General features: G+C 37.6%; 5 protein-coding genes across 6 annotated transcripts; 2 read left to right on the top strand and 3 right to left on the bottom strand.

The window, feature by feature from the left end:
* Positions 1-10,875: 10,875 nt before the first annotated feature.
* On the top strand, positions 10,876-18,885 carry anxa3b (annexin A3b). Its single transcript, XM_084401217.1, has 14 exons — positions 10,876-11,068; positions 11,510-11,553; positions 11,717-11,764; positions 11,860-11,947; positions 12,113-12,207; positions 12,297-12,410; positions 13,050-13,140; positions 13,233-13,312; positions 13,409-13,465; positions 13,633-13,726; positions 14,135-14,230; positions 15,431-15,489; positions 15,635-15,757; positions 18,503-18,885. Exons 2-14 carry the CDS (start codon positions 11,539-11,541, stop codon positions 18,563-18,565), a joined length of 1,023 nt encoding a protein of 340 aa, XP_084257343.1. The 5' UTR covers positions 10,876-11,068; positions 11,510-11,538; the 3' UTR covers positions 18,566-18,885.
* A 2,165-nt stretch (positions 18,886-21,050) lies between these two features.
* On the bottom strand, positions 21,051-25,832 carry paqr3b (progestin and adipoQ receptor family member IIIb). Of its 2 annotated transcripts, none has more exons than XM_084401023.1 (7): positions 25,645-25,832; positions 24,965-25,167; positions 24,729-24,891; positions 24,174-24,329; positions 22,783-22,980; positions 21,982-22,072; positions 21,051-21,869 (listed from the first exon to the last, which is right to left on the bottom strand). In XM_084401023.1, the coding sequence occupies exons 2-7, from the start codon at positions 25,147-25,149 to the stop codon at positions 21,739-21,741; spliced, it is 924 nt and encodes a 307-aa protein (XP_084257149.1). In that variant the 5' UTR covers positions 25,150-25,167; positions 25,645-25,832; the 3' UTR covers positions 21,051-21,738. The 2 variants fall into 2 exon arrangements, with proteins under 2 accessions (XP_084257149.1, XP_084257150.1); XM_084401024.1 differs by having other exon boundaries at positions 24,965-25,207; positions 25,645-25,799.
* A 739-nt stretch (positions 25,833-26,571) lies between these two features.
* antxr2b (ANTXR cell adhesion molecule 2b) lies at positions 26,572-35,407 on the bottom strand. The gene is made up of 17 exons (XM_084400939.1): positions 35,013-35,407; positions 34,671-34,742; positions 34,032-34,103; positions 33,854-33,935; positions 33,675-33,779; positions 33,379-33,447; positions 32,013-32,093; positions 31,864-31,924; positions 31,677-31,775; positions 31,326-31,395; positions 30,812-30,890; positions 30,108-30,203; positions 29,967-30,017; positions 29,793-29,888; positions 29,537-29,710; positions 28,529-28,609; positions 26,572-27,083 (listed from the first exon to the last, which is right to left on the bottom strand). Exons 1-17 carry the CDS (start codon positions 35,186-35,188, stop codon positions 27,045-27,047), a joined length of 1,503 nt encoding a protein of 500 aa, XP_084257065.1. The 5' UTR covers positions 35,189-35,407; the 3' UTR covers positions 26,572-27,044.
* A 1,534-nt stretch (positions 35,408-36,941) lies between these two features.
* prdm8a (PR/SET domain 8a) lies at positions 36,942-40,298 on the top strand (the record flags this gene model as incomplete). Its single annotated transcript, XM_084401096.1, has 4 exons — positions 36,942-36,965; positions 37,292-37,486; positions 38,759-38,966; positions 39,282-40,298. The coding sequence occupies 4 exons, from the start codon at positions 36,942-36,944 to the stop codon at positions 40,265-40,267; spliced, it is 1,413 nt and encodes a 470-aa protein (XP_084257222.1). The 3' UTR covers positions 40,268-40,298.
* A 1,205-nt stretch (positions 40,299-41,503) lies between these two features.
* Positions 41,504-52,912, bottom strand: rasgef1bb (RasGEF domain family, member 1Bb). The gene is made up of 14 exons (XM_084400292.1): positions 52,444-52,912; positions 48,673-48,853; positions 48,447-48,569; positions 46,290-46,427; positions 45,720-45,944; positions 45,515-45,589; positions 44,773-44,865; positions 44,406-44,508; positions 44,230-44,309; positions 43,170-43,265; positions 42,989-43,084; positions 42,782-42,905; positions 42,030-42,102; positions 41,504-41,919 (listed from the first exon to the last, which is right to left on the bottom strand). Exons 2-14 carry the CDS (start codon positions 48,844-48,846, stop codon positions 41,898-41,900), a joined length of 1,422 nt encoding a protein of 473 aa, XP_084256418.1. The 5' UTR covers positions 48,847-48,853; positions 52,444-52,912; the 3' UTR covers positions 41,504-41,897.
* Between the last annotated feature and the right edge of the window lie 893 nt (positions 52,913-53,805).

Raw genomic sequence — 53,805 nt, 5'->3', positions numbered from 1 at the left:
TAATAGCCGACCTAAAAGTGTCCAGCCACCTTTTCTGTCTTGCAATGAGGAAATGTGTGGAAACCTTGCACATTCCCTGCCTAGTTTGCATGCAAATGATTTAGGACCGCACTGCATTATTCATTCTCACTCTTGTGACAATGCTAGAACACTGATATGCTGGTTAGTGGGAATATGAGCACTTTACAGACAACGGGGTCTCCAGGAGCAGAGCAGCGCTATTATGCTTTCCCTGTCCGCGTGCGCTGATTACGGTGCACGCACGCATCCGTACGCGGAGATAGTTACCGGGGACCTCGAGAGCGCGTTTAATCACTTCAGCGGCACCGAATTGGCTCCCGCGCGCTCGACGCGTCCTCGCCTGAAGTGCGCGAGCCACCCCGACCGCCTCATCAAGAATCCAATCAGTTTAAGCGCGAGATGCACTTCGCTGGAGATGAAAAAAGCTTTTCCGTCGGGATGTCGGTGCCATAAGGGCATGATCACTGCATATGCAAAGTGGAAGGGAAATTAGCGCGGATTCTCTTTCTTCTGATAGTCATGCATATATCAGTGGAGCGTGTAAGGAGTTCGAAACGAAGCCTTTTCTGGCGAATGCATTATTCATTCTTGATCTCAGGTCAATCTGAGCGCTTTTTAAAGAATTACTTAATATGTGGCTTGGTTGTGAAATGCATCGAAATGTATGTAGGTAGCCTATACGTAAACGTGCGGTTAGATTTAACCGCTGCATGCTCATGTCACTTCACACTTGAATTGGACTTCGAGCTCGCTGCTGTTATTCGATATCAGCCTAACAAACTTTTCCTCCGTGATCATTTATTATGTGGCCTGCGATAAAGCACAGTGCTGAAATCCCTCTTACTTAATTCATTTTCCTGTTTTTTTTTTTTCAGTTTTCAGCAATTTAATTTATCTCTTTACCATCGTCTCCCATCATTTTGTGGATATTTTCAGCCATGTGTTTTTTTTATATATTTTTTTATATATATAGCCTATATAAATTTGAGCATTCGTGTGTCCTTGTAATCTTTAACCAAAATAACTTCCCCTCCCTCTTGCAGCAACATCTCTGGATCTCTGATGACGTGTTTACTGGCGCGAGGGCGGGACAACCTGTCATTCAAATGAGATCACAGCAATAGCAAAACACAACCATCCAATCAATAGAGTGGTGCAGGTGTGACGTCAGAACCCGGAAGACTAAATAATTCACAGGGGGTTCCTTTGGGATTTTCCTGTGAGGTTTTATAATATATGGGCTTTACAATTTTGTGTAATATTAAGCCTATTGTAAACATAACTTGACGATATTATGACATTTTGTTCTTCAACGTAAATTGCACATAGCCTACTCCAAACTGTCTTATTTAATTACTTAATAAAAACGTACTTTTTCAAAAATGAACATATTGCTTCAAAATTCACATTTTTGCAATCGGTGTGTGTAATTTACGTTGTAGAACAAAACGTCAACGTATTGTCAAGTTATGTTTATCATAGGCTTTACTTTACACCTAATTTGAAAAAAACAAAACAATTATGAATAGGCCTACATTATATAGGTCTCTCTCTCTATATAGTAGCCATGGGCTATAAACCATGATTTGCTGCTTGCTATTTCTAGATTCAGGTGGTATTAGGGGGAGTGACATGTTCACTTTGGGGGCATCTGATTGGACAAAAAGTCATCAATATTTTTGTTTTCCAGGAAGAGGAAATGTGGAATTTTTTAAAAGTAGACTAAACTTCAACTTTTTGCTGGCTTGCACTATAAATGCAAATCTAGTTTTTAAAACAAATCTGTAAGTTGGGACTTCCCCAAACTTGCCCTCCATCCAACCTGAACGACCTAAACCTGCGCTATATGTGCAATTACATCCTGGCACAGGGTGCGCTCATTAGATGAATCCTATTGAACAGAAACGTCTTTGAGTTTGAAGTGGTTAAACTGTCATTTCAAATCGTCTGGACCTTGTGATTACCGGCACGGGAGGAATTATATATTTAGCTTTAAGTCCGTAGCGATTTCCTGCCCATGTCTTGATCCTAAGTGACTGGAGCACTAGATACCCCCATCTCCACGGAGTCGTGATATTCCCCCAGGAGGACTGTAATCAACGGCTCAAAGCACGGAGAGACGCGAGATGAGGCGAGTGCGGGTCACGGCGTACATGCGCACGTGCTCAAAGCTGTCTGTGCTGCTGCTGAGCGCATATTATTCATAAGTCTTTACTGCACAAACCAGAAGGGAGGCACCTGCCATGCAAGTTAGTTAGAGGGACACGCGACTGGGGTGAGAGGCCTTGCTGAGCCCGTGATCACAAGTGACAGTGGAAGGGAATGAAAGTGGACCGCAGTTCTGTGTCACGAACAGATCTAAAGATTGGGTAGTGGAGTAACTCGCCATCTAATAAGGCACAGAATGCGTTTTTGCATGCTATTTCGCTACTTATACATTGGTTTTCTATCTAAGTAAACATCTGCTATATAGACGGATGTGTTTGACCGTTGTGCTCAAGTCTTTTGCAGCGTTTCGCGCATAACCGGCTTTCTAAAGTTACAACTTTTTATAGACCTTGAAGGTTTTTTTGTTGTTGTTTGTTTTTTTTACCTTGAATTGCCCCTTTAAGGCCACCTTATGAGATTTCGCAATGAGTAGGCCTAGCATAAAAAAAAAAAAAAAAAAAAAAAGTTTATAGGGTGGTGGTCTCACAGACAAGTGGCATAGAGTCTGGTCTACTTTCGCTGCGTCCGAAATCGCTTACAACTGAGTTTGAACTTGAACTTATTTTGCGACCGTTAAGTATGTTCTATAGTATAAATGTGTGTAGTATGAATATAATCCAGACGTACTAGTGTCATATAGGTATAGGTCATCAGGGGACTTTTCCTTGTTTTTTGAAAATATGTTTTCGGACACACTGCTCTTTTTACATACTATTTTTCCCTATGTAGTAGGGAAGTATTACATTTTGGACTCAGCGTTTGTACATTATTCCAAGAACCGCCCACTTACACAAGAACATGTAAGTAGTAAGTATGAAGCATAGGCCTAACTGGCACAAAAATAATAGACCGGTATGGAAAAACCCGAAATATAGTGTGCCACTAATGTTTGTGCGGAAGAAATTAGCATGTCCAAATGATTTCGCAAGCAAAATTTCTGTCTGTCTGTAATGTATACTCATTGTATTCATGTTGGTTTCATATGGTTTTGAAAAACCAAAATTAAGAAAAGTTCCAATTTAATGACAAAAAATGTCATGTGGTGTAACCATCAAATAAAAAATAACATTTTCCTCACGCCATGAATACATGCGAATATACACAACTTAATCATTATTTAAAAAAAATTTCTATATATATATGTTTCCAAGGAAAAAATATATATATATTAACAATTTTTCTTCATATAAAGGCTGGTTGTACACCCTGAACATGTATATTTGAATACATTAATTGATAGAACAAAAAAAAGCTATATGCTAATGAGGCTACATGTGCCCATCAAAGCTAAATGACATCAGAGAGCAGACTCATGATGTGTTACAGAGCCCCTCTTATCAAATGTTAAGTCACAAAAAAAGGATTAATGCATCTGAGTCGAATACATGATAAGCTTCATTAAAAAGGTTTGTCTTTTCGAGAGTAAATGCATGGAGTGGACAGGAAGTCTACTAATCTGTAACCTGATGCGCAAGGAAGGAAGGACTCAGGAACCAGCCTTCAGAGCTTTCACCAATCATATTCATCACAGAACCCAGTCCAGCCTCATTAGACCACAGCGCTGCACTTAACTAAACATCTTTTCCATAAAATAAATGCTTCCAGGTTACCCTCTGCGCAGGTCGCGCTCGCATCTGATCTCAATTATCGCCGTGCAGCGGTCGAGGATCGAGCCCAGCCAATGGCGGTGATGTTGGACCTCTGAATCCACCGGCTGAAAGCGTCAACTGTGGCGTATGTCACATTAAACAATGGGGGTTGGGGGTCTTATTGAATAATTGGTTCCTCATGGGTTCTTTCTGGAGGAATATTAATTACGGAATGATTTAAACCTTTTTGGGGTCTTTGGGTGAGCGTTGTGAGGGGAAGTAAGGCCTAGTGCTGGATGGTGTAGCGTTTGATGGGTTTAACTGTCATTTTGTTTGGGAGGAGATTGGACATTTGGTGTGTAGTTCAAGAGGAGGCATTTCTCGTGTAGAGGATTTCATGTGGACTGAGGTTTTGGCAGTGTATCCCAAATTAATAGAGTCTTTCAGCATCTAATTTTTCTTACGGTCGCTGGAAATGAAGAAAAGAAAAGCACAATGAGGAAAGCTGCGCCACATATGCTTTCTGCTCACACAGGAAAATAGCCTAGGCCTACTTGTTTTTTCCTCAGACAAGATGCCAAAAAGAAAAAAAAGGTGGAAATAGTTTGTTTGTCTACCTCTCCTGTGGTCCTTCGATCCTTAAAGACACATATCAATCATCTATTTTTTAGTCTAGCTGTGGGTAGTCTTAAAGGCTTAATTTTAATGTGTTTATTAGGACTGAGCATGCAGCATTTAGGCCTACTTAATTTCAGCTAATTGCACTTTCTCCTGATTTAGACAAGACTCCACCATGTGGCATCATGTAGAACAACAGCCTGAGGTGATTAAAAACCTCAGGTTGTCATCTATTAACTTTATCAATTCATCATAGCGTAGACTCTTATGACATGATTAATGTTGCCTTCACGTGGTATCGTAAATTTCCTACTTCCCACTTCTGAAGTCGTGATGAGCTCGTCGCATTCAAGAGCTTTGTTGTCGGAAAGAACAGGAATCATGGAGGACACCAGGTTTATTCTTGTTTATTTATTGGGAAAATCTTTTTAAATCCAAAATGATATTTTGCGTCCCATTCATTGACAACCAACATTCACCACTTTAGCCTAGGCTATACACTGCTCGCTGACGATTCTGGAATTTCAGTCAAATATACAGGCTATTTATTCACTGTGTAGGCAATTAAACATGCAATAGCTAGGCTACTCTTCAAATGATCATTCATAGGACTAAATAAGCACAACTTTAACGACAAATCAAGGCGATGTAGCTGTTGTGGAAAAAAACTAATAAAGAATGGCCGTCACTCAATCGTTCTCCCCTCCGCCATGTTTAAAGTTTATGGCCCACCCAACTTGTGAACTTGAGTATCAAAAATATCCCTGAGCTTCCCAGTGGTAAATACGAATTGAGAGGGCGTTAATGTCCAATTTTTAACTAGAATGATTAACAGGAAGTTTTTGGGGCTAGTTGTCACTTTGTAGCAGGTAATATTTTGGGGGAGTTAATTTTTTTACGTCAATTTCTCTAGACACACACCTTAAATTTTTGCATACAAAATCGCTAATGAACATCTTCACTGTCATTGACCAGGAAAAAAAAGAAGAAAAAACGCACATTTAATACATATTTTAATGTTGTGTCAAGAAGCACATTGTCTAATTGGCTTTTTAGCTAAAAACATTAAAAAGTATGAAAGTACATAAAAATTGCAAGAAATACATTTAAAACAATACTTTTAAAAATATACATATATTTTAAATGTAAAAAAACCAACAACAAAAAACGTATGTGACAACTTGACCCTGACATGATATTTATGAAAAAAATTATCTAATACAGTTAAACCTTCAGTTAAAATCTATTGTCATTATAGTTGACTATTGTTTGAATGTATGCTAGTGTAGTTTTATTGTTTTTCATCACTTAGCTTTAGCAAAAATATGAGCATTCAAAGCAGAATATTTTCACATTTTTTACTCATATTTAGCCTACACAAATTGTGCAATAATCAGTCAATTTGTTCTGTATGTGTGAAACTATATGGGCAAAGTTTGATTCTGTTTAGAGGAAGTTGTGATTTTTGTTCAAAAATGCAGAGAAACAGTCATTTTGAATGTTCATTAAATACAGACACTGCAAATATGCTTTTTAGTATGCATTCATTTACCAGATAAACTCATATTTTATGAACATCTAAAAAAGGCATATCAGTGTTACAGAATAAAATTAGCCTTAAAACTGAAATATGATTTATGAGTAAATGGGTTTGCCTTTAATAGCTTACTTTTTCAGTAGATACAATAAGATATTAATAAATGAAATATATACACTACCAGTCAAAAGTTTTAGATCGGTAAGATTTTTTATGTTTTTAAAAGAAGTATCTTCTGCTCACCAAGGCTGCATTTATTTGATGAAAAATACAAACAAAAACAGTCATATTGTGAAATATTACAATTTAAAACAGCTGCTTTCTATGTGAATATTTAGTTAAGTGTAATTTATTCCTGTGATTTCAGCATCATTACTCCAGTCTTCAGTGTCACATGATCCTTCAGAAATCATTCTAATATGATGATTTGATGCTCAAGAAACATTTCTGATTATTATCAATGTTGAAAACAGTTTTTTTACATTTTTATTTCATGATGCTATGATGCATAGAAAGTTCAAAAGAACAGCATTTATCTGAAATCTAAAGCTTTTGTAACATTAAACACTACCCTTCAAAAGTTTGGGGTCAGTAAGAATTTTAATTTTATTTTTGGGGGAAAGAAATAAAATAAATCAATACTTTCATTCATCAAGGATGAGTTAAACTGATCAAAAGTTACAGTAAAGACATTTATAATGTTACAAAATATTCTATATAAATAAATGCTGTTCTTTTGAACTTTCTATTCATCAAAGAATTTTGAAAAAAAATTGTACACAACTGTTTTCAACATTGATAATAATAATGGATGTTTCTTGAGCATCAAATCAGCATATTAGACTGATTTCTGAAGGATCATGTGACACTGAAGACTGTTGAAAATTCAGCTTTGATCACAGGAATAAATTACATTTTAAAATATATTAAAATAGAAAACAGTCATTTTAAATGTCATAATATTTCACAATAATACTGTTTTTTTATTTTTAAATAAATAAATGCAGCCTTGGTGAGCAGAAGAGACTTCTTTTAAAAACATAAAAAATCTTACCGATCTACAGCTTTTGACCAGTAGTGTATTTATATATATATATATATAGTCTGAGAAAGTATGGAAACCAAAGAGCTTGATGAAAGTCTAGTTTTTTTATTCAGCTCTCATTTGTCCTCCATACTCTTTTATAAGATTTGTCTAATTTTGTATGTTCCGAACTAAGAAAATGACAAAAATGTATGAAATTTGAAGTTAAATTTGTCCCTGTATTTTGTATCCACATATTCCATTGTGCTCACTTTATCCAGTTTTTAAAAAAGGTAAATAAAAAGTAAAAAAATAAAAAAGTATATATAGCCTACCATATTTCATATATGGAAGTATTTGACTGTGGATTCTGTATTTGTATGCTTCAGCTATAGTGCTCAGTGATCTTCTCAGAGCACAAAGCTCTCCTGGTCTCTCTGGGAAAGACTTGGTATCCCTCAGTGTTCTGGAGCAATCTGCACTTAAGACGTTATTCTGGCTTGGATCATCCGCTGCTTCCTTCAACCCACAATTTGCTCAAGTGTGCTGCAGTGGAGATTCGACTAGATAAAAGAGGGCTGGTGTTTTACATACACTCAGCTGGCCTCTTGTGAAATTGAAATATTAATGTATCTTTTCAGCAGTGGTGTGGAGAACAGGTGATTTACCGAGGTTGTAAACCTCAACAGCTCTTGACAAATGAGAGCTGAATAAAAAAAACTAGACTTTCATCAAGCTCTTTGGTTTCCACACTTTCTCAGTTTCTCAATCTCTGGATTTTCCACGAGCTCAAGGCTTTCGAAAAATAAAGCTAAATTTGTATTTTCCCCAGTGACAACCAGCAGAGGGAGACATCAGACAGTGCTAGAAGCAGCTATGCTAAATCAGCAAGATATGGGGTTAGTTGGGGCTGTATCTCAGTCAGAGTGAGTAAAATTTACTACATATATATTTACCATACCTACTAAAATTAATAGCTGACCAAATGAACACAATTAAACCAAACGGGCAGCATTCAGACAAGAGTCAAATATGCAATGAAGGAACATTGTAAATGAAAGGCTAAGCTAGTTTCTTTAGACACGTTTCTTTAGTTGTCTTATGCTAAGTTGTTTTACACATTTACATTTATGCATTTGGCTGAAGCATTTATTCAAAGCAAGATAGATAGATAGATGGATGGATGGATGGATGGATAAATAGGTTAGGGTTAGGATTAGTCAAATAAATTGACATGTAGTTGCAAAGTTACTTATAGTCAGTAGAATGTCTGTTGGGGTGCATCACAATAAAGTGTTAGAAGATAATAAGCAGACCGTTTTAATATACTAATACTCTAACGAGAGTTAGTTGACATCAACAGACTGTCTAGGCACCATCAATGTTTTGTGTTTGAGCCATTCCACCGAATGGGTGACATTTATGTCCCCAGAACATCATATGTATAAAATTGCATGAAAATTAACTCTAAAATACATTTTATTATTAAGCAAAATGTCCTGCATATTAAGCTAACTACAAATTATAAAATTTATAATTAAAAACATTAATAAAAACTATGTAGAACACAAAAAATAGCATTTTCTGCATTCACTCTCTGTCTCTAAACTTTGCCATGAAATATAATGATTACAATCCTTCAGAAATCTTAAGTTTTGGGGATTGTTGTGTGACTTTATATCCAATGTATTTAAAATGTTTGTTTGTTTTTATGAGAAAAAAATATTTTATCTAATATTTTAGATAAAATACACATTTTAGTCATGTCCCCGGGTTTTCACTCAGTCCTGTTACCCTAACACATTCCCCCCTCTGAAAAACTTGGAATATTCCACAAGACACATTTTCAACAGGAAGTTGCATCATCTTGATCTTCTAAAGGCAATGGGAAGACCATAAGTTAGTCCTCTTATTTTAATTTCTGTATATTTGATGAAATTGTAACTATGACTGAGAAGGTCAATCTCAACATACTATCCTGTTACCTAAATAATTTCTTAGAATGTATTTGTTTATTTTAAAGATATTAACTTTTGTTAAGTTACTAGAATTTGCTCAGTGTCCTCATGCTATTAGCATGTATGCTATGTGGCCATATGTCATGTATTTGATAACTTTTTGCTTAAAAACTCAATCCTGTTACTTTCAGTCCTGTTACTTATATGAAAAATAACAGGAGTGAGTTAAAGTAACAGGAGTGAGTAGAGTCCTCTGTTTTGTTGATTTAATACTGTAAATATTATTTCTCTTTCCACCTCCTTTGCTGTGAAGTACTACTAGCATATAGTACATCACTTCAACATAGAAATCTTATGCACACACAGTCATGTACACTCTCTCTCGTGCACACACATATGGACACTCATTCCTGTTTCCTGTTCCTCATTCCTGTTATGAAATAGTTCATTCCTGTTACCAAGTGTTCATTCCTGTTACTATTATTTATTTATTTTCTAAAAAAATAAAGTTTAACCACTGTTTTTATCAGTTTTGTTTGGTCCATCATTTATACAATTGTTTAATAAATTAAATTATAAAAAAAATATATAAACTTGAGGCTTCGGTCTTCTTTAAAATGAAAAAATGGCTTTGTGTTTTTTTTTTTAAATACACTTTGCCTTAATATATAGTGATTTTTTGTCACAAATATCAGTTATTTGAACATATAACCAACAATATCTTTAAAATAAACACTTTCTTGTGGGGAAAACAAAGGAATAATTGACATGCTTTTAAACATGCTTTTTAAATGTCACATGAGTTTCGGTAACAGGACTGTGAAAACATGCATCCATCTTCTGCTTAGAAACCTTGTAAAAAATTAAATAAAGTTGCCTGAGATTGACCAATACACATTTTGAATAGGTAAATATTTGAGTATTAGATTCAGTGTTGAGAAAATTTAAAAAATAAAGTTTAATTTTTAAGAGTTACAACAAGCAAATGTCACCCATTCGGTGGAATGGCCCGTTTGTTAAGATCTCATTTTTTATTACTCCCTCATATCTTTCCATGATGTTAAAGTGACTTTTCCAGCCCTCGATTCCATGTCTGCTTTTCCTGATGGATGGTAACCTGCTGTTGTTGGTTCTGTATGGAACGCTCATATGGTCAGTGGTTTCTGTGTGTCTTCTCATCTGTCTCTTTACGCTGTAGGATTCAAAAAGAGGAGGGTGGCATGGAAAACAGACTTTGGAGACATCTTATAGCTTAATGTAATTTGCTTACATCTGTCTCAGGTATTGTTGGGCTTGTAAAGATCACGGTGAGTTGGGATTGTTTCATATAATGATTATTTAATGTATTTTAAAATGGATATTTGTCTTTATTAGGGTTTTATACAATATAGCCTATAGTTATAGGACATGTGAGATCTTCAGTGCAGGACATGACATAACTTCCACAACTAAACTGGACAGGAAAGGACTAGCAAAATGGATTATGTTATGGCTGAATATTGTACTTATGAAACAGTAACATTCATATTTGATGTTCCAGATTATGATTTTATGACTGTGCTTATGAACAGCTGCTGGTCCTGGCAAAAGATTCAGCGTTGATAATAGCCTACAATCAGTCAACTTCCTTATTTCCATAGGAAATTATGAAATGCGGTTTAATTTGAGTTATAAAACTAACCGGATATGTTTCTTGCTCGTTTTTCTTGCTCACGCGAGCCATGACTCAAACTCATAGATTAATCATCTATGAAAGTGTTGTCCTGCTGGGAACAGCTTTTTTATATGTTTTTTTTTGTTTGTTTTTTTGCATTGGGGAGCAAATGCAAAGTCATACTATGAGCTGAATCTGTAGGCTACATTTTAACTAGTTTATTAACACATTCATCATATAGGCTGCATATGTGATGTTTGGCTCTCAGTTGTGGCCACGTAAACTGGCGTGATTCACGCATTCAGGCCGAGCTCGTGGAGTGAGCTCATTTTGATCTCATATCCTTTTAGTGTTTGGGTGCAGCCTATGGTCACAGTAGTGAAAGGTGTGGCTTGCAGTAGGCTACACACACACACACACACAGACACAGACACAGACAGAGAGAGACGCTTCTGCAAGGTAAAGTTGTGAGTTTTGTTGGGAAATCTATTGAAATCAGTGTTTATGTCAAACGTGTAGTTCTCTACCTAGTCGTGTTTGTGTGTTGTTAGCCTAATGCGTGTTGCCAAGTATTCGTGTGTAAAAGACGCGAGAATCATCATGTTTTGTTGGGTTTGCTCTCAGCGAGCTCATTGATGTTAACGGATTTGTCATTCTAATCTGTGTAGTGAATCGCTTATAAAAATTCCATAAAACATAAACTTTGCTATGATACTTGCGTGATCGGGATGTAATCCTCCATTTTGACCAAATTCATCATCATTAATGCGTAAAGATACGCAGCGTTAGAATTAATGCAGCTTTACGCTTTTGATTGTGACTAAAATGTTTAACTAAAAAGAAGTTAATTAATTTACATTTCTGTACAATATAACAAATATAATTCTTATCTGGTTGCAGAGCTAAAAACCCAGCCACAAACAGCAATAATGTCTTCTGTATGGGTCAGTACAGTTGTTTGTTTTACTTCAACCATTTCAGGATAGATTTACACCTCATTTACTTTCTTCTTCTGAAAGTTTTTTTTTTTTTTTTTTTTTTTTTTTTTTTTTTAAAGGAAGATAATAGTTTATTCAGAACATTTAATACTTTCTATTTTACTTTCAGGATGACTTGGATCTTCTCCTGGAATCCCCCTCCTCTCTGACTGTTACTGTAAGATTGACATTGTATTTTAGTAGTTTTATACTGTCAATATTGTATTTGAGCATATTTATTTAGTTATCATCAGCGTGATCTGTTTTATTAAGTCAACAGCACGCGGCACGATTAAGGAGAAGCCCGGCTTTACTCCAGGGGAGGATGCTGCTGCTTTAAGGAAAGCCATTGAAGGCATTGGTAAGGAACTTACCTGGGTGTGGACTTTTAGTGAACTTACACCACACATGTTCAACTGAGATGTTGAAATCCTGTTCCTATTTATTTGCCCGCTGTCATTGACCCTAATGTCACAATGAGGAACTGTGTATGTAAATGTGCATGTTTGCATTTTCAATTCTTCAGGCACTACTGAAAAGACTCTAATTGACATTCTGACTCAAAGAAGCAATGCCCAGCGCCAGCTGATCAGTAAAGCGTATCAGGACGCCACTGGAAGGGTAAAACACCATCGCTGACACACATTCCCTGTGCAAATGTTGCAAACAACTGTTGTCTGATGTTTAAACGCGTATGTTTTTCATCTCAGACTCTTTGCGATGACTTGGAAGGTGATACACGTGGAGATTTTGAAGATGTTTTGGTGGCCCTGATCACTCCTTCTGCTAAGTTTGACTGCCAAGAGTTCATGCGTGCCATAAAAGTACACAATCTTGTTTGTTTTTGACTGCTAATAGTTTAAAATGTCTTTATTTGGACTTTATTTGGAATTGAACCAAGAACCAACCTATGTTTCCATCCACCTATTTTTATGCAAATTTTGGAGAGGGGTCTGTCTGCGTCCCGCAGTACTACAAACCACGATCAAAAACAATCTTTTGAAGTAAATTATGTTATGTTTCATGTGTGAAATGTTTGTAAGACCATCTTATATTGCTTTCGAATCTCATGAAGTGTTAAATAACAGCTAGTAAAACATAAATTATACTATCAAATTAATACAGACTCATGGTAATAAAAGCTAAAAACCTAGCGCCCAAATCTAAACCTTACCCTAAACCTACTCTTTCCAAAAATGTACTGAATTACTGAAATTTACTCAATTGAGGCAGATTTTCTTTTTTCCGATAAGAAGCAAGCAACTTCCATTTTTATTACAGGTATTTTGTGCCAATTTGCCAGGGAGTGATGATTTTGTTCTCTTAAGCACATGGGATGAAACGATGCTTTATTCGCAAATGTGTTATGTGAAATTTCAATTTGGCACATAAGTTGAATTTGCAGCTTTGGATGGAAACATAGCTATTGAAGTTCAATGCTAACAGAATGAGTTTCATCACAGGGTGCTGGTACTAACGAAAGCCTTTTGATCGAACTATTTGCATCACGCTCCAACCATCAGATCAAGGCTCTTTGTGATGCATATTTGGCTGGTTTGTATCTTTTTATGTTACATATTTCATTTTTGTTTAGTTTTTTTTGGGTAGTTTGTCCCTTGGATCTCATTAAAACGTCTATTTTCCAGAAACCGGAAAAGCTCTGATTAACGACCTGAAATCTGAGGTGTCAGGGGACTTTGAAAAAACATTGTTGATCCTCGCTGAGGTTCAGTCAAATAATTTTTTTCAGTCATATTTAAATTCATTCAAATGAGTTATGCAGCTGTCATGCCTTCAATTTGTTTGTCTTTCTAACTAAAAGGGCAAGAGGGACGAAAGTACCAATGTGGACGTGGCAAAAGCTAAAGAGGATGCTAAGGTGAAGTGAAGACACTATTGCTGATCTTTTTGTCAGTTGTTTAACCCCAACTAAATGCATCAAATGAAAAACCAAAATGTCCCAAGAAAGACTGTGTTCTGCCCATCAAAATGGCAGTAACCATGTGGCGATTTTCTGTTATATCTACACTTGTTATTTTTGTGCAGATCTTGTACGAGGCGGGAGAGAAAAAGTGGGGAACCGACGAGAGCAAGTTTATCGACATCCTCTGCCACAGAAGCGTTCCTCAGCTCAGACAAAGTACCTCCTGCTGGCTTAGACAGCATCATATCCCTCATTTTATATGATGCAGAAATTAATTTTGTAGTGTAATTTTGTAAAAATGTAGTAATTTTGAAGGAATTGTAAACTAAATGTGAAAGTGATATAAATTGAAGGAATTGTAAACTAAATGTGAAAGTGATATAAATTAAAGGAATTGTAAACTAAATGTGAAAGTGATATAATTTGAAGGAATTGTAAACTAAATGTGAAAGTGATATAATTTGAAGGAAAAGTAAACTAAATGTGAAAGTGATATAATTTTAAGGAATTGTGAACTAAATGTGAATATAAATAGAACTGAGAGGAATAATGTGGTTTCAGAATCACCCACTGTTCCTGTTTACTGTCAGCTGTGTGACCTTTGTTTCAATCTTTTTCTCTCAGCTCTGGTTGAGTACAAGAGTCTGAGCGGAAAGACCCTTCAGGAAAGCATTGAAGGGGAGATGTCTGGAAGAATCGAGGATATTCTGGTGGCTATAGGTAGTTTTTTTTATTTTTTATTGGTGTTTGTTAAGGCACTATTCGGGGTCGTTCACACAGAACACTTTCCCTTCCACTTCGCTACTTTCATTGTTTTTCAATGTAAATGCGCCAGACGGATGTGTTTGATCGCTGCACTCAGGTCTTTTGCAGAGTCTCGCACACGACACGGTGATCTAAAAATGCGGCGCTCAAGTTCAACTTTTAAAAAACTCGTCTCTATACCTTGCATTTTTGTTTCGCTTCACTGACCTGAAACTTGAGTGAACGGCCCCGTGCTCGTCAATGCAATGCATGCGCATATACAGTGCTATGCATAAGTTTAGACACCCATGCTAAAGTTGACTAAAAAGAGGAATAAAAAATCATCTTTTGGAAATTGAACTTAATGCCTTAATTTAAAAAAATAGGAAAAATCCAACCTTTAAGGACACCAATTTTCTTTGTGAATGAATAATGTATCGTAAATAAATAAATGTTCTTCCTTAAAATACAGGGTGCATAAGTTTGGACACCCCTATGTTAAATTCCCATAGAGGCAGGCAGATTTTTATTTTTAAGTATTTTTTTTTATTTATTTTTTTAGGATACTATGCATCCTGATAAAGTTCCCTTGGCCTTTGGAATTAAAATAGCCCCACATCATCACATAGCATTCACCATACCTAGAGATTGGCATGGGGTACTTTCCATAAGATCATCTCTCAATGCAAATCAAACTAGCTATTAGGCTAACTGAAATAAAACCATGCCAATCTCTAGGTATGGTGAAGGCTATGTGATGATGTGGGGCTATTTTAATTCCAAAGGCCAAGGGAACTTTATCAGGATGCATAGTATCCTAAAAAAAAATACTTAAAAATAAAAATCTGCCTGCCTCTATGGGAATTTAACATAGGGGTGTCCAAACTTATGCACCCTGTATTTTAAGGAAGAACATTTATTTATTTACGATACATTATTCATTCACAAAGAAAATTGGTGTCCTTAAAGGTTGGATTTTTCCTAATTTTTTAAATTAAGGCATTAAGTTCAATTTCCAAAAGATGATTTTTTATTCCTCTTTTTAATCAACTTTAGCATGGGTGTCTAAACTTATGCATAGCACTGTATATATATTTTTTATTATTATTTATTATATTTTGTTACATGCTGTAATTTTCCACTTGAAAAATCTAATTGAAAATGTCTCTGCTTTAGTGAAATGTGTGAAGAGCGTCCCAGCATACCTCGCTGAGCGTCTTTATAAAAGCATGAAGGTTAGAACTGTAATTCTGTAATTGCTTTTCATTTTTTACCACATTTACATTGAAACATGATTCCATAATGACTCTACAACAAAGCAAGTAATCATATTTTATTTGAAATCACATTTTTTGAACAGAAACTTGTTCTTGTTTTCAGGGTGCTGGAACCACTGAATCCACCCTAACTAGAATCATAGTGAGCCGTTCAGAGGTCGACCTGCAGGACATCAAGACAGAATATAAGAAGCTGTTTGGCTGTTCCTTATACTCTTCCATTGAGGTAAGAAGCATTAAATGAGAACTTATGAGTCTAGAATGTCTTTGTCCGAAATCCTATTTTGTTCCTTCGCTTAAATGCTGAGAATTGATTTACACCTTTAGTAACATGTGAATGCTTCGCTTGACCAGTGTCTGAAGATGATTTACAGAGTTAAATGATTGACATCCTCAGTGGAAGGAGCTGGTGATCAGTCCCACCCTAAACTAAGGGCCCGATTGGTTGCGAGGCTGCCTTTAGGGTGTGGGGGTAGGGTTAGGGGTTAGTTTCTGTTGTAGCAGTGTGTACAGGGATTGCAATGACACTGAAACACTGGCCAATATAGTGTTGGAGGTTTCATGCCTATACTGTATATGCGTGGCCAATCTTTACTGATTTTACATTCCATCAGTAAGAGCGGAGTGTGAAGGTTAAATTAGCAGAGCAATTGCGCAGCTGTACATAAAATATTGCTATCCACACAACAAAATGGGAGACCTATCAGAGTTCAAAAGAGAACACATTGTTGGTGTGTGTTTTGCTGGCTCATCTGTGACCAAGGACAGCAAGTCCCTGTGGAGTGTGAAGAGCTGTGGTATCCAGGGTAATGTTGGCATACCTCCACGAAGGACGAATCGCATCCAACAGGAGTGACTGTCGACGCAAGAGGAAGCTGTCTGAAAGGGATATCCAGGTATTAACCCGGATTGTATCCAAAAAAACTAAACCACAGCTGTCCAACTCACTGCAGAATTAAATGTGCTCCTCAACTCTCCTGTTCAACCAAACCTGTTCGTCAGAAGCTCCACAGAGTCAGTATTCAGGGTCGGGCTGCTATAGCCAAACCTTTGTTTACTCGTGCCAATGTCAATTTCATTGGTGCTAACAGTGCAAATCTTGGGCTGTGGACAATGAGAAACATGTATTTTCTTGTATTTGAGTACACCTTCCCTGCCTTTCCCACATACGTGGGATTTACGATGTGGAGAGGCTTAAAACCCGGACTGTTGCTGCCCAGTGATGGTTTGGACTGCAATGTCATGGCCTTCCCTACTGTGCTTGATGGACGTGACACTGCCAAGGACTACCGAACCATTCTGCTGGACCATGTACACCTGATGGTTCAAACATTGTACCCTGAAGGAGGTGTTGTGTATCAGACACAGCAAGACTTGTGACAGAGTGGTTTGATGAACATGAAAGTGAAGTTGAACATCTCCCATGGCCAGCACAGTCACCAGATCTAGATATTCTTCAGCTACTTTGGGGTATTTAGTGACTTGGCCATTGTTCAGGAAGAGGAATGGCTCAAAAAATCCCTCTGGCCACTGTGTGAAGGGCTTGTCCTGTCATTCCCAAAAATGTCATTGTCCCAAGGCCACTGTCATTCCCAAAAATGAATTGATGCCGTATTGGCTGCAAAAGGAGGCCCTACTACACCATACTAATAAATTATTGTGGTCTTAAACCAGGTGTTTCAGTTTCATTGTGCAACCCTGTACCTTTCGGCATACATTGCTCGTTTAGGGGCAGGTTACACAACGTTTCAACTAAAAACTGAATTTACACGCCATAAACAGCGTTTGAGGGGCCTGAAAATGCACGTTTTTTTAAAACCAATTTTAAAGTGCTAGTTATTGAAAACGATACTGTTATCGCCTCCGTGTAAACTACAAAAATGCGAAATTGTAAAAAAAGTGACGTCACGCGCATGTGTGTTACGCGTTCAGTCAATAGGCTTACGGTACGTTCACACGGGGCGTCAGCGTCAACGCTTCCCATTGACTTTGAATGGGTGACGTCAAGTGTTGCCGAAAAGAATTGTGGATCCGGCGGCGGCGCTTCACTGGCGTTGCTCGCGGCAGAAGTTGAGAATTTTTCAACTTCTGCCGCGAGCAACGCCAGTGAAGCGCCGCAGACGGAAGCGTCAGCCAATCAGGATCGCTCTATGCAAATACAGTAGCCAGGCGGCAGCCAATCACGGCAATGAAGCTTGTTGTTGAGTTCCTGTCTAATTTCATTGGCTGACGCTGCTATGACCATGGCGTCAGTGCCAAACTTCAGCCACGCCTTCAGTCAAGCGTTGACGCTGACGCCCTGTGTGAACGTACCGTTAGTGTTTCTTAAAGTGACATCGCCATCTACTGGCCTGACATGAATAATACAGCGTTTTTAATCGTTTTCACGGATCCCTGTGAACGGGATTGTTTTGCCAACGGTGTCGTCTGTACGCGAAAAACGCGAAGGAAAAACTTTTCCATTTTTAGTACTTCGTTGTTGTCAAAAACCCTTAGTCAAAACTACAACTGAACAAACATGTAAAGTAGGACCTTCCCAGAGGACTTGAAGGCAGCATGTGACTGAGCATCTTGAAGAGGTTCATAAATTGAATTTGCTAATTCAATTGACTGCATGAATATAACCTAAGCCATGTTGATTTTACTGAGGTTCTTTGTAACATCGTACAGCAGCGTTCTTTCAGCAGATTTGATCCGCATGTGTGCCTCTACACACCCTTTGTTAGACCATCAAACATGCTTTGCACTGCGACCTGACCTCCTCGTTTCTTTGTTTGTCCCCTTTCCATTGTTTATTTTACTGTAGTTGCTATTTCCCTCCAGCTTGCCTCTACCACTCTAAAACCAGTGCTTTTTAACAAAGATACTAAAAGTATTTCTAAATAATAAAGGTTCTAAATGTTTAACAAGTGCAATATGATGTTTAATGTCAGTAGTCACATAAATTATCTCATATAATGTTTCATTGTAGTCTGAAGTATCTGGGGATTTTTGCCAAACCCTCCTGAAGATCATTGGTGAAGATGGCAAATGAATGTATTCAGCCAAACCCTTCGTAACAGAAGACATCACCGCAGAATTGCCATAATGTGAAAGAATGTCCAAATATATTTCTTTTATTAAAATATTAATAATAAATCAGAAGAGCTTTATGAAATGTATTTCTTGTACTAACTTTTTTATAATCATAGATAACTTGTGTACTTGGTAATATAATAACCTTAATCTAACGCGAATGACAAATTTAGTGTCAGGACTTGATTACATTTTGTTCCTGCATTGTGAAATAATAGCTGACTGTGACTGAAGAATGAATAAAGTCAATAAAGTTCAATGACATTTTTCTTTTTGAAATATTGTCTTCAGTGTGTAGTTTTGTCTTTGATCCAGCAGGTGGCAAGAAGTACATGTTTATGTTAGCCTAGTGGTCAACAATTAAAATCTCTTGGGATTTCATGAATGGGATGAGCATTTAAGTGAAGCGACTGCTCATTTTGTCTTGTCGCTCACTCATAAGTACATAAAACTACAATTAGAATGACATTTGGTCTCAATTCTGATACTGGAATTAGACTTTCATCCTCATTTTTGGATTATTACTATCTAATCCCCAAAACAATGCAGATTGTCATGAGAAAGTGGTGTACGCAGATGCTGGTAAAACCCACAAAAGATTCTTAGCCTCTTTTTCCAATAAGGATGCCACTGATAAGATTTGTAACATGTTTTAATTTGCTCTAGAGCATCTGTGAGATCAGAAAGGCAGATTGTGAAATGATTGGAGGCTGTCGTGGAAATTTTAAACTGTATATTAAACTAACCATGTTTCTAACATCTAACCTTATTTAACATCTAACATTGGAACAGGATGTACTGTATGAAACCAATGGAAAACTTGTGTCTTTGACCGTCTGCTTATGTGTGTAAAAATAACACAGTTTTGGGAAATGAAACAAGACAGTCTGTTAGAATCTTGTGATTACAGAAGTCATCGCAAGGTCAGAGTTTGCTTTACCTAGTAACATAGGGGTTTATGAAGAACCAATCAAATAGTGGGGAAATTATGTGCAGCCTGACATTTTGTCATACCTCTATACTATAAAAACTGTTGTAGGCCTATATGTGTTTTACGGCGGGATTCTCAATGGAATTTGTCTGAGATCCTCCGGCCTTGATTCTTCTGGGGAGAGTTCTCTGAGAACTGCTCGAAGACTCTCCCGGCCGTTATTAAAGCATTTAGAGGACATTTGCTGAAAGTCTGTCTGTTCATTTCTGCTGCGCAGCAGGTCAGTTTAGGGAATCAAGTAAGTTAGAGTAAGAAACTCGGCCAGATGTCGACTGAAGACGCAAGAGCTAGAGTATTAAGGTTATTAAGTGTCGATTTGTAGACGCTCTGTGTCGATGAGTAGACGCAACAGTTTTATTATTTATTAAGTGTCGATTAGTAGACGCTGTGTCGACAGTAGACGCAACAGTTTTATTTCAGATAGTCAGGTTAAAGAAATTTCCATTACAAGGCCCAGAAGAATGATTTTGTAAAATAAAAAATCATTCTCATGAGATATAGTTTTCATCAGTGGTAATGTTGCACTTGGAGATAAAGACACAATTTGTGAGCAGTAAAGAAATGTTAATGCAATGAAAACTTTACATAGGTCTTCCGTAATTCAGTCTTTTATTGCAATTCATCCGATAGTCCAAATTAACACGAATATGTGTACAGTCTGCAGTCAGAAGTGAAAACTCACAGATTATCTTCATTAGTGTTCATAATCTGCAGCTTATACTTAAGTAAAAATTGACCTAAACCACATTCTCTTTTTTCAATTAGTCTTCAGACAGCAAAAGAACAATGCCCTGGAAAATCCCTAATGCCACTAGAGTAGGACAAAACACTCGGATTACAACAGACTTCAGAATACGATTACAATGAATTCAGCCCTATTTTATGATGTCAAACTCCATAATGGAAGACATTTGATGGTATCAACAAGAGATTAAAGAGACCATGCCATAAGGTCAACTTTGATGTTGCCAACAGAATAACATTCATTGTTCTGAAGGATTACAATATTTAAGCAATTTTATACTACGGGGCTGTTGAGTGATTCTTATTATTTTCAGGGAAACGCACGGCTAAAGTAGTTCCAGGCAGGTTTTGACCGCATTACAGTTCCATATCACTTCGCCAAATGATTTCAGTCATTGATTTTAAAGGTGCTTACAGACTACAACAGCAAAATATAATCAAAACCCGCAACGACACTGACCAAGTTAAACGCAGTCTGCCGAAGTTTTATTTTACAGTTCAATAAATAAGGTAATATGGAGTAACTGTCCGTTCAGAGGCAAAGCGACTAAGGTTTTGTTAACTTTTCTTACGCCAACAAAATAGCGTCAAATGAAGACAACGTAATCGTAGAAAACGCGCCAAATCAAATTAGTTGACCGTAAATAATTGCTGGCAGTTAACCTAGGAGTATTTACTTTTTTTTGTCAACTAAAAGACAAACAACAGGAACGAACAAGGCTTTTTATTCAGTTTCATCATTCAGGCAGTTTATATAATTTCCAAAAGATTAAAATATCAAATAAAGAAAATCAAACAGCTAACAGAAAATGTAAAAAGGATGAGGAGAAACAGTCACAAAAAGTTCTGTAGAGGCTGCCTTGATACATATTCATAATCAACTCAGTGCAAGTATTTTTTTGACCCATTGTTTACATTAAGTACTGAAGATGCTTGCTTGGTCATTTATTGGTGCTGCTGAACTCAGTGCGTTTAATACATCAAAACAACTCCCTTTACCAAACAAGTATTTCAAAAAAAAAAGTCACAAACTTACAGTAAACTAACTTCTAACATTAGTCACAAAACAGTGAGAGTTAAGGTCATTTAAATGATGGACATTCCAGAAAAGTGAGGCAACGTATTAACAGTATGTTTAGTTTCACAACCCCTATGATACCATAGGCAAAAGGCTCAATAGAAATCAAAATATATAAAGTAACAGACAATGTATATCCAGCAGAGAATGTGTATGAAACATTTCTTCAGGCAGATAAACTCAACACGATACTGATTGCACGTAACCCTAAGGTACGTTGTTCAAAGGCAGATGAGAGGTAAAGTTTCATTGTTCGATTTTATTAGCACAACTTAAACTAATGCCAAAGAAAATGGCTCAGATGATTTTATAAGCATGTTTAACCACTGCTACAGGGCTGATTGTGTCTGTAGTTCATGATGTAGACAGCGGTCTGGTGCCACCAGTAGAACATCACGACCACCAGCACATGCCAGAGCTGGTGACTGGCACCAAGATAGTTCAGCTGGCCTGTAAGGACAGAGAACAAACAGCGGTGTAAGTATTTGCTCTATTCTCACTTTTTTTCTTGACTAATTTGGTTTGGTTAGATTATTACAGGAATTGAACAGAAAAAAATAACCTGGGAAGTATCGTTCTGGGATTTTACTGACGTAGAAAAGGAACGCTGAGGCAGCGATCACGTACATGATCATGACTCGAGGGAAAAACATCTGTAAAGAGAGGAAGTGCTTGTCATGAATCAAGTCATGAACATTTATGTTGGTCAAGAACATTTAAATGAACTCTTTCCCCACCAGCATTTTTTATATATTTATATATATTTTTTAAGTTGCCAGCCAGCACCAGCATTTTTGATCATTTTCACAAAATGTTCATGGCCCTCAGAATATTTTGTTATATGCAATATATCAAAAGAAAGAACAGACCCTCTGCCTTGTTTTATTCTAGCTTCATGCATAATTTTTTATCAACACTTGAATATAGGTAAGTTTCATTTTAAAAAAGCAACATTTAGAGCAAAAAGCTGAGAAAAATCTAATTTTTGTCAAAGACTACATCCAGAACGATGATCAAAACACAGATGGTGTAAATCGACTCCAACACCCCCAAAGCTTCACAGTCCTATAGCTCGTCCTGGGTCAACATTTCATTCAGTAACATTAGGCAGTTTTGATTTATATGCCGTTTAATGTTGGTGATCGCGCTATTTAACATATGCATATGATTACACATGATATCACTTGATTCTGCATCTTCACCGGTGTTTTGATCAGGAGATTCAGTACTCTTTCAGAAGATGTGTAATAGCGCCCCCTATCGTATAACTGTAAATTCCTTCAATAGCAGGGAAAGAGTAAATTATAGAGCAATCTGTTTCCTCCTAATAGTGTCTCCAATAAGTGACAAGAAAATATATCACCTTTACGATTTCAGAGTCAAACCCTCCGTTGATCCAGACCCAGTGGCAGGCTGGGATAATGCCGTATCCGGCCACGGAGCAGAACATGACAGAGCGCAGCTTCTTCCAGTGATGTGTGAGGTAAAGCGGATGAATCTGAGCCGCAAACACAGCCAGGATGAGAGCCAGCACCGTCAGCAGGTACACCTGCCTCCAAAACTGAAACAAACATCAGGTGGTGTTATAACCGTAGTGGATGTTAAAAAGTCGATCACTCCTCATTTGTACTTAAATGAATCAGATAACTGTGGAGCCCCTAAAAGGACGTGGTGGAAAAAAATGAGGGGGAAAGAAAAAAATATATTTTAATTACTTTGCGTTCGCTTGCCAAACATTTGCGTTACGGCAAGAAACTTACATTCGCTCACAAAGAACGCAAAAGTTTTGCGAGAGAATGGAAGAGCAGTGACATATAATTTAGGTGGCATTTACATGACAACTGTATTTGAGGGGCTGAAAACTTTTGAAACCGGGATTCAATGTACAAGTTTTTTTTAACACAATACTGTTATCGTCTCTGTAAACAACAAAAACACGAATTTGTGAAAACTGATGTCATGCGCATGCGTGTTCGTAATTTTCCTTTACAAAGTGACATCGCCATCTACTGGCCTGGCATGAATAATACAGCGTTTTTAGTTGTTTTCGCAGATCCATGACCTGGGTTGTTTTGACAACGTTGCCATCCGTACACAAAACTTTTCGAAAATACAAAGGAAAAACGTTTACGTTTTTAGTACATCGTTGTCGTGTAAACGAACGCTTATTCCTCCCATCTTATACGTTTTCCATCACCATGTCCCTTTAGGGGATAAAATCTACATAAACCTAGCTTTTAAAGCCGTGTGCAAGTAACACGTGATTTTGAATTCTTTAAGGTCTTTACTTAAAGTCAGCATGAAATGAAAATTCAAATCTATTTTCTAAATGCATGTTATAGATTTTATAACAACTCGTCCGTGCATGTTTTTTTTCTTGGAATGTTTAATCAAAATGTCATTACTGAACTTCAGGTGATGCTCACGTTCTGCATCGCCCTACACTTTTTCGATAATTAGTTTCACTCAAATATATGCCAATATGGAAGAAAAAAAAGTTGTTGCTACTTCCATTTCATTGTGACTTTATGTAATATATATATATATATATATATATATATATATATATATATTTTTTTTTTTATAGATAAATAATAATAATAAATTAAAATAACTACATTTAATTGAATACATAAATAATGAAATCAATAAAATATTTATTCTAAAAAATAAAATAACTAATCAAAACTGGAAAAAAGAAACCATGCATCCTGGGACTTGAAGGCCACTCATTTAAAAAAACATCCGTCATACACTGTTGCAGTAGAAGGCATAGAAGACCCCAGGCACATAACATCCCAAAATCCCCACGGATATTCCAGCGTAGTCCAGAGCAAGCCAGCGGCGACACGTCTTCTCCGAGCGATGACAGCTGAACGAGTGGTAGCCCACAGAACACAGCATGCAAACCTAACCACAGAATAAAACTCATAAATCCACACTGAATCAACATGCACCAATACTAAATTTCCTATATATTATAATCATTATATTCACAACTTGTAATAATTACTTCAATGAGCTCATTGTTTCTGCTTTAAATGAATACATGATGTTAGCTAACTGCGTGATTTGTGTATGTACATTTCTGAAATACATTATCAGACGAGATCACTCTAAATTGTCATGTAGACACATGCATTTTCTGCAAAGCTGCTTTGCAAGGATGTGTATTGTGAAAAGCGCTATACCAATACATGTGAAGTGGACTGAATTGAATACATAAAAAAATGCTTATTTGTCCTTGTGCCTTCTAAGTACTTCATAAAATGTAAAGTATAGTTACAATTTCCCCACATTTTATGTTACCTGAAAACAAAACAGTCCTATTGAATAAATCACATAGTCCTCTCGTGACGCCCCCGCAGACGGCAGGACTGTGGCCATGTCATATACCCCCAGCGAGAAGAACAGCAGGAACCCTAGCAGATGACTCCAGATGTTCACCGTCTCATTGGACAGAATGAATATACTGTGGGATACGAGAAATAAAGAGTAAACAAGAGGCAACACATCCACAGTTTCAAAAAGAGAAAGAAACGCACCTTTTGAGGCAGAGTTTTGATGGCAGGTGTGCTCTGTATCCGTCTGTGATGTACGGATTCTCCTTCAGAAACACTGGGATCTGCTCATAGGTGTACAGGCGGATCCCTCTGGGCACGAGCACAGGCCAGTACTGATAGCTGCCCAGCTCGATGTAATGGGTGCTCTTGAGGGGGTTCTGAGGCATCTTGGCTCACTCAAGTGGCTTGAGGAACAAGGCAGATCAGTTACAGAAAGAGAAGACCCTGCTTGCAACTTGGAGAGTTAATACAGCTGTACAAGTCTCATTCGTTTTAATAACACACAAACACAGACTGAAAAAGCCCAAAAATCAGCTCAAACAAAAATACATAAAGCAGCTCAGCAAGACAACTGTTAAGCATTTTAACCGAGACAAATGATGCTACTATTGCAGTTTAAATAACGTTGTCTTTGCATGTCTTTTTGCTACTAAAATAGCATTCAAATGTAAAAGTCTTAGTTTTTTTCCTGAAAGCTAATATATCATAAACACCTAACAAGCAAAACATTCCCGTTTATTACTCAAATGTCGCACATGCATAAATGTGTTGTTTGTGCCGCTGATATGAAGCTGCTGCAGGCTAACAACTGCGAATCAAAGAGGATTAGATTATGCTTTTAAACCCATTAGATCTCAGTGTAATTACAGCAAACCTCTCACCTCCACGTAAAGACCTGCCGTTTATCCCATTCAGCCCTATATATTCCTTAATTTCTGTTTAATAACAGAATATGAGCGTCATGTTGATAACCGGCAGCTAGCCGTCCAGCTAAAGGCTAAAGAAGAGACGAGTGCGAGTGTGACATTAAAATCCTGCGACAGACTGACACACAATGCGACAGCAAGTCACTCTCGCTTCATGAGCGGTATTATTTAACTGGAAAGCATATGCAAAGAAATGAAACAATTAAAAAAGGTTTTACATAAAAGTATCTTAGATGTTTAGATTAAGTTTAAATGTAGATAAAAAAAAAACATTTGGTTTCGCCCAAAACAATACAAATTTAGTTTCTCGTTTGATCGCTTACAATTATAAATGTGAAGTCAAATAATAATAACAATATCTACTGGTATTGGTGTCAAAGTAAAAAGAAGGGGGGGGGGGGGGGGGGGGGGGGGGGGGGGGGAAATACATGTTTATGTTATAAAATGATGCATTTACTATTAATTGTGTTCATGACTGTGATTTAGATCGCTTATTTCGTTATGTAGCTCATTTAAAGTAAATAACATCATATTTAAATAACATGTATGGTTCTCAATCACAATTGTACTTTTTGCCAAAATAATCTCTCATAATATAAAAGATTAGGATTATCATTTGGAATATCCAGACATTCTAACATGCTATTAACAGTCTGTTGATTGTGCTTAAGATTAATCCCTGATTACCTAAATAACTGCTCTGAGCTGTGTGCTTTCACTATATAATCACATATTCATAATCAGGACATTTGACTAATAACATCAAGAATTCATTGTTCACTATATCAACTCATAAATTAACCATTTTATATTTTATTTGAAAGGTATTACAGGCTTTTTTTCTTCTTCATTTATCACATCATAAATCACACTCTCACAAGTGAACTGTATTATTATTTATTTGAATGCATTTTAAATGCCATTTACATCATTATCAATTAATATCACACATGTAATCTATTGATTGAATCGAATTATAAATAAAAATAACAAATAATTAAATAGAAATGTTTACCGATTAACTGGAAAATTAACATCTTTACTACTAATATTGCAAAATAATCATTTACATTTTCTCTCCTTTACAAACCCCTTCATAATACACTCACAGGAAGGCACTGTATTGATTTAAAAAATGAATTGTTATAAAAGCACATGCAGAAAAATCAGCAGGATAGACTTATACATGTAAGAATTAAAATCTGATAGTTTTAAATTAGAAGTACAGCTTTGTAGTGTGAATTTCCCAATCCTTCTTGTCTGAACGTGCCTGAAAAGTGACATTTGAAACCTATATTCACAATGTCTAGGCTTTGATCAAAAACTCACTTTAAAGAAAAACACATTGTGTTTGGTCAATGACTCTGAACACGGGTGAATTTGATGCAGCGCCCCTGAAAGACAAAAAACCCCAACAAAAGCAGGTTGTTACACATACAGATATGCAGAATGGAGGACCGGCTATCCCACCATGCACCCCCTCTTACAATCACACTCATCATCTCCACCATCTCTTTACCCCATTATCTCTTATAAATGTGAAATATGACAAATCATATCTCCTAATGTCTCTGCCTCATGTTACAAGCTATGCCCTCATTCGCTGATCATATTTCACATTAACTCTACCGATGCTAAATCATCCACACTGGATGTTTTAAATGCACCTCATATGGTAAAAAATAATTGTTTTGACAATATTTTTGTCGCACTGACATCTACGATAATTTGAGGTAATTGAGAGAGATTTGATTTTAATTGGTGGTAAGGAAGCAGCAATGATGGAGGTCAGGCAGGTTGATCAAGCAACACTAATGCTTGACAAACCCTGTTCGGACAGATCTGGTACCATGAGTGCAGAACAGGTACCAGTATCAGAAATTAAGGCCTATTTATAGCAAGTCTGAATCTTTGACGTGAAAAAAACATGTACAACACGATTACTGTATATACAAAAAGATTTATTCGCATCAGACTTGGTACGAACAGGCCTTACACACTCCTAACCCTAACTGCCAAAGACAAGCAAACAGGGAATATTATGAGAAAAATATGAAAAAAATATTATTATCTTGTTTTTATCTTATTTTTTCTTGTCTTTTAAGAAAGTGAGAGAATTAAATCAAATGAAAATGTTTTACAAGAGTCTATTTGTGCAAAGATATTCTGTTGCCCACAGCAATCAGTTCAACAATATTCTCATTGTGCCCTAGAAGGACATTCAGTTAAACTCAAACTAAGTGTGACAGTGAAATCAGCGAGAGGTCAGAGGTCACTCTCGGCAGTGAAGTGTCAGGCGAGGGCCGCATCAATGACAACCTGAACTCTGACAGTCGGGTCAACCTAATGATTGTAATCCTGAGGACTCGTCTGTGATGAGTGTGTGTTTGAGGGTCAGTTAATGACCAGTCGGAGCACCGCAACGAGATATATGTGTGTGTTTCGATCTGGTCTGTCTGTGACAGGACTGTCAGCCTCATTTCTGCAGCTTATTAGTGCTAATGAGCCTTTTCAGCAGGCTAAATGAGGGAGTCAACTATTAAGCGGTTGCATAAGCAACACAATGGCTCTGTTCCAAAGCCTAGTGAGCTTTCTACATACAGTACAGTAAGCAGCGTTTTACGGTTAGGGTTAGTTACTTGTAATTATGCATAATTTACTGTTATTACTATTGTAAGTACATGTAATAACATGTAACTACATCACCTTAAAACAGTGTTACCAAAATAAGTTCCTTCTTTGCCAAGCAAATCATTTAATTAACAAAAGCAATTGTTCTTCTGTTGATAACATACAGATTTGCAAAGAAAATCTCATTGACTTAAGATGGCAACTGTACCTTGTCATTTGCTGTAGGTCTCATGATGGCAACTCTGTCGTATTGTCTACGCAGCAATGCTAACACAGCATCAAAACGACTCTACAAATGCAAATTACACAAAAATACACAAAAGCACATTATGACATTGTTCAACACATACTATCATTCATCTCTTTTGATCACCAGCCACTGTGGCTAGTGGTTTTCCAAAGTTACTAGCCACTCAACATTTTCACTGGCCACAATGTTGACATTGATACCATAGGGAAACATTGCCATATAGATATTTTTTATATTATCTCATAATTTGGCAGCACATTTATTAGGCTGATGTCACTTTAAGACCTGACGCACAGATCCATTATACTGTTACACATGCGTTTTCTTTCTTAACTGTTTACATTCACTTAAAACATGACTGTGTTTATGTGAATACTCGCCAAGACCGGCATTTAGACATTATTTTGTGTGTATTTGACTGTTTAAGCGCAATACGCAGCGAAAAAGAGCTCAATTTAGTACTGAGAGGTGGCTTTATGTGCACTCACTTTGGGTGTGAGCACAAAAAATGAGGGAATTATGCACAATTCGCACAATTCCACGGCAAAATTCAAGCCCTGTAACACCAACACTATTCATCCGGAGCAAATGAAGCGAGTGAGTGAGGAGAGGCGGGTTTGTGTATCAACTATGTGACATGAGAGAGCGAGAAAGAGCAGCTGGTATCGTATATTCAGTGGTAAATGAGTATTAAGCATTTCAGATATTTCAGTAGCATAAAATTTACATTTTTGAGAACACTACATTGCACTTTTTATTATTATCTATTATTTAAGGTGCTTTTTTAAAATGCTACAATTGAAAAATTTAGATATTATAATATAGCCTAAAATTCAACCCGCCAAAGTGGCTTCGTTACACACCACTGCTGAAATCCACCCGCATTTGGTGGATGTTAATGTCAAGCCCTGCATACTGTGTACATCATCCAGTAACAAAAAGCCAATGTGTTGACAGAACACTTACTTTAATGGGAGTGTACCATTTGTCTGGGACTGGGGCCTGATATATCGGTGGTGGTCTGGGTGGGGGTCTTATTACAGGCTCTTCAAACTCCTCCTCTGGCATTTTGACCACAGCATTTTTGGCTTTGGCTAACCGAGCCCCTTCCTCTGTAGAGCCCTTTTCACCCCAGCGAACCTGTGGATGTTGAAAGCTTTAGCGTCTATCCATAGAACTTTTGTTTTGGCCGTCAGTGGATTGCATTGGATGGTTGCGTTACCTCCATGCGTGTAATACCACCAGGCCCTCTGCCACCATAATAAGACGCATCCACCATGGGCCATTTCTTCTTCGGCAGAGGGTCCACCTCAGGCTCCTATAACATCACACCAAGCATTTCAAGACATTGCCAATTCAGCTAATTCAAATATATTTCAAGTCCCAATGTACCTACAGGTATTGGACGTGGAGGCGGAGGGCGAGATGGGGGTGGATCCCTGATTACCTGCCACAGGAGGAGGAAAACAGCCCTCATGATTATTAATATCTCATTAATATACACAAGTGTGTGGAAAAGAACAGAACTTGTGCTCACCACAGTGCAGCAGAGAGGCCAGAACCACCAGAACACAATTAAACCCAGCAGAACCAGCAGCACGAGGATCACAATCAAAATCACTATCCCATCAGACTATGGGGAGTGAAAAGATGAATGTAACAATAAAGCAAACTAAAAATATATGTATGTGTATATAGACACACACATATATATTATATATTTACAAACTTTTATACTAGATGCGATTAATCGCAATTAATCGATTTGACATCACTAATCTAAATATATACACACACATATATATATATATATACTTAGTGTGTGTGTGTGTATATATATATATATATATATACATACACACATATATTACATATTTACAAACTTTTGTTCGATGCGATTAATTGATTTGATACCACTAATATACATATATTTATATATATAAATTTAAAATATATATTAGTTGAAAAATGTAAACGAAAATTAGAAATGTAACAATTACTCAAACTTAAACTAAAATGACAAATATATATAAAAAACTAATAAAAAATAAAAAAGTACTATAATAGTATACATTACTAAATGAACACTGACTTGAACCTGCTGTATCCACAGCCTAATGTTTCAGGAGAACATTAAACTTTGGTTTAATTTGTGTCCTAAAACTAGACTGTTCATTGTGATATTTACTGGCTTTTTTAGCAAATTTAGTTGCTTTGCTAAAAAATGTATTATGTACTTACACATGTGGTGGCGTATATTGTGATTGGACTTGAAATGAAAGACTGGCCATTATTCAGACTAATGAGCACATCGATTGAGCTGTTGAGAGAGGGAAAGTCCGTTATTACATGATTTAGTGGCAAAGGCGGGGCATTGTTTGTCATACAGTGAGGCCAACAGCGCTGTGCTAAACTATTCTTTTTAAAACAACTAGTCGAATGAAGTTGGGAAAAATCCCTTTCATCTGTTCCAAACAAACTTGGCAATGGCGAAAAGCAAACGGTGGGTCATTTTGCATTGCTCTTTAGCTGGCGAACAAAAATGTGCTGTCGTCACACACGCTGCTTTGTTTCAGCCCTGCCCTGAGCCTGCCTCTTATCAGTTGTCTATTAGCTAAGCTATAAACAGAAACTGAGATAGAAACCACCGGGGAAAGATGATGAACCCGTTCCCTTTGCATGTCGGCTTGTAACAGCTGTTGCTCTGAATGGAGAGCCACTGTTCTCCAACTGAAGCTGGTCGAATGCCACTTACTGTCCGACCTCGGTCAACACTGGAGCTGGACACAGCACGTAATTATCCTTCACAATACCCGGCCTCTCATCTAGAAGGAAGAGAGAGCAGCATGAGATTGCCGTAAAATGCCAAATACAGGGTGAAACACAGAGGCTTCATTTAAGGATGTAGCTGCGTGCAACTTCCCAATTGAGGAGCCTCTCGAGGCCATGCGGATTTTGGGATCACACTTGCTAACAAAAAATAATAATAATAGCATTGCGGCTTACCATGCCACTTATTCAGTTGATGAATGTGGAGCTGAATTATATGCTTTGTGTTTTTGTTGATAGGGCGTCTTATATAGATGGAATGCATTGAATGGCTTACTGTAAGGATCCTGTTGATTGACAGATAATGTGCAGACCACACCCTCAGAGGTTCTTCCCTGCGTGAAGCCCCTTCCTCTCAAAACAATGTTGAACGATTCTAAAACACAATGTTGACACTGAAATAAGTCATGATCACGAGTCCAGAAGGGATCAAATCTGGTTTACATGGACCTTTTTAGACGTACCATTCACGCAAATGCTGGAGGGCTCCAGGTTAAAAATTTCTACACAGGATTTCTTTAAAATCTGTAAACGCAAATACGACTTAATTAGAAGGCAGCATAAAAACCGCATGTAATAAATGTCATTTTTGCTGACTTACACTAAACCTCACCGAGTTTACGATGTTTTTGAGGGCATGGAATCCATCCACAACAGGAAACACTTGATCTTTGCTGTCTGCAATATCTACAAGCTTATTATGAACATACGTTAAAAACTGGCATATCATGTCAGAAATGAGCTTTTTCAGGATCACACATCTCTGTGTGTGTCCATTCTTGAAGCAATCTTAATACCATTTCCCAGGCCAGAATCAATCTCTAGCTAATGTAAAATGAGCCGGATATGTGCTCTGCAGAATCCAATTACACTCGGCATCATCCTGCCCAGACAAACACATCCAGCACAGTCAATATAAGCATCCCTCTGTTACACTAATGCTGCTACTAATGCACACAGAAAAACAATAATATCGTCATGACAACAACCTTCCCATGACAGCAATTATAAGCGATTCACCAACAACTGATGGACTACAATAGATTCAGACAAAAGAGAATGTCAGAAACTAGATTTTTACATTTTTTCTGTAGAAAATTGAGTTGGGCTGTGTGAAATGTGTGGTGTGGGTGGTTGTCAAGGTGTTGCTATGAGGTTGCTAAGGTGTTCTGAGTGGAATTTAGCAAGTTGCTAGGGAGTAGATAGGCTGTTCTAGGTGATTGACAGGCTGTTATGTGGTTGCTAAGGTGTTCTGAGTGGAATTTAGCAAGTTGCTAGGGAGTAGATAGGGTGTTCTAGGTGATTGACAGGCTGTAATGTGGTTGCTAAGGTGTTCTGAGTGTTTTTTTGTATGTTAATATAGGTAGATAGGGTGTTCTAGGTGGTTGCTAGGCTGTTATGTGGTTGCTAAGGTGTTCTGAGTGGTTTTTGGCACGTTGCTAGGGAGTAGATAGGGTGTTCTAGGTGATTGACAGGCTGTAATGTGGTTGCTAAGGTGTTCTGAGTGTTTTTTTGTATGTTGCTATAGAGTAGATAGGGTGTTCTAGGTGGTTGCTAGGCTGTTATGTGGTTGCTAAGGTGTTCTGAGTGGTTTTTGGCGCGTTGCTAGGGAGTAGATAGGGTGTTCTAGGTGATTGACAGGCTGTAATGTGGTTGCTGACCACCTTCAGGTCCTTCCTTCAATGTACTTTTTTGGGATTTTTCATCCGTAAAAAATGTATGTCTTAAATATTTAGTAGTGCTGTCAAATCGATTAATCGCGATTAATCTCATCTAACATGAAAGTCTGTAAATATATATACACACACACATATTTTATATTTACAAACTTTTATGTTAGATATGCTTATTTGCGATGAATTGATTTGACAGCTCTAATATTTAGTGTTAGTTTTAAACATTTGATAGCATTTAATATGAAGTGTTTTTTTAATAGTATATTCCACTGCAGGTTTCATGTCTTTGTTGAAAAGTCTTACTTGGTTTGCATCAAAGTCCTTCACGCCAACACAATAAACCCGAGCACCAAACTGCCTCGCCTGATCCGCCTGAGGAAGCACACGACCAATTCATTCATTGCTTCATTCAATTATTACATTTTATATTTAAAAAAAAAACAACTAATGTAGATAATAATTATATAAATGCCAAACATGTCAAAATTTTACAATTGTATTGCAAAAATAAGGTGGACTGATTTTATGTCAGTACATGTGCTTCCATAGGTTATGCAACATAAATATTCCATATACTGTTCGTGTTGTGCTGCTTTTACCTCTTTCACAGCGAGGTCATGCGGAAAGACCTCCAGCTTCCCATCAGTCAGTGCAATGATGATGCTAGATGCTCTTCCTCCCTGGGTAGTCATTTGTTCTAATACCTAAAATGTTATTTTTTGTTATGACCTTTGACATACATTCAGAAACAATATGCTTTTAAGAATAAGCTATTCACCTTTTTTAAACCCTCATGCATGTAGGTTTCACCAGCAGGGCTGATCTCGCTTAACTTCTGCAGTCCATTATCAATAGCTGCCCTAAATGCCCAGGAAAAACATCAGCTTTATGCTTACAGTAGGATTTCTATCAACAATACTACAGTATGACTCACAACAGACTGAATGAAATCGCACCTGTCTCCAGTCAGAGGTAACACGACTTCTGCACTAGAGGAAAACACTATGAAGGACACCCTCATTTTCGGGCTAAAGGAAGTAGAAACATTTATGAAATGTAAAATCAAATTTACTCTCATGGGTGGGTAAGAAAAATGACTGTTTTCTGAAATAGTCTGATATACACTGTAACTATTTAGTAGTGCAGTAATTGTGGTAAATTACTACTGTGACACTATTTGAGGTTGACCATTGTGCTCTCATGCCCAAACTTGGATTAACTAGGTCACCATACCACACACTAATCCAAACATACTAAAGTTAAACATAGTAATCTAAAATTAAGTTTATATTTAGTTCCACACATGTGCAAGAGGTTGAGACTCATACAAGTGGTTTGAAACCAGGCAAAGTCGCTGCCTATACATTTTTAAGTACAATCAACTTGGATGTTTAAGTCATTCCAACTTAAATTACATTAAACTGATTAAAAATTAGGTGAAAATTGCTTCGTAAAAACATATGTTGTCAACTTATTGATCATATTTTTTACACTGTAGTGCTGAAACTCTATTACTCACCCGATAGCTTTAGTTATCGGTTAATTGATTATTTTAAAAAGAGCAACTTAAAAAAGATTTTAACATTGTCTCTTACCTCACAAAACGATTAGTAAGTTGTTCCACAAATGTATAGATCTCCAGCCAGTTGTCAGACACACTGCCCGACCTAGAATGATGGAAAACAGTGAGTGCTTTAGTTTAGAGGAGAAACAGGGCCATATAAGGGCTCCTGAGAGCTTTGTAGAAAAAAATAAACTGTAGGCTACCTAAAATACCAGGACTAATAATGAGCTCACTGGAGTTATTCATTTCATTGATAATATTTCAGTAAGGCGAGCACACACCAAGAGAAAGAGAGTGTGTTTGCACGTTTTATAAACATACAGCCTATAAAATATAGACATATATACAGTCGATTAAATGCTGTCAAACTTACCGATCCAACACAAAATATAAATCAAAAGCTCCATGGCAAGAGCCATCTTCTCCTTTCCCAAATGAAGTCAGGAGAGAGATGCAGAAAAGTTGGAGGACCCAAGTGGCTTTAATGGCATGATCGCTGTCTCCTCTCATTCCTGTCATGGACTGCACGTCGTTGTAAAGGGAACACATCAAATCTAGTAGTAGAAATGCAGTTGACGCGCGTGGACGGACCGCGCGCAGTTATTTTACTCCTGCATGACAGCGCGCGCGCACCATCGAACAATAAAACACTCTTTAAAAAGACACTCCTGCTGCGGCCTTGGGGAATTGTTATTCGTTTTCTCCCGTTTTCAAATAGCCATCTCCTCCACTCGAGATTAATTTCATTCCATAAAGTTTTTTCTATCCTATTCAAAGCGGGTCCGGTTTACATTGCAGATAGAGGAACACATGATCAGTGCGCATGCGCTGAATGTGCTGTTGCGCTCGTACAAGAGCGTGTGATCTTAAAAGGGTATCAGGCATGGACAGATTTGAGAGCACAATGCGAAATGAAAGGCCTCTGGCAACAATAACAAGGCTAATGTAGAGGAAATGTGCTCGATTTATACATTTGTATCTGTGTGTGATTGTTGACACAGACTATCATAATATGGTGTATTAAGGTTTAGCATGTGTTAACAGTGATCAACAACAACAAAAAAATAACTAGGACATTTGATTAGCTTTTGTCAATCACTGTCAGACCACCAAGCCCACCCACGTCACCCCTCGGTTGTCGGTTCACGAATATTTAGAACGTGTGTCAGTGAGACGTCACTGGTTAACTATGATCACGGAGCTTCGTCTCTTCATGAGGGAGCTATTTGTTGCAAAAAAAAACTTGTCAAATGCTGTGATTTTGCATGACTCAGTTGATGAATATATTTTATTATAATATTTTGTTAATACCCCAGTCATAATCATGTAATCATTGCTGTTTTTATGTTTAGAAGCTATTTTTATAGGCTATGAGCCTGTGCAGATATTTTCTTGTTTCTTTTGTTGTTATTTATTTGTACTTTTCTTTAAAAAAAACGTTAAGACGTTTTTGCAATGCAAGGAACACAAAGTTTCTTGGTGGAACGCAAACATTTTTGCGAAGGAACACAGAGTTTCTCTGCAGAATGCCAATTTTTTTTTTTATGAGGGAACACAAAGTTTCTCGGGGAACGCAAAACATTTGCGAGAGAACCCCAAAGCACTGACAATTCTTTTTTTCTCCGTCTAATTTTTTTCTTCTTCACCATGTCCCTTTAATGGCTCCGCTGAATGCCATCGTTGTTATATGGTTTTCTTAATTTAAATAAAAGGATATCTTCATAAGCACTGGTGCATGGTTTACACCCTGCGGGTTTAGGGGTCCATAGTTTAGAATTGGGGCGGTTTAGTGTTAGGGACCCCCAGGGGACTCAGTGAAACTGTAAGTAGGGGGCGCCCTCGAACTTAACCAAAATACCGAGCTCGGAGCCCTCTCCTCGGACAGCACGCCAAATACGCATACTTACTTCTTTTACTCTCTCTGAGTAAATCTGAAGACGTGAAACACTAGAAAGTGTCCTATTACCATGGTGTTTTGTACTTGAACCAGAGTAGCCTACATGCAAATGAATCCCAGCATCATGATCCCACAGTATTTTTGTGAGGGGTATTAAACAAAAGCTTGCTTTTTAGTTGTACCTTATTTATCTCTTTATTTTTGTGCTGTTTATGAATGAACACAGATAGATAGATAGATAGATAGATAGATAGATAGATAGATAGATAGATAGATAGATAGATAGATAGATAGATAGATAGATAGATAGATAGATAGAGCACCTCGGCCTGTATGTGAATGTGAATAGCCTGCAGCACTGAGTGATCATTAACGCCTGAGCGCGCTGCTGTTAATATGACAGTAATGAGCTCATCTCAGCAATGTCAGGTTAGACGTTTGAGCCCAAGATCAGGCACACACATCCATGATAAGCGACACTGACCCAGAACGACTCGTGTGTTAGGGATAAGAGCACAGAGGGACCAGAGGTCAGAAGGATCGGGGCGGAGTCTTGTCACTGTTTCCCGCAGATAAATGATTGCGCTTATAATTTAAGAATCATCGCTCTGAGCATCCAGTGGGATCAGGAGTCAGGACTCCGCGGAGAGGATTTTATCTGTGCTGTGGATTAAAATGGTAAGATGCGTTTATGATAAAATCCACTCTATAAAAACATACAGAAAAGGAATCTGATTTTGAAAGTGTTGTCTCAGGGTCCCGAGGAGAGCGCGCGTTCTCTGCTGGACGCAGCGCTCAGAAACGCGCTGAGCAGCATCGTGACCTCTCGAGCCGTGCCTGCAGGAGTTGTGCTCGGTCCCTGTGCTGTAACACACACCTCCCTGTGGGACAGCGTCGCGTTCATCGCCTGCAAGTGCGCCGACAGACGCGCCACTGCCTGCGTGCTCCAGGTAATTTGCGCGCTTTAATATGACTTGACATCACTCTTTTGTCACTCTTTTACACAGTGAAGATTTCTTAGGATGAAAAATAATTTCTGTAGTAGGCTATATACAGTATAGGAATTACATAAGGTCTTGGCTATCTAATGGGATTTCCATTATTATTGCCTATAGGTAAAATATACCGTTCATTCAGCACATGGGAACCTCTTGTTTTGCATTTGAAAACTTTACATTTAAACTATTTTATCTAAAATAACAGGTCTTTTTCAAATATTAAAAGCTGTTGTAACCAATAGGCCTATATATATATATATATATATATATATATATATATATATATATATATATATATATATATATATATATATATATATATATATATATAAAGTGAAACAAGTACTTTAATAAGTAGAAATGAACAAATAGATCATTATTTAATACTTAAATAAGTGTTTTTGGAATAATTACATTTAAAACATATAATAAAAAAACATATTAAGCACATGACAACTTCCTCCGACCTGACATAAAAAATAAAATAAAAATATTAAAATATTAAAATCTATTAAAATCTTCCTTTGTTATATAATTGGCTCTTGTCTGAATGTATGTCAGTACAGTGTTTTCCTAGCTATAATAAAAAATATGATTGTTTTGGATGTGCTTCGGCTGTGTGTAATAAAGCCATTAATAAACAAAAAATAGTCCTTCCTTGAAAATCAATTTCAGCACAGCACTACAACAACCATAATAAAATAACCCTTCACAATATATAATGCTTTACAACAAAATCTGTTAGAGAGATACATATGGCAACTTACCTGTTGAGTAATAAAAATGCTTTTACAACATTTCAAATACGAATATGACGAGATGCACACGGGCGAGTGACAATTTCCTGTGAAAACCATCATGTCAGATCTAAAAAACACTTACAATAGGCTTACCATAGTAAATCAGAGTAAGACAAAAATATGTTTTGGAAGAAGGATTGATGTATTTAAATGTAAATTTTTAACAAAAAAAAGTTACATAGTGTACCTTTAAGTTTTGAACCTGCAAAGTACAAATCCACTTCTAGAGAAAATCAGGATTTGTGTGATTGTAATTTGGAAAGAAACCCTTAAAGCTACTAAGATATAACCCTTGTGGCCATTTCACCACGTGACAACGATCTACCACATATGCTATTATAAATTATGCAAATAAATTGGATTTGATTTGATGTAAATGCGTGAATTTTCAGATCTTAAGGACATGTTCTTTTGCATTGTTCAGATCGACCCATCAGCGGCCAGCGAATGTCTGCAGATGATTCAGGCGGCTAGGAACGCTGAGGAACAAAATCTAGAGGCATTTATGAAGAACGGACATCTATGTTTCAGAGCCATAAAGGATATTCCTGAAAACACTGAGCTTTTAGCTTGGTATGGGAGAGATCTAGCCAAACTCCTTGGTCTCAGCACAGAGCAAAAGAAAACAAAAGGTATGAATGCATTATATATTTATAGAACTGCATTTTATTGAATGCCGTGTTTGGTTTCAGAACGAATTGTTTTTGAACAAATCGATTAAGTGAACGATTCAATCCTGAATGCATCAGTGCTTTTAATGAATCAGTTGAACGAATGATTCAATGACTCGATCAGAAGCTACTTGTTTAATTTCTGAGTAAATCAGAGTTATTGAAAGAAATGGTTAAATGAACGATTCAATGACTTGTCACAACCTACTATTAATTCCTAAATGTTTCATTGAAATGAATGTAAATTGACTTTTTATCCGTCTTTCTCTTTTTAAGGTTTCATTTGCTCTGAATGCAAACAGAGCTTTCTCTTTGAATTCCCTTTATCGGCACACCAGAGATTTTTCTGCACGGAGAAACCATGCTTTCCGCAGAAACTCACCGTCCCAGAAGTTCATCCACTGAGTAGCAAACCTACCACAGACTTCCACAATTTAGCCCGAGAGCTGGAGAACTGCAAAAAAAATCGCCCCGCAGATGCAAAGAGCAGTAAAAGAAGACGTTCTCTTGAATCAGACACAGATGAGAGTGATGGCGAACCGTCATCTTTTGACAGCCATGGAGATGGAAAGGTATCCGTGAAAAGGTTTTGTGTTGATGGAGTGAATAGACATTCCTGGTCGTCTGCCAGTAAAAAGTCTTTCAGCGAGGGCCGAAATTCTAACCCTAACCCTCCACAAAGCCATGACAACAGCACGACAGACCCAGACAGGCAGGATTTAAAACCTATTACAATAGCGACCAAGCCTGCATTCTCCACTAGAGGGTCGTGTGATGTTCCAGGTGACAAGAACAGGAAGAGCGCGTTCACGCGACCTCCACGCATCACATCACATATCCCACTGATGCCAGCCAGTCTTCCCATCTACACCACCCCTCACCGGACAGCTATCCTCCCCAGATTTATACCACTCAACCTCCAGGGCTCTGCTTTGCTATATAAGGACCTTCCCAAACAGTTGTCTCTTCCTCCCAGCGCAAACCTTTGGCCCAAGACCTCCCGGCTGCAGCAACCTTTGCAGACGCTAGTGCCTCCCTCTCTATCTTCTCTTGGTCTACCTCTGCAAAACTGGTGTGCTAAATGTAACATTTCTTTCCATATGACATCAGACCTGGTGCAACACATGAGGTCCCACCACAAGAGGGCGATGACGGATGAGAAGCAGCCGAGGCACAAAGACGAGAGGCTGAAGTGTCCGATATGCAAGGAAGCGTTCAGAGAGCGTCATCACCTGTCACGTCACATGACCGCTCATGCATAAGTTCTGTTCCTCCTATACCAAAATAAGCATTAAATATTTTTCAAAAATATATATTAAATGTCAACCTCAAATTGAAATGTAATTCTCATGTGAAGCATTGTTATTTATTTTAGCATTGGTCAATGCCATCATCAGGGATTAGGGAATGTGAATGAGGTCCACTAGGTCCTCTGAGTGTAGTCTACTCATTTTGTTCTAGGCCTAATGAATTTCAGTGAAAACTTCGGTACTTACCCAGGGGCATCACTCACTAAACATTACGACTTATATTTACACCCAGACAGCAACATATTAGTGTCGGCCCAGATCCAGGCCAAATCTGGATTCAACGTGTACCAGATGTGGGCCGGATCCGGGCCGACACTATGTTGCTGTCTGGGCAGACCTTATGCTGCAGAGGAACAAGCGCGCAGTATCTTTAGAATTTGGTATTTGCAGTAGCTCTGTATATTCGAAGAGTGATTAGCAGGTGAAGTGGATTTATTTATTGTAGAGTTGTCATGAGCATTGTAGTTGTAGACCGGGAAGATCGAATGAGCGGTTCATTCATAAATCCATTAGATCTTACCTTCAAGCTGTGGAGATACAAACTGGAAGACAGAACACAACGAGCGCAGCGCTGAAAAGGGGCGGGGCTACATAAGGTCTTATTATTAGACTTGATAGTTTTTTTAATTGTATGATACACTTTTATAAAATCCTTATTCAGGCAAAATTGAGCGACTACCTGGTAAATAATAAAATCCTATTTATAATAACACACTGTATTTTCCATTTCGTGCCCCTTTGTGTTGTAAACTAATTTACTTAGTGAAAGCTAATTAAATGCCATTTGAAAGCATCAATTGTACAAATTCATGCTGTTCAAAAACATTCCAATGTCATCACTGTTTTATTGTACTTTTTTTGCAAATATTTGTTTCATATAACAGCATTAAACTTGAAATTCTTTGTGAAAGAATCCTAAAAGGCACTTACAGATTCTTATCGATGAATTTGTGTATTTAAATGGTTTAAAGTTTATTTCTAAATTGGCTACCAGAAGTTGTTGCAGCAATAGTGTTGGACACTAGGTGGTGCACGAGTACTTGTTTACTTACTGTCCATCTCTACAGTAACAAACGAATAATGCTCATGTATACAAAAACTAAAAGTAAAGATATTAGATACAAATTATAATAATCATCAAAAAGCTGTATGAATGAAGTGTGAAAAAAAAAGAGACCACACAAGAATCAGCTTAATTCATTGATCCTTTATAGGGAAACATGTACACTGATCACATTAAACTGTAATACACACAAAAATAGATTTTAATATTGTAACAAATGTTCACAAACTATTAATACCACTTACCACAAACAAACAAAAACAATGTAATAGAACAGGTCAGCCAGCGACATGCTCTTAATTCACCCAGGAGATCTATAGCGTATAGCAACACATTTCATTAAGGTACTTGAGGTAAATGAGATGAATATGTTTCCTTTAGCATAGTGTTACTGTTACAATGAGAATCCAGCCTCAATTTCAGCGATGAAACCACAGAAAAGTGTAATGAATATAAAAGTCCTTCAAAGTCTTCAGTGCCATCAGTCCGTGTGCAAGGACACAATCCCAAATTCACCGTTCACATTCTACTAAGGGACGACCTAGAGGAATGAGAAACAAAAGCCAAATGAAATTGACTAGTGGCAGGTAATGTTGTTTAAAAATGACAACTGAATGTCTGGAACAAGGGTTTTTGGAAAAGAGTTCAGACCTGAGCGAACGGCGAGTGTCCCTCTCCAGATTGTTTTCAGGACCTTCACTCTCATACGAAGCTAGCTGGAGCTCTGTAACGCAACAAAAATACCCAAATAATGCACAAACATATTTATTAAAGTAATATGACATTATTGTAATATTTGCATACTGAATAGTGATTGGTCCTTATTCTATGCATTTATTTGCATACTGGTGTGTGATTGGCAAACCACCTACAGCCATTTCACCATCTAGTTCTCTTAAAGGTGCAGTACGTGATTCCTGAGAAACTGTTGATATTTAAAATCATCCCAAACAAACACACCCCTACCCTAAAATTAACAAAATGGAAGTCTCTTTATCATAGCTAAAGCGAAGAAAGATAATGCTTCGCAAAAAATAAAGCAAAGATGACGATACAGAACACAAGTGTATATACAAGCAAGAGTTTGTTGTTAGTCTCTCTCCCCTCCCCCATCATGAGTGGACACACCCCCTACTGCTGATTGGCTCACTCTCTCCTCCCCATCATGAGTGGACACACCCCCTACTGCTGATTGGCTCACTCTCTCCTCCCCCATCATAGGTGGACTCGCCCCCTACTGCTGATTGGCTCACTCTCTCCTCCCCCATCATAGGTGGACTCGCCCCCTACTGCTGATTGGCTACAAGGGTGTTGTGCTGCTCAGCCCGATCCACTTTCAACAGTGTTTCTCAGAAATCACTTACTGCACCTTTAAGTGCAAGTAGGAAAGAGTGACTGCTCACCATCTTCACTGAACACTTGTGCGCTGATGAGATACTGCAGGGTTTTCCTGTCCCTCTCAAAAGGACAGACCACCTGCCTCCAGGACAGAAACTCGCTCACTTGCTTGGCCAACTCCCAAAATTTCTGTAAAATGAGTAAAGGGATGTTTTATTATTAAAGCAACAAGGTAACAACTGATATAGTATTAGCATTGCATGCCAACTTGCCTCAAAATTGATCTGGCCATTAGGTAATCTATTGACACAGCCTTCATTGAGGAAGTGGATATCCTTTATGAACAAGCTGAAGAATGGAATAACAATCTAAAAGACAAGAAATTCTCATTTAATTCAAATATAATAAAAGGTAAGGTCTGCATGAAAATGTGAATTTAAAACACAAAATTACCATTTCTTGGCTTGTGTGTGCTGTACTACACCTCTGAGTTGCTCCACGCAGGGCAGTCCGGTAGCTGTAGAAGTTGCTAGATGGGTCCATTTGGTGCTAAAACAACAAAACAAACAGTAAAATGAACTGTGTACATAACAAAAATCTGTATAGTTTAAAGCCCAAACGTCTGAGACCACATTTTTCTAATAGAATTCAAATTACACAGTCATTGTGACAAACAAACTTATTTGATTAGTGACCAAGAAAGAGTGCAGTTTATGCCTTTATCTGGGGTCTACTATAAAATGAATTTCATGCTTGAATGTAAAAAAACAACAACATGATTTTTCACATATTTAACATTGTTGCAGTAACAACGCTCTGTTTAGTACCTGTCTCTATAGGGGCTTTCGCACCAGAGGAACCTTTTCATAGTTCCTAGAACTATTGGCGGAAGTACCCGGATTTTGGCGTGTTGGCACCGCATGAAACTAGAAAAGACTTTAGTTCCAGGAACTCTATATGGAGGAACTAATTGAGCTCCTACTTCAGAGTCGGGGCTAAACCAGCACTACAGGAACTATCCGTGACGTTGGTGTTCGGTGATTGGCCGAACGCACGCGAAACACCAGCACCCGCCATTTTTTAAAAGGCTGTGTAAACACACATATATATTTACTCCACAAACTAACTCTACGAACATGGAAAAGAGTGATAGATGGGCCTCTCGACCTTTACGCTGAGGAGAAAATCCAACGCAACTTTGAGGGGAACAAGCCAAACATGATTAACTTATGCATTTCTCCTCAGCTAGCAACACTTGACGTCAACCACACGGCATACGCCAATAACTTATTACTTTGTGCTTTGTAACTTTGCAGACCTTTTTCATGCTCAAACAGCAACATTACACACTAAAGAAAGATGAACATGTAAAAAAGCATAACAGGTCCTCTTTAAATACATCTTAATCTTTTGTTTAAAAAAATGCCAACATCTCAAATGTTGTATATTTCTAGGTTAAATTAGATGGTCTCAGACTATTTTAGTATATTTTAGGACATAGCAGCTGCCTTACCACCAGGATGTCAAACTTGTCTGTGTTGACTTTATTCCAGGTTTTCTTCAGTCTGGATACAGGGTTCATGTTCATCCCAGCTACACAGTAAAACATTGTTAATAATGTAAAATCACTTCAACGTAAATAGTGAAATAAATTAATGAATAACAATATAACTCAATGTATGTACTCACTAATGATGGCCATTAATGAGTTGAAGTTGCCGATATTAAAGCATTCCTGTGCCACATCTATGAAGAACTCCAGCACTCTTGCTCTGTGTTTCTTCTTCACCGGCTGAAAACGAACCAGCAGAGGGCAGCATATTGTCAAAGATTGTCAACCACATAAATCAACTACATAACGCAGTGCCTCTCAACTGGTTTTGCTTGAGAATGCAGATTTTGCATTGGAATTAAAGTAGCAATACAATTGGATCATTCAAAAGAAACTAAATGAACTGCACAGGTTCAAGATATGCAGAATTATAAATGTGACAGTTGTTGCACAACCTTTGACGTCAACATCAAAAGATAAGATTTCGCCTGCTAGTGTGCTCACCATGCAAATTTCTGTGGCTATCAGGTAGGTCAGTCTGTTGAACCATTCAACATAAGCCTCCAGGTTACCTGTTTTTCTTTTGCTGAAGAAACTCTGAAGAATAAAAGTTCAAAAGTGTCATTGAAAGTAATCAAGTGTCCTTATATGTGGCCATTCTGTTGACATCTTTACTTTAAGTAAACTTTAAAAGGTTAGCTCACCCAAAAAAGAAAATTGTCATTAATTACTCCCCCTCATGTCGTTCCAAACCCGCAAGACTTTCGTTCACAAATGAAGATATTTGATGAAATCTGAGATTTCTGTCCCTCCATTGACAGCTACGCAACTACCACTTCAACGCTTCAAAAAGTTCATAAAGAGATCGTAAAACTAATCCATACGAATTGAGGGGTTCAATCCAGATTTTCTGAAGAGACACGATCGCTTTTATTCACATTTAAACATTGTTAAGCGAACATAAACAGAAGCTCAACCGAACATGCTTGACGCATGACAACAAACCTCATCGGAAGCTCAAACTTGCTGCGTAACGCGAGAATGAACCTCACATGGATTCATTTTACGATCTCTTTATGAACTTTTTGAAGCGTCAAAGTGGTAGTTGTGCAGGGAAATCTCTCAGATTTCATAAAAAACATCTTCATTTGTGTTCCTAAGATGAACGAAGGTCTTACGGGCTTGGAACGACATGAGCGTGAGTAAATGATCTAACCCTTAAACTACAGATGTGTGACGGGCTTACCTTATGGTTGTCTGAGGGCCTTTTCTGAGCAAACGCTCGAACGAATTCTTCAGGGCCAATGAAGCTGAGTCTCTCCTACATGGGAAAAACATGAGAGCAGCTTGAAGACTGAATCCATAAAGTAGTACAGAAACTGATATTACATGTGGTTATCATGAAACATCAATACTGACAGCCAATCAGCTTGAAGCTTACTGCCACTCACCATCTCGATGTGCGTCAGCTGTTGGGCGAAAATGAAAGGGTCATCGCACAGGTTCAAAACGCACTCGTCTCTGCGTACTAACTGCTGCTTGGACTTCAGGGCGACCGCCGGTCGGTCCATGGCGGCAGAGGCGCTGGATGTGGCCAGTGACTCTTCGTACTGTCCGAGGGTGGTCAGCTTGCGTAAGAGGCGCTGGATGAGTCTCTGCATGGCCCTCCGTGAGAGCTAGTCAAAAACAACAGAATCATTTCCAACGTCAGCACAATAATACCCATTCATATCTGTAGCCAAAAATAACATTTGGGAACTGTAAGCCGTGCTGTTGATATCACAGCTTGTGCAAAAAGGAAATACGAGCCAAACGACGTACATGCAAATCCAATAATACGCAAGCGCATTTGCATTTGGCTCCAAACTCAGGTCATGCTGTTATACAATATATTCATACAAAAGCCATTTAGAATTTAGTCAGACTTCATTAATACAAAATTCAGTTCAGTTGACAGAAACAATAACATGATGCAATCATGATTTCTGCTAGATCATCAGTATGACATCATCTCGACTGACCTCGTCTCCGAAGGCAAGGCGGTGGGTTATCTCTTTGAGGCTGCGCATCATGCGCTCATCCCTGAAGTCGTACGGAAAGGTCTCGGTCCATTCTGTGAGAAGCTGCACGATTTTCGGTGCTATTTCCCGTATTCTTTTCTGTTGAGTAAAGCAGGACAATTAGCACTGAATCATCTACAGTCTGCAGGTAATAGCTACTAAATACTCATCAATAATGATCAAGCGTGGTTTATTTTAGGAAAGTGCACATGCACAGGTGTGTGTCACAGTAGGGTTGGGTGGCGTGATGGTATATATAGCGCGCAACAGTAGAAATAAGTTCATTAGTAGAGATTCTGCTTACAATTTATACTATGGTGTATCCATGGAGTAATTAGATATACGTACACACACATATACATAAGTTTGAGGACTACATGAGGAGAGCCTGTTTTCTTCATGCAACAATTAAAAAATTAGAAGACATGACTTTTGTGAAGTTTTTGTTTGAAGTGGGTAATAATGATTCTGTAAAGTAGTGTATGATAATATATAGAACGATGAATTTGCTACGAACCAGTCATGGAGATATGATTAAAGTTTTTATTAATATTTTAAATGAGAATTTATTTTTATATTTTCTTTTAATTTGAGTTACTGTTTCAGTAATTTTGAGTGTGTTTGTCTTTTTTATAAGTTTGTAAAAAAAAAAAAAAAAAAAAAAAAAAAAAGTCAATACAGTAGATCTGCATGATTCTGGATAAATTGAGAATCACGTTTTTTTTTTGTTTCAAACAGAGATCACGATTCTTCCAAGATTCTGAACAGACAAAATAAACAAAAGAAGCAATTTACTAGAGTTTTTTTTAAAACCTAATTTTCTTCCTGCACTATTTAAAAATATTGAATTTTAAGATTTTTTTTTTCTTCAAATCAGTTTGAATGATTGATTCAATCACTCAAAGACTTCACTTGTTTCATTACTGGATGAATGATTCAATGACTAATACATTTTTTACAGTCACTTGTCGCCACCTACTGGTGTAAGAATATAATGATACAATCTTTATTTGAAGCATCAAGTTACTTTTAAAAGGCGATTTACTTTTTTTTATCCATCCATCCATCCATCCATCCATCCATCCATCCATCCATCCATCCATCCATCCATCCATCCATCCATCCATCCATCCATCCATCCATCCATCCATCCATCCCTCTTAGAACTATAAACTTTTATCCCAGCACTTCTGAGATAATATGAATTATTGTAACACAGAAACAATGAAACTGTTGAAAAGACTTTTCATTTAGCGGTTTCATACATGATAACTGCTCTCTCTGGATCAGCGGCAGGGCGAACACAGATCTGAATGTTTTCTGTGATTTTACTTGTCAAAGGTTTAATAGACGCAGGCAAATCGTTGTCATTTAGGAATAGGATCGTGTGGGTGTTTGATATGAGATCACGACCTTTTACAGATAGTGCAGCTCTACTATAGGTTTCATACATTTTTGTTTTAGTTTGTTATTTTAGTACATCAGTTTAAACTAAATGAAAAATGAGAAATGTTGCCTTTGCAAATACCTGAAAAGTTATTTTAAAAATATATTTTATTTCAAGCAACAAAAACTTCTTTAGTTTTAGATTCAGTTAACTATAATAACCCTACTATGAACCCAAAGATGCACACCCCTAATGGGATTGATTTAGTTATGAAGCGTTGTCGCACCTCGTGTCTGTAGACGTGGTGTTTGTTTGTTTGCTTTCAATTTGGCATATTAATATAGAACTGATTCAGTAATTGTCACACTGTCACAGGTGTGTTTATATTAAACATGGTTTAAACGTGGCTGTAATCATTTTTATTACGTATGACTCTTTTGAATCTTTTGTTTAATTGTTACATAATGTGCAGCTGTTTTTGCACTGATGCCAGACTTATTCATTCATTTGTTATGAATAGTCTTATCTTTTGGTTCACGTCCATCAAGTACCTTTCACTTGTGAAGTTTGTTTAATTCACTGGATTGTCCAAAACCAGACATTACCACATGGTTATGCAATACATCAGAGTTGCGTTTTCAGCCAAGATAAGAATATTGTGATGTAAAAATACTCATGTGGTGATATAACATCTTAGTCATACTGTCCACTCCTAAAATTACAGCACGTACCTTATCCGTCTGCGGGTCGCCCACCCTCTGATGGTCCACACAGAGGTAACAAACACGAGACATGAGCTCAAACGGATGCAGGAAGAGACGGGAGCTTAGTAGGAAGGTAAAAATGTATGATCTCTGAAACAAGAAGATCTCAAGCGTCGATCAAATTTGACATTTACTGTGCAAGGAGAGATTATAATAATTATCGTAGGAAAGTAGAAAGGCTGTGTATACTTACGTCAGGGTAATAGTCCACAGTAGGGACCAAGAGCTGTATCAGGGCTTCCAGAGAGCCAGACACAAGCTTATTATCACGATAGTGCAAACCCCCATAGTTCTCCTCCACAGGTTGCCTGTGACTGTAAGCAGCGCTAGGGTTGAATTTGCTTGAATATGGAGTTGTCTGTGGCATGTTGGACCTGTGGATGAAAACAGTCAGTTAGAAAGTTGCAATGCAGTATCTCTCTGAAAGGTGTGAAATGAACACCCACCACCAGATGAATGCTGGAACATGCAAGCAGTTTATATATTAGCTTATATACACCAACACAATGAATCATACATTGTTTAGGGCAGCATTTAAAAACAACATGACCACCTGTAATGGGAAATCTACTCAGCTTCAGATAAAAGTTGATGTATTACACATATGTACAATATTGTGAGGGTACAAAGTTGTAGTTGGTTGGTCTGAAGCTTGTTTCCACCACAGAGAATATATATATATATAAAAAAAAATTAAGTTCTAACTTTTCTTCTCAGAATTGGGAGGATATCTAATCAGTTCTGAAGAAAAAAATCAGGATTGTGAGATAGTTGCAATTCTGACTTCTTTTTTTAAACATTCTCTATTGCTTTTTGAAGAGTGGAACGCAACTCATTGGTAATCTTCCCACCTTACATTACATTGTTAATGTATACGGTAGTAAACACAGCTCGCTCCCAAAAACAGAAAAAAGGGTATCGCAGGTGCTGTGATGTATACAACACCTTTGTTACTGAAGGATTAAATCTTGGATGGAAACCGTAAAAATGTCACTGTTGAAATCAATCAATCTAATGTTCCCATTATGGCATTGAACTTATAAACTTGCAATGAAGGATCAAGCTCATATCTCGCAATTTTGACTTTCTCCTCGCAATCCAGAGTTTAGAAAAAAAAATAGATAAGAATTGCAGAATATAAACTCGGAATTGCAAGAAAAAAGTCAGAATTGTGAGAAAAAGTTGCAATTAACTTCTGTAGCGAAAGCGAGCTAACATGTGCTTGGTCAACATAAGTCAAAGCCGATTTTGGGCCCAATTCTCCCCTTCCGACAATCCTAGGTAAAGTCCAGATTATGTTGATGTTCCTATCTTGATGTTTTCTGTGGTGTGATCATGTGTTTTAAGAGTGATTGAATCATTGCACCGGGCAGCACTGATCTAAAATCGTAAATAGCCTATCCAACATGTTGAATATTAACGATCAGAAATCCTGTTGTGTGGGGGAAACACTGAGTATTGGCGCGCTGTCTGTGGAGCTGTTTATTCGTTTTGGCCGTTCGTTTACATGACGGAGTTTTGAGTGCCAGAAAACGCAAACTTTTGAAAACGGTTTCAAAGTACAAGTTTTTGAAAACGGTCTCCGTGTAAACAACATAACGTCATGCACATGCGTATTACGTGTTCAGTCTATAGTGTTTCATCGCCATCTAATGGCCTGGCACCAGAATACAGCGTTTTTAGTCATTTCCGTGGATCCCTGTGAATGGGGATCGTTTTGACAATGTTGTCGTCTGTACGCGGAAAACTCAAAAGGAAAAAACGTCTCCGTTTTAAGCATATTGTTGTCGTGTAAACGTACCATGTGCGCGCTTCGAATGAGCGCACAAATCTTCTCACAGCGTGTGCTTCTCCTTTACGTCTTGCCCTCGAATGTTTAAATTGGCAAGGTTTAAAAGGAGTAGTTTAAAGTAAGCAACGTGTGCTGTTCAGGTGTCACCTGCACTCACGCTCTATAAACACTACATACTTTATAAATAACAACAAAGTTTTTAGGGGAAGCCAGAATGCATATCCATCGACAGAAACATACATTAGCCTAACTCTGTCTGTTTTATTTATTTTCAACAAACCATATAGATGCGTTTGCATCATCAGATTTGAGATGAACCGCGGTGCAAGTGCGTGCCGAACGGTACGGTTTGATATTTTACCGGGAACAGTTACACACCCCTAACAAAAACGTTACTAAAAGTTATAAAAGTGCCCCAGATATTTACAATGTGAAAATAAAATGCCCCTCTATGGCATTCCATTTGCTTCACAAATCTATTGTAAAAAAAATAGATAAACAAACAAAAAAGTATAATCCAACATACAGACTGGCGATTATTTATTATATAATCTAACACAGTGTTTATTAAGTTATGATATCAGTTATCAGCCAATGCTGGTATTATAACAAGCACATTGCAAAAGTTAATTTGTGAAATTTCAATTTATTTTATATATTTGAATTTGGAGAAAACTAACTAACTAACAAAACACAAAAAGCCATTTACCAGCCACAAGAGATGGTGCTCTTAAAAAAAAAGAAAAAAAAAAAGAACCTTAATTTCTCAACATACTCTGCAATCTGTAAAGCTCCAGGTATACTCTTAACTCTAAACACTGTTATTGGATTAAGGAAGAGACCTGTGGTCAAGCAGGTTTAATGGCAGGAGTCTTTTCTTGAACCACTGATCTCCTTTACTGAGGTCAACATTTACAACGCATCTTATATGACAGGCTGACAGGTTAGAAAACACTACAGAAGGAAGAACTGTTTGTTCATTTATAAGATAAAACAATACAGACATGCTTGTGAATAAAATAAATCGTCCTAAATTCTAAACGTACCCAAAAAAAATATGTCTATGACAACAGTGACTCACTGACCAACCAGGTTGCGTGTGAATCTTCCCTGTTGAACGAATCTTGTGCTTTTCCTTGTTGCTTATTCATTAATCATTAAAAGGTTAGTTCACCCCAAAAATTACAATTCTGTCATCATTTACTCATCCTCATGCTGTTCCAAACCTGTGAACGAGATGTTAGGCAGAATGATAGTCTCAGTCACCATTGACTTTCATTATATTTAAAAAGATAAAAGGGATAGTTCACCCAAAAATGAAAACTTACTCACCCTGAAGTTGTTCCAAACCTGTATGAGTTTCTTCTGTTGAATACAAAAGAAGATATTTCGAAGAATGTTGGTAACCAGGCAGTTTGATGGTAGCCTTTGACTTAAATTGTATTTTTTTCTTCCCTAATCCCTACTGTGGAAGTGAATGGGTGCTGTCAACTGTCTGGTTACTGACATTCTTCAAAATATCTTCTTTTGTGTTCAACAGAAGAAACTCATACAGGTTTTGAACAACATGAGGAGGAAGAAGTAATTCGATTTTTGAATGAAATACTCCTTTAAATGTGACACTTCCCAAGACAAGCATAGAAACAACGTTATTGTAACAGCTTCTCTGAAACAGGTCACATTCATTGATAAAACTGAAAAAACGGGACATCAGAAATACACAAATAAATAGTTCATGAAAACAGGAGAAAGGAGATGGTAAACAACAGACGGGCAGTAGTCAGTGTAATTGCACGAATCTGCCCTTCACTAACTATCTTAGCACTGACTGACTCATCAGACCAGACTGAAACCACAGATGGACTGTGTGTGTAGTCACTCTTACACATGTATGAGCAACACAAGTGAAACGAAAACAAGTTCAAACAGACCGATTAGAAGAGAAAACACTCCTGACATCTGAAAAGTGTTATTAGGGAACAGTTTAATTAAATATGAACAAGTTAAACTCAGCGAACGGAAGACTCGGTTTTAGAACGATACGTGTATTGTTTGATTGCACACATTCAGTAAGTAAATAAAGCAAGAGTTATTAACCAAACAATGGCAGCCTGACACAGTCGTTTTAAAAGTTTTTGAAATACAGTGATTTGCAGAACGCTGTAAACTTACCACACAATTAAAAAGGTAAATACAAAAGAATGTTGGCGATAGAGATATCCAGGGAAGTCCAACAAAAAGCCTCCAAAGCGCGTGCACACCCCAGATCAAGTTTGCTTTCTTCCAATGAAAGGTCGCAGATTAAGGTCTTCTTATCTTTCTTTTGCGAGCGACACAGATAGTCACTTCGTTGTTAATGTAGCGCAAACCAATGCTTCGTGGTGATCGATGGTCTCCATTGTTTTACTAATAATCCAGATTGCGAACATGCGAAACTAATATCGAATTCCTGTTACACCGAGAGCATTAAGAAGGAAAACCGGAAAATGCGGTCTCGCCCACAAGGAAAGACTAGCCAATCAGAAGCAGGAAGCAGCAAATTGAAATTTCCGAGTGATCTTATTGGCCAGGACGATGTCCGTCAACTTCATAGACGCGCTCAAACCACTAGTTGGTTGTTTTGAAGGTTCAAGTTTGCAACGACTGTCTACACACCCTTCTCTTGTTTTTATTTTCAAAAATGCATATTCGTTCATTTTGGCTCTGTGAATGGCTATAAACTACGTACAGGGTATCATATCATTTAGAGCATAAACTAAGCCAAATGATATTCAAACGTATATGGCTGAAGTAATGCCTGCGCCAAGTGTCATCAAATGAGGATGTAAATACGCAGAATTCATGAAACTACGGAGCCCCCCTAGTCCCACTTTGGCAAAAAAAATTTATAGTCCCACTTTGTCAAAAAAAAAAAAAAAAAAAAAAAAAAAAAAAATTATAGTCCCACTTTTGTAAAAAAAAAAATTATAGTCCCACTTTGTCAAAAAAAAAAAAAAAAAAATTATAACTATCTCGTGGCCTCAAGATACTATCTCGTGGCCTCAAGATACTATCTCGTGGCCTCAAGATACTATCTCGTGGCCTCAAGATAGTAACTCGTGGCCTCAAGATAGTAACTCGTGGCCTCAAGATACTATCTCGTGGCCTCAAGATAGTAACTCGTGGCCTCAAGATAGTATCTTGTGGCCTCAAGATAGTAACTCGTGGCCTCAAGATAGTATATCTCGTGGCCTCAAGATAGTAACTCGTGGCCTCAAGATACTAACTCGTGGCCACGAGAAAGTAAGTTTTTTCAAGGCGAACGTTCCCTTTAATGTTTCCATGGCGACGCGTCACGCGATACACTGCAGCCACAATAATACTGTATTAGATGTGTCGCTTTTATTTCGCTTTTCCTTTTTTAAGTGAGTGTGTTGTTTAAAAACCTTTATAAATAATCTTGATCTATAATAACGTTATGGGCGCTGCAATGTTGTCCGTCGGATTTACAGCACGTGAATTCATCAGTTTCTCCCGAAATAAATGCAAGAAAGT

The sequence above is a fragment of the Rutilus rutilus genome (assembly GCF_951802725.1).
Source record: "Rutilus rutilus genome assembly, chromosome: 25".
Lineage (NCBI taxonomy): Eukaryota > Metazoa > Chordata > Actinopteri > Cypriniformes > Leuciscidae > Rutilus > Rutilus rutilus.
The sequence above is the reverse complement of the archived record's forward strand: the minus strand, read 5'-3'. Positions and strand labels throughout refer to the sequence as shown.

What these genes read in the sequence shown, in the direction of transcription:
- paqr3b (XM_084401023.1), bottom strand. Translation starts at nt 25,149, where the DNA reads ATGCCTCAGAACCCCCTCAAGAGCACCCATTACATCGAGCTGGGCAGC. An exon ending in TCAAAACTCTGCCTCAAAAG is followed by an intron (nt 24,892 to 24,964) that starts GTGCGTTTCTTT and finishes CGTATCCCACAG; the next exon opens with TATATTCATTCTGTCCAATG. An exon ending in TAGGACTGTTTTGTTTTCAG is followed by an intron (nt 24,330 to 24,728) that starts GTAACATAAAAT and finishes TTCTGTGGTTAG; the next exon opens with GTTTGCATGCTGTGTTCTGT.
- rasgef1bb (XM_084400292.1), bottom strand. Translation starts at nt 48,846, where the DNA reads ATGCCACAGACAACTCCATATTCAAGCAAATTCAACCCTAGCGCTGCT. An exon ending in CTGTGGACTATTACCCTGAC is followed by an intron (nt 48,570 to 48,672) that starts GTAAGTATACAC and finishes TTCTTGTTTCAG; the next exon opens with AGATCATACATTTTTACCTT. An exon ending in ACAAGTGTTCAGTGAAGATG is followed by an intron (nt 42,103 to 42,781) that starts GTGAGCAGTCAC and finishes GTTGCGTTACAG; the next exon opens with AGCTCCAGCTAGCTTCGTAT.
- antxr2b (XM_084400939.1), bottom strand. Translation starts at nt 35,188, where the DNA reads ATGTGTTCCCTTTACAACGACGTGCAGTCCATGACAGGAATGAGAGGA. An exon ending in GTGTTGACCGAGGTCGGACA is followed by an intron (nt 30,891 to 31,325) that starts GTAAGTGGCATT and finishes CTCTCTCAACAG; the next exon opens with CTCAATCGATGTGCTCATTA. An exon ending in CAATATACGCCACCACATGT is followed by an intron (nt 30,204 to 30,811) that starts GTAAGTACATAA and finishes CACTCCCCATAG; the next exon opens with TCTGATGGGATAGTGATTTT.
- anxa3b (XM_084401217.1), top strand. An exon ending in CGTTCCTCAGCTCAGACAAA is followed by an intron (nt 13,727 to 14,134) that starts GTACCTCCTGCT and finishes TTTTTCTCTCAG; the next exon opens with CTCTGGTTGAGTACAAGAGT. An exon ending in GTCTTTATAAAAGCATGAAG is followed by an intron (nt 15,490 to 15,634) that starts GTTAGAACTGTA and finishes TCTTGTTTTCAG; the next exon opens with GGTGCTGGAACCACTGAATC.